The following is a 72089-nucleotide window of genomic DNA, read 5'->3' on the forward strand; positions in this document are numbered from 1 at the left end:
TTCCATGAGAAGGTATATTGATTCTATTTCTCTTTCAGTTAGTGGAGTTGGGACTAGATGGAATCAGAATGTCCCAATTAAAGCTAATATTTTTTGTGGAGGTTGAGGGTAAATAGAATCCATGTTCGTTTTGTCTTAGTGGACAGAGGTGTTGAGTTGAAGTCTATCATTTGCCCTATTTGTCAGTCTGAGGTAGAAAGTGTTTCGCATCTCTTTTTCCAGTGTGAGACGGCTTGTCAGATTTGGAGACAACTTGGGGTGTGGCTGGATGTTTCGTTTCCTATTGACCCTGGTGTTTCGGAGATGTTTGATTAGATGGTTCTCTGTTGATTGTTCGAAGGCATCGTTCTATCTTGGAGTCGGTTTACATGGCGAGTTTATGGGTAATTTGGTATTATACGAATGGTGTCATCTTTAGCCCTAATAAGTTTAAAAAGCATCTTTTGTATGATACTATTGTTGATTTGTCTTTTCGGTGGTTCTCTCTTACGAATTCTAAGACTAGTGTTAGTTGGATTGATTGGATGCGCAATCCGCTAATGACTTAATCTTGTATTTTGCTAGCTCCTAGCTAGCTGTTTTTTAATGTGAGTGTTGTTGTTGTTCAAAAAAAAATTGTTTACACATCAATTAATACTTCATTTTTTATGATGTTTTAATTTTTTTTTCTCCACAGAAATTTTAATGATGCAGATATACTTAATTTTTTTTGTCATCCCTCATTATGATAATTGTATTTATCTATTTATTTTTTTTCCTGTGATGAGAATAAGGTTTAGGATTTGTTCGATTACATGCATGTGTTTAGTCATTGTTTTACATGTTTTCAGCAACATTTATTAGCCACTCTGTTTCAATGATATTGCAAGTATAACTCTATAAACATTATTTTATTTATTTATGTTGTATTTTATTTTGTGCTTATAGTTTAATCATTTTTTTTGTTATTATTTCTTACAAGTTGATAGCATGGAAGATCAGCCATAAGCATTCTCAATTGACTAGTTGTTCATGTATTTGTTATTTAAATTTAACCGAAAACCAAACCAATTAAACCGAAAACGATCAAACCAAACTTTATTCGGATCGGTTTCGACTGGTATTTTGGAAGTCAAAAAATCGAGATATCCGAGCCGAACAGTTATGCCTTCATCATCAATAGTAGGGTGTAATTTAAAATTTTATATTAGTCATATGTCTAATTATTAGTAAATCATTATCCCAAACACGCACGACACACGCGACTTCTTCATCCAACATGTTTGGCGCTGCAATATTCAACCGTCAAATAGTAAGTGATCATCCATTATTTTTCCTTGTGTAAGTGTTCAGTTTTGCTTGTGATCTCTTCACAACATTTGATTCTTTGTGTACGATTCCATGTTAATTCTAAATATCAAACTTAACAGTGACAAGTATGATTATGTCAATTCCAAATACCAAAACAGATATAATAATTCCTTGATTTTCATTAGGGATGTTATCCATTCTGTTTAATTGGTTATCATTTTATTCGGTTCCGTTTGATTGGTTCAATTGTTTTCGATTTAATTGGTTTGGTTTTTAGTTAAATCTGAAAACAACATATGAACAACTAGTCAATTGAGAATGTTTATGGCTCATCCTTTGTCTCACAAACAAAAAACCTAAGGGGCTGTTTGTTAGCATCTGTATTATTCATATATGTATGATGCAGAGTGTGACAGCCCGGATTTCCAGGTATCTTTATTGTTTATGATTTTGGTGTTTTGAGAGGGGACTCGGCGAGTCGGAGCTCAGACTCGCCGAGTAGGGACGCGATTCTGGACGCGGGATTCGCCTGGACTCGGCGAGTCCAGGATATGGACTCGGCGAGTCCGCGCTGTTTAATGAAACCCTAATTTCTCGGGTTTGGGACCTATTTAAAGGGCCTTATGGCCGTCATTTGTACCCAGCAGTCCATAGAGAGAAACCCTAGAGTGCTTTAGCGATTTGAGAGAGAGAAATGAAGCATTTCTTGACCTTTGTGTGTTGTTTAGCAAAGAAGAGGGAGGTTCTAGCCAAGAGGAAGCAAAGGAGGTTGCTATTCTGTGGATTTGAAGCTTAGATCATCGATCTAAAGGTATGATTTCGGCTCATCTTCTGTTTTGTGAAGTATATTGGATTTAGGGTTTCTTGTGGCCTTTGTTGGGTTGATTTGATGGCCAAATAGTCCCTTGCTAGTGATGAGGCTTTGGATCTGGATCCATAGAGGTCCAGAGAGCCTCATTCATCAAGCTTTATGAAGAACAATGGAGGTTATGACCTTGAGTTGTGATATTTGTTGATAATTCTTCATATATGGACATATAGAGGTTGTATGTACACCAAGTTTGGGGCTTTACGTGGTGAATCAGTCTAGGAAGGCCAGATCTATGAATTTATGGAACAGTTCTGACCTTAGAAGCGAGTTTGAGTGATTGCATGGCATGGACTCGCCGAGTCCGATGAGCAGACTCGGCGAGTAGCTTGAAGATTGCCTTGGATCGGCCAGTGAGTGGTCCAGTCGAGTCAGGGATTGACTCAGTGAGTCAGGGCGAGTTAGGGAAGGGTGGTCAAGTGGACTGAGTCGAGCTGGGACTCGCCGCGTTGTTCTTGAGACTCGGCGAGTTGAGTCGGGGTGGCCCCGCGATTCTTCCAGGTGGAACTCGTCGAGTCAGGGGGAGTACTCGACGTGTAAGAAGGGAATCCTAGAGAGTTGGTGAAAACGTCTAGACTCGCCGAGTTGCCCTTGTGCACTCGCCGAGTCCGGTCAAAGTTGACCGTTGACCGTTGACCAGAGTTGACCTGTGTTGACTTCTTAGGGATAGTCAACCTTAGAGATAAAAAGTGTTAATTAGAGACATATGATGTTATAGGAGGATTATAGCTCGAAGGATCGGGCACGAGGGGTTTCAGGATTTGTGAGTCATCGAGATACGCGAGGTGAGTCTTCTCACTATACTTTACCTTGAGTAGGTAACCAGAGTTATGTGACAGAGTATTGTATGTTATGTATGCTATATGTTGTACTGCATTATGTTGTGCATGTTTACAGAGTTGGAACCGGAAGGTTCCTAGAGTTAGAACCTGAGGGTTCACAGAGTTTGGGTGCACGGACCCATAGAGTTATAGCCTCGAGTGGCTAATATGTGTTTTATGTGTGGTATTTTGGGGAACTCACTAAGCTTTGTGCTTACAGTGTTAGTGTTGTTGTTTCAGGTACTAGCGATGACCGTGGGAAGGCGCCGGCTTGATCCGTACACACGCATGGGATTTTGTTATACTTGTGATCTTGGGATTTTGTATAATGTGAATTGAGATTTAAACTTGATGTTTTTATGAAAAGTTAATGGGAAATGTTTTTATAAATTGTGAAAAATTATTTTGAAATTTACGGTGTTACACAGAGGCCTGGATGATATAAAGGCTCTGTATGAATCTGTATTTGAATGATTAATTGATGTTTCGTTAAACATCTGAATGTCTGTCTCTGAATGGTAAAAATGACCATTTTAACCCTCTGAACTATTTGTTACTGTTTGGTTGGACATCTAAATGACTGTGTTGAATGATACTGAATTTTTAAGTAATTATAAATAAAATACAAAATGTCATATAAAATCCAAATAAAAAATAGAACAAATTCCAAATTAAAGTTCATACAATACCCAAATTAAACATCATACAACATCCAAATAAAACATAATCTTAAGCATACAGCTTTAAATTAATTGATTCGCAATCTGGTTACGCAAATTAGCCATATATTCAGTGTCTTGGTTACCCCACTGAATGTCGTGTACGTTTTGGTCATCACTTCCTCCACCTTCTACTTCATCAATAAGCATAGTGTCTTCTTCAAAGTCCGTAAATAATTGATCACGAATATTTGGACTGCAAAACAAGCAAGCACTATGTCTCTTTGTATTGGAAAAGGATAAGGAGCCATTTGCTTTAGGATTAGGAATCTAGCCTTCAAAACTCCATAAGCGCGCTCAATAACATTTCTGATTTGTGCGTGAGCATGGTTGAACTTTTCCTCCTTCGTTAATGCACGATGTCTTTGGAAATCGGTTAACCACTACCTCGTATTGCGGTAGGGAGCCATAAATCCACGAGTGTTGGTGTATGCGGCATCGTAAAGGTAATATTTTTGTAACGTGAATTATTCAATTGTTATATAAAAAATAGATAAAGTATTTAATAATCAAAGTTAAAAAAAACGATTACAAACCTGGTGGAGGAATTGGAAAACCGGAATTTGGGTTAAATACAACTTCTTTTAGAACTCGTGAATCATGTGCTATGCCCTCCCAACCGGCCCATACAAACGTGAATATCATATCAAAATTACAAATTTCAATAACATTTTGATAGCATTTACCTTTTCCTTTTACCTAATAACGAGTTTGTTGATCAACGGGCACGACTGGATGAACAAGAGTTCCATCTAACGCACCTATCGCTCCCGAAAATATTTCTTTCAACCTTCTATGTCGTCTTGATGTGTTTGCAGTTGCATTGGAAGATGTTGGCACAATAATTTCTCTTGCAAAATTCATCATCGCATTTCTAACCTCATGAAAACACCTATGAATTGTTTCCATTGAATGTTGAAATCTACGTTTAACCATTCGAAACCGCTCATTGTGTCCGATGACTGTAAAAAACATAGCTAACTTTTCTTCAACACTTATTGACCGACTACTTTGCAACCAATTTTTTTGTTTAAAATGGTTGCTTAGTAGTACATATGATTCCCGTGAAAGACGCATCAACTCATGACATTGTAAAGAAGATCCATACAACAATTCTTGCGTAAATTCATGACCGGTCAATTTCGAATTCAAGTCGCTTATCCTTTATATTCTTGTCGAAGCCAAAAACATCCAATACCAAGAAAGCAACATGAAATACACAATATCATCATCGATATCCATAAATAACCTGTCAAACAACATATAAAATTAAAAATTTTAAAAACATAACGTCAAACAACATATAAAATTTAATATTTTATACACAATAACAACAAACATCAAATAAAATTCTTAAAAAGTTCACATTTTAAATCCATAACGACACACATCAAATAAATTCCTAAAAAAGTTCAACATTTTAAATCCATAACGACACACATCAAATAAAATCCTAAAAAAGTTCAACATTTTAAATCTATAACGACACACATCAAATAAAATCCTAAAAAAACCATCATATCAACCCATATTTTGATCCGGCATTCTTTAACCACATCTCACAAGCTTCCGTCGGAAGAAATAACCAAACTTTTCTAAGATCGGCACTCTCACCAAAAAGCAAAACAGTCGTTTGGTATCTTGGATCAGATATTCCCCATTCCATTTTCACCAACTTTTCCATACATGAAACCTTGTCGTTCTCTTTATGTTTCTCCACTAACATCCTTGTAACTTTGCTAATTTCATCACCAACTTCAATGATCTTGGCATTAATTGTTGTTGTTCCTTTTCCTTTACCACCTTTGTTTTTGGAAACACTAGAGGTTCCTTCATTTGGACTTTCAGGTGAAGTCATACTTTCCATGTGAGTTACATTGATACCATCAAAGTCACTTAAATTAATGTCCAGAGAGTCATGAGAAGGTGAGGAAGTGTAGAAGATGCCCCCCTCCCCCAATCCATGAATGCCAGTCGCAGCCGACCTATCGAACAACTAAACACAGAGATCAGGGTACACTAGTGGAGAAGTTCTCAATGTTTCTACCATTTTGTTCAACTGCTTGAAAATATTATAAATATTATGAAATATTATAAAATATTATGATATATTACTTCTTATCAAAAATCACAATACCTTGATCTCTAGTTGCCATTCGTCTTCTTCCATGTTAAACGTGTTAGTTATAGGGTTATAAACGTTGCCTGTTTTGTTTTTTAATTTCAACCAAGCACCAAACTTTGCTTTTAGGTAGTCGTGTCTGTTTTTCATCTGCTTTTGATCAACTACAAAATTGTATTCTTTTTTCAATCTTTCAGCTACATTCTTCCATAAGCTTGCTTTCAAACTACTCCCTTCACGTCCGTAAGTTGTAATTTCATGAATACAAGCTTCAAGGAATGTTTTTTCAACACCTTCTATTTGTTTCCAATTAATTCTAGGCCTCTTTTGTGTCATTGCCATGTCTAATATTCAAAATCCAGCAATGACATATTTCAGCAACAAAACTAGTTAACTACCACAACTAGACCAACAACATAACAGAAAAATTAAACAAAAAAATAACATATTTCAACAACATATAGAAGAAAAATCACAGCAAGAAGATATAAGATTTCAGCAATATCTATTCTTATTATCCCTAATTTTTTTTCATCAAATTTTTGGACATTTCAGCAACATAATACATCAGTCTAATTTGTTTTCATCAAATTTTTGGACATTTCAGCAACATAATACATCAGTTCAAAACATATATAGCAGCAAAATCAGCAAGAATAAAGATCAAACACAAACAACCCTAATATTCAAACAAAAAAATGCAATCCAACAACCTAGCAAAAAAAACGCAACAAAAAACATACATAAAACTGAGAAATCGGTGGTTGAAGCTTGATGGAGAGAACAACAAGAACATAGATAAAACCCAACACCAAAATCGAGCATAAAGAATTCGAGTATCACTTACCAGCGTGAAGGAAGAGGCGAGGAAGCCGGAGGAGACAAAGCTAGAGGCCGGAATTAACAAAGCCGGAGGCCGGAGTTGACGAAGCCGGAGGTGTAGAGGTACCGTCGAAGATCGATGAAGGTAAACTCAACAGAGCAGCTCGTTGGAGAAGAAGGTTGAAAGAAAAAAAGAAGCGCCATTTTTCATTTAGGGCAAGGGTATGAATGGGAATGTTTTCATCCAGATCTCTCACAAAGTCTGACCGATTAAGGGCTTTTTTACCTTTTACCGAATAAGTGGTTAAAATGGCTTCAACCAAACGCTCTGAATCTGAACGATTCAGAGCCTCCCTCTCTATAAGACCATTAAGTGGCTAAACAAACAGCCCCTAAGTGTCATAATCAGGGAGGACAAAAATTAAGTACAAATGAATAGATGATAAAATTCAGTGAAAAAAAAACTGGTGAAAATGAAGTATCAAAAATGATTTGTGAACAAAAAAAATTAAAAGCAAAAATTAAGTACTAATAATGAATAATGTGCCTAAAATAAAAACTAAATTGCATTCTAAGTAGGGGAAAATACAAATCTAGACAAAATCCTTAATTACTTATCAAAAAATAGCAAAACAAACCACTTAGCCAAAAATAGCCCACAAAAGAGGAGTCAACCTACAATTGACTATTCTTTTCCGTAGTTGACTACTCTTTTCCCCTAAGACTACTCTTTCACGGGCCCGTTTATTTTTTTTGTGGCCCATTAGTCCAAAGTATATAATGTAAAAATTTTCAGACTAGGTCATTTTTTCCTATTGTTTTGTTGGTTTGGCTACTTTTTTCTCTCAATGGAGCACCCGAAGAATAACCACGTTTGTCCACTTTTCATCAAAATTTTACCGTGTTCGTGCGTAGAAGTAGGTTTTGTATATATGTCACAACTAGCCTATTTGGCTAGAAAAATTCATTCTTAAGTAAGCAAGGAATCTTGTGAGACTTGTGCTAACACACCTAAGTGTTCAATATGAGTTCCTAAGGACCCATATAGTGTTAGAATGCAAATCTCTCCAAGTATGTGAAATCTCTCCCAAATCTCTCTAAGTATGCGAGATCTCTCTAAGAATAGTGAATATCTCCCAAATCTCTCCAAGAATAGTGAATCTCTCCCAAATCTCTCCAAGTATGTGAAATATCTCCCAAATCTCTCTAAGTATGCGAAATGTCTTTAAGAATAGTGAATCTCTCCCAAATCTCTCCAAGAACAGTGAATCTCTCCCAAATCTCTCTAAGTATGTGAAATCTCTCTAAGACTAGTGAATCTCTCCTAGATCTCTCCAAGAATAGTGAATCTCTCCCAAATCTCTCTAAGTATGCGAAATCTCTCCAAGAGTAGTGAATGTCTCCCAAATCTCTCCAAGTATGTGAAATCTCTCCCAAATCTCTCCACGGATCTCAAATCTCCCTAAGCACCTTCCTTAGTCAAAAACAGCTCAAAACCGGAAGAGGAAACCCCCAAAAGGGCTCTCTTGGTCCGGAACCTCTTGGTCTGGACTCCTCTTGGTCCTGAACCTCTTGGACTGAAACCCTCCTGGTCCGGAACCTCTTAGTCCGGAAGGTCTTTTAAGGAGGCCAAGAGGAAGCTCATCTCGGAAGCCTCTCATCTGGATAGGTTCGCAGCTCCAGAAGTTCTTACCCCACTTCGGTTCGGAAGCACCTCGGTCCGGACCACTGATCGCTTTTGACTTCGGAACTCCGCCTGATGACTCCAGAAAGTACTGTTTACTTCGGAACTCGTTCAGCGCCTCCGGAACCCCCCTGCCAACCACTTCGGAACCTCGCAGACCCTCCCCTCCCATCCGGAATTTAACTAAGGACTTCGGAATTCGCATAAGGGCTCCGGATTTCACCTTATGACTTCGGATTTTGGACTATTTCAGACCTTTTTTTATCATTTTAAGATATTTTGAGGTCGGAAATCCCACCAAACTCGTGTTTTTCTTAACTGAGACCCCTAAAACCATTATTCTATGCTAAAATTAATTATTTTAAGCATACTCTTCATAAAAACAAATGGTTGGGATTTAGGAAAACCTTATCCTAACTCAAGAAAATGACAAATGGATTGACCTTGTGATTTGATAAAATTCCTCATTTCCCATGCAAATCACAATATTCCAAGTTTTACCCATCAAATACCCATGCATGGACCACCAAATCCCCATGCATCAAAGATTCCTTTCCTTTTCTTATACTCCAAAGCAACGACAGTGAAGAAGTTTAGACTCCACATCCTCTCTCACTTTTCCCATTTTCTCTCAAAAACTCATCTTCAAGCAAGAACAGGGGATCTTGCTGAAAGGAAATTTCTCAATTTCTTCCAGGGAAATTTTAAGGTAAACTCCTCCACTCATCCAATATTTTATAATATTTCAAGATGAATCCATATTATTTTATTCATAATAATATGTAATGATCATCCTTAGGAAAGCATCCCTCTCAGGGAAGTTCCTCATCTCACCAAGAGTTTAAGCTTGAGATCTTCACTCCATAACTCCAAACAACTCCTCAACCAACTCAAGGTGAGCTTCATACCCCACCTTTTTCCATGTTTTAATGTTTTTGGGGGAGAGTACAAGTCAAATCTTGCCTAAACTCTTAAATGATTACATATATACGTATGTTTGTATGTGTGTGAAATATTATTAAATTATTATTTAGTAATATACTCATGAACGAAGGATTTCTAAATTTCACAAAGAACAGAGGATAATTTGAACAAAAGAGTCTCCCAACTATTGAGTGTGCCCAACTTAACCCCTTTATCTATGCTTTCATGTCTAAAGACAAGTTATAAAAAGAGACCTTACTAAGTGGACACCATTTCTAGTGATTTTCGAAAATATGAACTTTGTGACTATTTTGCAAACTATCAGGGAGTATTTTATAAATATTCAACATAAAAGTTTGCGTCAAGAAAATATACAAGTAGAGCCTTTATGATAGAAATATTTGCATGTCATAAGCTGATGTCATAAAACCTCCGAGAACACAAGTAATGTTCTATATGTTATAAAACAGAAAATGCGTGTCATAACCGGTAGTTATAAATTTATATAAATTATAACTTGACACTTTTTCTCTTGACTAAAACGACTCATTTTTTCAATAAACGAAAAGGAACGAACACGAGCAACCAGTTAACGAGCACAATCAACCATATGAAACGAGAATGATATTTCTATTCAATAAGTACGAGTTTCATTATTTATCTAACAAATAATGGATCTCCAACGATTGCTCAAAAGATTGTTAATATTCTAGTCAGACAAATCTCAACAGTACCTAAATATACAAATATTAATGTACGTCTAAGTCCTGTAAGGAGTTATAGCTAGAGTCTCCTGGAGGGAGAGCGGGAATTTGTGTATAGATCTATACGGGGTTGACACCCCACACCTTCGATGTTCGCTACTGCTAGATAGGCCAGTCTAGGGTGACAAATGTCTTTTCCAAACCGAGGGCGCCTGAGAAACGCCAAATCAGGCACTCCGTCATGATTAGTATGGTTATACCGACTCACTAGAATATGTTATATTAACTAGAAATGTATGTAAGGAAGAACCTCATAAATAAATTTTGGCATGTTGTGTTGACGGTCCTATACGTGATAGGTGATGGTCCGCATTTGTTGTGTTGACTGTCCTTTCTTTTCACCGTCTAGAATGTCTACAATTGCCATGATTCTTTCTCCTAACAAGCATAGAGTCAAAATACTGCTATTTTACAAAGTAAAAAGCGTAGGACTCTATGGAAAACGATTTTCTACGATTTCCGATAACAATAAACTAGAACATACGAATATTTTATAACAGAAAATATTGGATTTTCTGGAGAAAACGATTTTCTACGATTTCGATAACGATAAACTAGAACATACGAATATTTTATAACAGAAAATATAGGATTTTCTGGAGAAAACGATTTTCTATGATTTCACTTACGATTATTTTATAGCAGAAAACATAGGATTTCTAGGGAAAACGATTTTCCTACGATTTCGATAATGATAAACTAGAACACACACTTCAATTTACTCGATAAGAGGAACATGATTTTCAACCATATTTCCTTTTTGAAAATAAGGGATTTTTCTTGAGACGGTTGATTGTTACTACTCAAAGGAACTATTCTCGGACATAGCTCGCTTTTACAAATCACACTACTTTTCAAAATCACTCCTTATAAGTATGAACAAAAGTAATGTCATGCATGCATATATCCACGATTTTCAAGGCAAGACTTCAAACGATTTCATAGAAAATATCGGATTTTCTGAAAGTACAATGAGAGTGATTTTAATCAAGTGTAAACGATTTTATACATAAATGCTTATGAACTCACCAACTTTTTAGTTGACGCTTTTCAAAACGACCTGTATTCTCATGGATCTAGTAAGCAGGTAACAAGGGACGCTGATGCAAGGCTATTCAACTGTAGTTTGGATTCTTTTCTACTTATATACCTCTTGTGTAATCCGAAGAACAAATACAATATGTAAACAATGTAAGTTTGTCATCTCAATGTATGATGTTTGGATTGCTCTGTTTCATTTATATTCAATTGTTATGATACTGCACAATGAAGTCACCCGTCTCCGGACGTTTCCGCCGTCTGGTCCGGGGGTGTGACAGATTGGTATCAGAGCATTGTTTATAATGAACTGGTATATCTAGCCATACGAGATATACAACTATAAATAGAATGGGACTAAATCAAACTCTGTCTAAAAGTATACTTTAAAGAAGATAAGTATTTATAAAAGTATACACAAGTATTAACCTAGAATCATAATAAGAAAACCAAAAGTAACTAAAGGATGAACACCCTGGGCAGTTATGTAATCATATCTAGCATCAATATAGTCTGATCAACTATATTTATTTGAGATATGACCAACATGTGCTTGGGAGTGATGGTGGTGTTGCAACAAACCTAAAACCTAAGAACTATGCACACAAGAGAATACTAGAATTCGAACATCAAGATTAAAATACTATAGGAGTATTTTAGGATACTATAAACCCCTCACACCTAAACTATCCCCGTATATCTCGAGCCACGACTCTTGCACAAACGACGTAATTAAAATTCCTCACCCGGACTTCTACAAACCTATCACGATGATTTGCGGATGGGGCAAGGAGAGACCAAAAGAAGCCCAAGAGGAAAATCCAGAAGTGGATCCTAAGGAACACCAAGGGATGAATCGTGAAAGGGAGAATTCCGATTGAGAACCCAGCATGGATAAAAGCGCCAAGGAAACCATTGATGAGCTTTGCCCAACTGAGAATAGACCCCAGACCCTTTCACATTTCTCTTCCCAGATACATAAACACCCTATATAGGTACTCCTGGAATAGACATACCTAGAAACAAAACGATACCCATGCAAAAACAAGTTGAGAAATTGGCTCCTATCCAATTTAGGGCGTATCTCCACAAAAGACAATCCGATCCACAATCGACGTGCACCGAACACCGATAGCCAACACCCTCACGAATCAGGCATCACCTCTGTCTAGACCACAAGTACCCCAAAGTGACTCCTGGTTTCCAACTCTTCTTCATGGAGTAATGGATACCATATACAAAATGGGTTTTATACTTATAGCAGTAGAAGGGTAGTTTTGGAATTTCAATTTTAACATTAAGGGAGTACTCTTTTCTTTGAGTAAATTACACGAAGGGTTCCTATGATTTGGGATAATTTGCGCTTGGTCCCTAATTTATTTATTTTTACTCGGAAGGTCCTTACTATTTGTTTTTGTTATGCGCTCGGTCCCTACTGTTTGTTTTTGTTACGCACTTGGTCCCTGTATTATCTAAAAATACCATTATTTAAATAGGCAAAAATGGTGGGATAGGTAAAGTAAGGTGAGAGGGGTGGGGTTGAGGGTGTGTTTGTTTAAATAAATTAAAAAATCAATGGAAAAATAGTCTTTTTAGGTAAGACAAGGACCAAGTGCGTAACAAAAACAAACAGTATAGACCTTCCGAGTTAAAAAAATAAGTTAGGGACCAAACGTGCAAATTACCCTAAACCATAGGGACCATTCGTGTAATTTACTCCTTTTCTTTTATTAGAGTAGGATTGAGTTTGTTACCAAGTGGATTCTTTTCGAGAACAAAAATCTTTTTTTCCCCTAAACTTAATTAGTATTATTTTTATTATTTCTTACAAAGCAAATGATCAGTTGACTCAAAAAATTAGAACTTGTGCTCATATATAAGCAAAAACCGATTATCACACTCAGATTTGAAGTACAATTCAACAGGCAACATTGATCAAATTAAGAACACACACATATCACCATAGGAAGAACACATAGCCACCTGGATTTGCAAAGTGAAATTGAGGAAGAAGAAACTTTATTTGTACTCTAGTTACAATATCATTCCTACTAAACAACTTTTAACCATTTTGACTTTTTGTTCCACAAGCAACCGATCTGATTAGGAAATGGTGACATGTGCGTGAGAAGCTATAATCTGTGTCAATTAAACTTCACCATCAGCAAATCAAATTGAAATTCTCATAATTTAAAATATAGGCATCTACAAGATCTTTAACAATAAGGGGCGCAGCCACATATTTAGAATAAAAGCTTAAAATCTACATAATAATATATCAAAATATATTTTATATTAAAAAAATCCTTATGATTGTAGTATGACATCCTAAACATCACACAATTTTAAAAATCATAAAACACATCCTCTTGGATTATGATTAGTCTAAACCTTAGCTATTAAATTATAATGTTTCTAATTTACAAATGAGAAATATTTAGTAAAGTCCTGATATTTTAATGGAGTTTATAAAAAGCCTCTCTTAAATGTGATATTAGAATTGAAGACTTGAAATGAGAGTTGGAGCATTTGACAATTCAATGGAGTATCTAAAAAATGAATGGAACATCTAGATATTTAATAGAACATCTAGAACTGAATGGAGCATCTGGATGCACAATGGATCATCTAGAAACCAAATGGAGCATTTGGAGTTCGGATGAAGCATCTGACAGAAGACTGAAGATTGGAGAATCAGAAGAATTGTCATGCACATGATGTGCCACCAAATGACAAAGTGCGCCACTAATGGCACAAGGTGCGTTGTTGGTTAAGGTGTGCCACCTTGTGGCCATGCTGTGCCATTTTGATGATCCTGATGAACTAATTACGAGTATTGATGTGCTGTTGTACTACTGGAAGATGATGCTCCACTAAACGGCTTGATGCTCCATCATGGCACATGATGCACCATTGGTGATGTACGGAGCGTCATTATCTACATGAGTGGTACTTATAAAATGTCTCTCGTGGTTGAAAGTTCTAGAAGCAGTTACATGTCAAAATGTGATCCGTTAACAATTTTCATGGGCCTATAGATTAATGAGTTTGGGCCATTAGGGTTTTTTTTAGGTATGATCCCTATTTTATAATTAGGGATGCGTGCTAAGTCATTAATTAGTATATTTTTATCCTAAATTTTATTAAGTAGGACAATCTATACTAAATTGTACATGTAATCTTTATTTGAGAATTTATGAATAAGAATTTATGAATAAGAATATCCCCTCATCCCGATAGAAGTAGGTCACCCGGACCGAGACACGTAAATATTGTGTCAATGTGTGTGTGCGTGTGTTTGTTGTTTCGTGAGTTATTTGCTTTACTTCGAAACAAGTGGTTTCAGATTTTGGCAAGTGTCATCATATCTATTTTGATTAATGATGTCTGATTCATAACAAGTGCCATTAAAGTTGTACGTTGTTTTTTGTTGATTGAGGATTACATCTCACAAGTTCGAAGGCTAATTTTGATCTATTTATTGATTAATTTCCTTTTGAAATTATTAAAGGAGCCCATAAGAGATCCCATGGGCCTGGGGACATAACTTTGTTAATGAACTCGTTTAAATATGACACTTCTTATATGCTCATGTGACTATGTATAATGCTTATGCTCGTGTGACTGTATAAATTCTTATTTGAAAGGATAAACAGCTTCAATAGCTATTAATAGTTCCACTACAACTTCAATAGCTATTAATAATTCTGCTATAAAAACTCATGTGTTATAACTTATAAGGGCGTATAGTTCTCACTTGGAAGATCTCTTTAGTAATTTTGGTGAAGGCAATAATATTAATGTTTTCTTACACTTAATAATTATCAAAAGCATGAATGATGGCATGTATTTGAGGAGTTAAATTAGCGATAAGATGCCAATTATCAACATGAACGGAAGGAACTTAGCATTTTCAATAATCAATAACATAACCATAAATGGAGTCGTGGAAGAATCCTTAATTAAATAAACAAAATTCGTGCTCACCAATATAAGGCTAAACGGTATCGAGTATGCACAACTACGCGTGGAGCTTACGTGGCAAGGCCACCTACGCGTGAACACCGCCTCAGGCGCGCGTAGGTGCCTTGTGGCGTAGTGGGGATCATGGACGAAGACGCTTGATTCAATTGGTGGAGTGTTTTTTTTTTACCGTTACTAACTTAAAAAAAAAAAATTCAAACAACACTTTATACACATATATAAATACATACACAACACATAAACAAACACATTTTCATTCACATCACAAACATATTTCTATTCCCTCTATCAAGCACACTTTCAAACATAGATATGAATAATTTTGCGGGTTCGATTGCTTCTTCTTCATCTGATGATGATAGCTCTGATGAAGATGACTTGGTGTTGCACACGTTGTTGTCTGCGGCATGCAATAGGGTGCAACAAAGAGGCGAAAGTAAAAATACCGAGAAGAGGCGTAGAATTTCGATAGTTCGGGATCGTATGGCGGCACACGAGCTTTTGGTACGTGATTACTTTGCCTCTGATAGTTTGTATGACCTATCAAAATTTGAAGACCGGTTTCATATTAGTAGAAATTTATTTTTACGTATTGCTAGAGATTTGGAAAACAATTATGAGTTTTTCCAATTGAGATGGGATGCAAGAGGTAAACGTGGGTTTAGTACCCTACAAAAATGCACAGCAGCCCTTAGACAACTGGCATACGGCATAGCAGCAGATGCTTCAGATGAGTATCTGAAAATGTCTGAGAGGACTGGACGAGAATGTGCTTATCTTTTTTGTGAGTATGTCATAGAGCTTTATGGTGACATATATTTGCGGCATCCAACTAGAAATGATATCGAACAATTGTATGCCGCACATGAAGCTAAACATGGCTTACTAGGAATGCTTGGCATCATTGATTGTACACATTGAGAGTGGGCAAATTGTCCTAATGCATGGCGAGGTCAATTCACACGAGGTGATCATGGCGTCCCGACTATTATACTAGAGGCCGTTGCATCACATGACCTATGGATTTGGCATGCATTCTTTCGTATGGCGGGGTCAAACAACGACCTGAATGTGCTTGGAGCCTCTCCGATATTTAATGATATTTTGCAGGGTAAAGCACCAAACATGTCGTTTGTTGTGAATGAACATCAATATAATTACGGGTATTACCTTGGTGATGAGATATATCTAGAGTACGTTATGTTTGTCAAGTCGTCTTCGTTTCCGGCCGATGAAAAACGACAATTGTTCAAGTTAGCACAAGAATCGACAAGGAAGGATGTGGAACGGGCATTTGGGGTCCTCAAACAAAAGTGGCACATTATCAAACATCCGACACAATCATGGGATAGGGCGAAATTGACGAAGGTGTTGACTGCTTGTGTTATTTTACATAACATGATAATTGAAGAAGAGGGTAGGGCTATTTGTATGTATAATCCGGAAGATATTCTTAACCCACCTGCAGTAATACAAGTCGGCAGCCCTGCATACATCACACGACTTTTGGAAATACAAAATAGTGAAACACATCACAATTTACGTTATGATTTGACTGAGCATATATGGCAAAGGCAATTCCAGCAACACGATGACAATGACGACGACGGTGATGACGACGAGCACGACGAGTAATATTTTATATGTTTTTTTTTTGTAATTTAGGTTTTATATTATTATGTTTTTTAAGTAATGTAGATTTTAAATTTATGTTTTTTAAATTAATGTAAAATATTTTTAATTAATATTTATGTTTTTATTTTTGTTTAATAATTATTTTTTGAATTATTCTAATGTAAAAAAAAATAGAAAAAGAAAAAGAAAAAATAATGTAGAGTGGTGACCATTTCCAAGAGATAGTAGGTTGGTGGTGGGTTTGTAGTGGAGGTGATGTGGCGTTGATGTGGCGTCACTTTTTGAGTAGGCTGGGTGTGACCATACCCCTTAGCCTAAGAATATAAGTATGTGCGAACTTGCTTGTTTAACCATTTCCTATATGAGTCATTTCTCATTTATATATTAAATGATATAAGTGGATTCAACAGCTGAAAGCTTTTTGCTTCTACGAATTTATAAAACAAAGAATGCATCATTTATGGGACAAACTACTTCTAATGTTAGATGTTGATAGGACAAGCACAATTGATAACATGGAGAAGCATGAAAGCAAGTTGGTGTCCACATGTATAGGTTAAAAGATCTAGAATCCATATCTATTTGTGCACTATAATAGGAACATGTGAAAGTAGAATGTTGTAATAAACATAAATGAATGTATGTTGTCATTTTTTTCATTTGAGATTTTTTTTATGAAAGTACTTTGTGTAGAATGCTATGATAAATAGATGCGTGTTTTTAATGTATTTATGCATTTTAGGAAATAATTGGATTTTTTTTTTAAGTTTTTACTTTTAAAAAAAATTCATTTGAGTGACAGAAATATACATCACTAAAGTCATGTTGGTAATCCGTTGGAAAATCCAGTGGTCAAACCTGGTCAAAGAGGATTCCATTGATAATCCATTACAAATCCAACGAATCGGTCATAAAAATTTACCCACGAGGATTTTTCTTACCACCCAAATTCCATCGGAAATCCGTCGGTAAACCTGTTTAGATACAGAATACCAATGGATCCATCAGAAAAACCCTTTTTTCTAGTAGTGGTTATTTTATATTATTATATGATTTTGACTGACAGTGAGAGAATAATATAAAAATAATTATTAATAATTTACTATGATTGGTTATTTGTAAAAGTGACGACCATGATGAAATTGTTGTAGGTTGCAAATTTGGCTGTAGGACGTTATGAGATGATGAGTTTGAATGTAATCCTGGGCATTTTCGAATAATTCGACAATTAGTAGGGATGTATAAGTTATTTTCTTAAAAAAAAAACAGGTACGATAAAGGTATATGAAATGAAAATATATTAGACATTAAATATGAAATTTAACGGAAATATATATTACATAAAAAGAAAATCAATAAATTATATGTATTGAACATCTAATGATAATATAAAATTAAAAGTTTACCGTTTGTGATTTCTGACGGTGGTGGGCATGATGATGTTTTTGATTTGGTTCTTTAATTGTTGGTATTCATATATGTTGTATACTGTAAAATATAAGATGAAGTATATAAAGTTGAAGAAAATAGTAAATGCATAGATGAATATCAAAACATACCATAAAAATGATTATACAAAGAATATGATTAAATGATATTGGTGAAGATAATAACAAATTAAAGTTTGTTAACAAATATAGAGATATAATTGGAAAACATGTGTTGTGATTTTATATTAAATAAAAATATGTATCAAAAATAGATGAATTAAATCTGTTTTTAATAAGATTAAATTAAATGATGGTTTCTAAATTGATAAGGGTACATGATTCTGAAAAGATTTAAAGATAATATCTCCTTATTAAACGATTTAATCATAAATGTCTGGATTCTATATATTTAAACCTGATAAATATGTATATAATTATTTTGGAAAGTGTTTATAATTGACAATATAATTGGAATGATAATCTGCATTAATAAGAATATATGAAAGAAATTAAAATTTGTAGAGTATGTGCTCGTGTTGACAATTATACCATTTGTCATAAGGAGATTACCTTTAAACTTAATTTTTTTTTTGACAATAATAGACTTGGTCAACATAGTTTGTTACGAACAATAAAAAAAATTATTGTTATAAAATTTTGTTTGTGGAATAACAAACTCAGTGGCTTAAGCCAAAGATTAAGGAGATTACTTTTAAACTTAAAACAAATTGACAATAATAGACTTGGTCAACATAGTTTGTTATTTAAACTTAAAACAAATTGACAATAATACATTCGGTCAAATGTAAAGAGAGGTTGAAGAAACAAATTTTTTTTTCTGGTTGAGAGGTTGAAGAAACATTGTTTTTTTTCATATGTAATATTATATAGGGTGAATAAGAATATATAGAAAGGTAAACAGTGATTTTATAAGATATCTATATATCATAACAAAATATGGAAAATGGTATAATTTGAAAAGATGAGTCTTGATATTATATTAATTTAAAATAGTTATAAAAATATATGATTTATATCCATAATTAATAAGATTAATTAAATGACCAACTTTGAAATTGATAAGGGTACATGAATTTGAAAATATTTATAGATAATATTTCCTTATTAAACGATTTAATCATAAATCTTTGGATTCTATATATTGAAACCTAATATATATGCACATAATTATTTTGGAAAATGTTTATGATTGACGGTATAATCGGAATGATAATCGACATAAATAAGAATATAAGACTCATGAAAGAAATTAAAATTTGTGGAATATGTGCTCATTTTGACAATTATACCATTAGTCATAAGGAGATTACCTTTAAACTTAAAACAAGTTGACAATAATAGACTTGATCAACGTAGTTTGTTATTTAAACCTTGACAATAATAGGCTTGGTCAATTTTGTCGATAATTGGTTGTAAGTCAACATTGTATTAGAAGAGATCTAAAACAATTCAGTTTATGTTTTTGTGTGTGAAAAATATGCTTGAACACATAAAAATGATCAAATACTTGAATTTTATCTGATTTATTATAATTTTGTATTGTTCATCGAAAGTAAAACACGAGACTATGATTAAAAGAATAAATAAAAAAGCTAATAAGTCATAGAGTAATATAAAATATTTAAAAACTTCATTACAAAAAACTACTATGTTTGAATGCAAATTAAAAAATATATAATCACAAATATCTACTTGGCACTTGAGAAGGATGTACTGAACCAGAAACTCAATCGTATTTCCTTTAAAGAAATATAGAATATTGTTTCTATAATCCCACCATTTATGTGCACCTTCATTGTAAGTACTAACATGTACTTAAACCACTGATTGTGAATGAAAACCCAAATAGCCCACAAACGATCTCCACTTATAGAGAAATATCCTAATTTTCCTTGAAACTTGATCAGTCTCGATGCATACGGTTTGAAGTCATTAATAGTAGAAGGTGAAAATATGAGTATGTACTCTTCCGAATAAATATCAAATCGCAATAAGGTATCGTTAGATAATAATAAGTAAACGACACAACTACTTGTAACTGTCTCATCAGAAACATGATAAACAGATGATGGTAACTGGATATTTTGAAACTCCCTCCATTTCTACGTAGTAGAGGAAAACAATTCTATGTTGTAATCATAGTCCACTTTTTCCTTAAGGATATCACTACAGATAAAATAACATATAAGTAAAAAAATAAAGTAAATTAATAACATAAAATATACTACATATCAAGGTTGTAGAAATCGCTCAACATAGACTAATCGGTGGTGTAACATCCCATATTTCGAGGCAAAAAATTTTATTTTTAGAATTTAGCATGTAATAAAGCGTGTTGCTAAAACATTGTCAAAGTTACATTAATTATAAAACGTAAGGTCATATCTCAAAATGATATCATCGGAAACAAGAAAATCAGAGTACGATCCCATAAAATCCCGTGCGGAAATCATGTGTGTGATGCGCCGCTACGCTGCCAGCTCTTTCCCCTTTGACGAAGAGGTACCTGAAACCACAATAAAAACTGTAAGCACGAAGCTTAGTGAGTTCCCTCATCATACCACATACCATACAATACCATCGGTATCTTTCAACCGGTAATCATCATCGGTATCTTTCAACCGGTATTCATCATTGGTATCTTTCAACCGGTAACTGGGGTTTATTCCACCCCCTACTACTAGCATACAACAACAAGTTATAAGCATACAATCAGGCATATCCGAGTACTGACCTACTCTTCGGTCCTAAAGACCACTGTCAGGGGAAAACAATCCCTATAATACACATAACATATCATACAAATATATCCCATAAATAAACACATATCCATACCAAGATAATTATCACAAAGACAATCATCTTCTAAAATACTCCTACTTGGTGGGTCGGCATTGTGGCCTTATACCCACCCTTACTGGAAGGTAACTCACCTCAAAAGGCTGACTGCTGAAAAGCTGATCTGCAAATGTCTGACAGCTGCTCCGGTGATCCCCCGGCTATATTCGCATAAAACACTTAATCATACATTGATACTAATCCTAGGGTAAAATGAGTATTTTACCCCAGAGCGATTCCAAACCAAAGTAAATTCAAAGTCAACTTCCAGTTGACCCGACTCGCCGAGTTGGCTTGCCAACTCGTCGAATCCATATCCAGTCGATTGACCTTACTCCCGTCTCTACTCGTCGAGTTAGGCTCTGACTCGACGAGCTCTCTTCCTAACTGAATACTCAATGGTCCTTCATGCAACTCGCCGAGTTGTATGAACAACTCGTCGAGTTAATCTTCATCCGATGAACATGTTCTATACTAGACTCGCCGAGTTGATAAACAACTCGCCGAGTTTTATGAAGATTGCCTTGGACCCGCCGAGTCAGGGAATTGACTCGCCGAGTCCCTCCATTGATGAGTCTGGCTTCCGACTCACTGAGTCCACCTATGGCTCACTTCTCTACTCGCCTACTCAAAAAGGGGAAAAATCGGGGACTCGCGACTCGACTCGCTGAGTTCGAAGAACAACTCGGCGAGTCGCATACATGCAATCTCTCTACACTCGATTCTGCTTGAATTCAGTGCATTCCATTCATAGATCTGGGTTCCTAGGAATCGGTTAACACGTAAAGTTTCCAACTTTACGTGTATATAATCATCCATGGGGATTCTAAGGCTCAAAACACACTAAAAGGGGTAGATCTAGGGCTTTCATGCAATGTGGCCCCATAAAGGTATTAGATCTAGGCTTCTGGAACTCGAACATAGCCAGATCTAGCAGCTATTCAACCCATTATGATCCCTATACTACTAACAAGCTTGGAAATGGATAAAGATAGCTTAATGGTCTTCTAATGGGGATTTGAGCATAAAAACAGAATAGATCCGAATTGTACCTCAATGAACTCTAGATTAAGTCCTAGATTCTTGCTCTCCACCTTCTCTTTTGGTCTTTCCTTCCTTGTCTTCTTCAAACTTCAAGGAACAAGCACAAGAACACTTCAAATCACAAGGAGAGGGTTAGGGTTCGGTAGATGATGCTCTGAGGGTGAAGGAGGCCAACTTGGGGCGCATAATGGGGGTTTAAATAGGGTGCAAACCCCTGAAATTAGGGTTTCTTTTAGACAGATGGACTCGCCGAGTCGCTAACTTAAACGTGCTCAAAATCTCGTCCCTACTCGGCAAGTCTAGCCTACGACTCGCCGAGTCCAAGGCTAAAAATTTAAAATACTCAGATAAATAATACATACCAGGAACAAAGTGCTACAAATATCCCCCGCTTATTTTAGACTTCGTCCTCGAAGTCTGTTTCTCGATCCTGAAACAGCTCGGGGTAATGCTCCATCATTTCCTTCACTGGCTCCCAAGTTCACTCCGAACCCTTCCGGTGCTTCCATTGCACCTTCACAAGTTCCACCCTCTTGTTCCTCAGATCCCTCGACTTCCGGTCGAGGATTGCCACTGGCCGCTCAATGTAATTCAGGCTGTCATTGACCTGAATATCCTCCAGGGGTACCACCGCTGATTCGTCCACCAGACACTTTTGCAACTAAGAAACATGGAAAGTGTTGTGTATCTGACTGAGTTCGGCTGGTAGATCCAGCCTATACGTCACCTTGCCCACCCGGGCCAGAACCCTGAAAGGTCCAATGTATCTGGGGCCCAAATTGCCCCATTTACTGAATTGGATTACGCCCTTCCATGGCGACACCTTTAGGAGAACCATATCCTTGACCTGGAATTCCAGGTCTGAACGGCGCTTGTCGGTGTAACTCTTTTGTCGACTCTGAGTAGTCTGAAGCCTGCTCCGAACCTGTTGAATCCTCTCGGTCGTCTTGAGCACCACTTCGGTGCTCCCCATGACCCTCTGGCCTACCTCACCCCAACATATCGGGGTCCTGCACCTCCTTCCGTATAACATCTCAAAAGGAGGACGGTCAATACTCACATGGTAGCTGTTGTTGTATGAGAACTCAGCCAAAGGAAGATAGGTATCCCAACTACCTCCGAAGTCTAGGACGCATGCCCGCAGCATATCCTCCAGAGTCTGGATGGTCCTCTCACTCTGACCATCTGTCTGCGGGTGAAAAGCATTGCTAAAATGCAGACGAGTACCCAGCTTGTCATGGAACTTCTTCTAGAACCTGGAAGTAAACCGTACATCTCTGTCCGAAATCACCGAAACTGGCACTCCGTGCCGCACCACCACCTCCCTGATATAGATATTGGCCAATTTCTCGGCCGAGATGCTCTCCTGAATCGGGATAAAGTGGGCGCTTTTGCTCAATCGATCGATGATGACCCAAATCGAACCCACTTGTCGCGCGGTCCTGGGAAGCTTGGTGATAAAATCCATCGTGATGTCTTCCCATTTCCACAACGGAATATCCAACGACTGCATCTTGCCGTTGGGCCTCTGGTGCTCGGCCTTGACCTTCCTGCAGGTCAAGCACCGCTCCACGTACCAAGCTATATCCCGCTTCGTGCAGGGCCACCAATAGTCCAGACGAAGACCCTTATACATCTTCGTCGCCCCGGGATGAAAGGAGAACCGGGATTTGTGCGCCTCCTGCATTAGAACCTGGCGCACGCCTCCATGTTAAGGGACCCACATCCTTCGGTGAAGAGTCAACAACCATCGGCTATCATAGTCGAAGGAGGAAACCTGCCCCACAATCCGCTCACTCTTCTAATGTTCCTCCTTCATAGCCTCCTGCTGGGCCTCCCGAATCCGCTCCAAAAGCGGAGTCACCACTGTCATCCTCAGGCAGATATCTCGGATCGGCGCTGCCTTGCGGCTAAGCGCGTTAGCCACCACATTGGCTTTCCCCGGATGGTAAAGGATCTCACAATCATAATCCTTTACCACGTCAAGCCACCAACGCTGCCTCATGTTCAGATTCGGCTGGCCCATGAGATACTTTAGGCTCTTATGGTCCGTGTAAATGGTACAACAAACCCCATAGAGGTAATGACACCAAATCTTCAGGGCGAACACAACAACCCCCTGCTCCAAATCATGCGTCGGGTAGTTCGCCTCGTGAGGCTTTAGCTGTCTCGAAGCGTAAGCAATAACGTGCCCTCTTTGCATCAACACTGCCCCCAAACCTGAGATGGATGCATCACAGTACACAACAACAATCCTCCATGCCCTCTGGCAGGGCTAAGATTGGTGCCTCGCACAATCTCTGTCTCAATGTCTCAAATGCGGCCTGTTGTTCGGGCCCCCAACGAAAAACCACGGCTTTCCTCGTCATCCTGGTCAGAGGTATGACTATCTTGGAGAAGTCCTGAATAAATCTACGATAGTAGCCTGCCAATCCTAGGAAGCTCCAAATCTCGGATCACCTCGGGACCTCCCATCTCATCACGGCCTCCACCTTGGCCGGATCCATTGATATCCCGTCTTGGTTGACAAGATGCCCCAGGAACTGCACCTCGCGCAACCAGAACTCACACTTGGAGAGCTTAGCATATTAGTTCTCCCTCCTCAAAGTACTCAGAACCTCACGCAAGTGCTCCTCATGTTGCCCTCGCGTCTTGGAATAAACCAAGATATCGTCAATGAAAACAATCACGGACCGATCTAACATCAGCCGACACATGCGATTCATGACATCCATGAACGCGACAGGAGCATTGGTGAGCCCGAAAGGTCACCACAAACTCGTAATGACCATAGCATGCACGAAAAGCAGTCTTCTGCACATCCTCCTCTCTGACCCTCATCTGATGATACCCTGATCGCAAATCAATCTTGGAGAACCAAGATGCTCCCTGAAGCTGGTCAAAGAGGTCATCGATCCTCGGGAGTGGGTAACGGTTCTTCACCGTTACCTTGTTCAGCTCCCGATAGTCTATACACATCCGATGCGACCCGTCCTTCATCTTTACAAAAAGAATCGGGGCTCCCCAGGGTGAACTGCTCGGTCTGATGAATCCCTTGTCTAACAGCTCCTGCAGCTGTGTAGACAACTCCTGCATCTCAGGAGGAGCCAACCGATACGGCGCCTTGGCTATCGGAGCCATGCCAGGGACCAGGTCGATCCTAAACTCCACCTGCCTCTCCGGAGGTATTCCAGGCAACTCCTCGGGGAATACATCCATAAACTCCCGCACCACGGGTACATCGCCCACTGTTGCCTTACCCGCCTCCCGGGTGTCCATAACATAAGCGATATACCCTACGCAACCCTGCTGAAGGTAGCGCTTGGCTCTCGCTGCTGAACATACAGCTGGTCCTCGTTGTGGCCTCTCGCCCTGAACTACCAACTCTCCCCCACTTGGGGTCCTGATCCGTACCAACTGATGTGCACAATCTATCACTGCCCCATTGGGGCTCAACCAATCCATGCCTATAATAACCTTGTTCCCCCGCAACGGTATGGGAACCAGTTCTACCAGGTAACATTCCTCGAACAGCCTCACAACATAATCTTGATGGACCTCCGATGCTCGCACTGATTGGTTGTCTGCAATCTCTACCTCTAGAGGACAGTCCAACATACCCCAAGACTTGGGAAACTTCTTGCTAAGCGCAAGAGAGGTAAATGATCGGGTAGCACCCGAATCAAACACTACCTGAACTGGGATATCGTTCACATGGAACGATCCCATCACCACATCGGGTGTAGCGCGTGCCTCCTCAGTTGTCAGCTGAAATGCTCGGCTGCGAACCACTGGAGCCTCCGACTTGACCTTCCGTCCATCCATAACCCGTGTTGTCGTTGATGCTGGCGCCACTGCCGACGCTGCTGCTGCTGGTGCTATCAACCTGGGACAATTGGCCTTCTTATGGCCCCTCTGATTGCAATGGAAGCAATTCAGGTCTGATGTCTGAATTGCAGAAGCAGGGGTAGTACAATCTCTGCCAAAATGCCCAACCTTGTCGCACTTATAGCAGCCTGAACCCAGCCCAGTGCGACAAACTCCCTCATGTTCCCGACCGCATTTCCCTTAGTGGTCCCGCCCCGACTGGCCTTTCGGCCTACCATCGGGTCCCTTGGGCTTCTTCCCCGAAGCACCCATCGTCTGCCCCTCAGCGGCCTTCCTCTTCCGTATGTGCTCCAAATCAATCTCTCTCTCCCTAGCCCTGACAATCATGGACTCCAGGGTAGAGCAAGCAGAGAAACTAACATGCTCCCGAATATCAGCCCGTAGCATGTCATGGTATCGGGTCCTCCTCATATCCTCATCCCCCGCATACTGGGGTACTAACAAGACCCTCTCCTGGAACTTGGCGGTGATCTCCGCCACAGTCTCCGTAGTCTGTCTCATATCGAAAAACTCTCTGGCCAGCTGTTGAAGCTCCACAGCTGGTGCAAACTCAACCCTGAATCGGGTTACGAAATCTGACCATATCATAGCCTCGATGGCTGGGGCTCCCAACATATCGCCAATCAACTCCCACCGATCCCTGGCTCTATCCCTCAAACATCCTGCAGCGAAACAAACCTTCGACCCTTCCGGGCAGAAGCTCGTCAGCTGCGCAGACTCGATGTCTGCGATCCATCACCTAGCAGCAATGGGATCCTTCACCCCATGCAAATCCGGTGCACCACTCTCGCGGAAGTCCTTAAAGGACAGCGTACGGGTACCTACCTGGCTAGACGCCAGATGACTCCTGAATGCCCGGAGGGGATCCTTCATCAGCTTGATAATCCGTTCCTTGATCGACCCGAAAATGACCGGGGTCGCCTCAAGGATACCTCTCGTAATCTCAGACACAATAAACTCGCGTAACCCATCATCAACATGCTCGGGTCCCGGTCCCGAACCCGATCCTGATCCAGATCCTGATCCCCCTGCTCCATGACGTGTGACCACCATTCTCAAAAATCATAATACAATTGTCAGGATCACATATACCCCCGAAGGGTCTCACACGCTCTCCAAGTTCCAGGTTCCGTCTCAGCCCTCCTTGAATCGAGTACGGATCCTCTTCTTTCAGTAGTATAGGCCCATACTACCTTCCACATCTATCCGTACTTTTCCCAAGGATTTCCTCGACTTCACCAGGTCCCTTTCACCGATGCTCTTTCCACTAATCACATCCTAGGCTTCCCTAGGGCACTCTTAGACCTACTCCCCACCATCAGCTGCATTAGGAGTCCTTACTGCGTCCCCCCTATTTAGCTTGCGGATACCGTTACATATCTGTTCACTAGTTAGTCGAAGTTGGCCAGAACCCTCTATAGCGCAAAGCAAGCAGCATTCGTGCGTTGAGTAACCAAACCATGCATAACCTACACAGGCCATCCTACTGACTAAACAGTCCTAGCATATAGCTCATACAACAGGCATATAAGTCATCCTTCTTCGATCCTTAGCCCTAGCTAGCATGCAATTCTCAAAATCATATATGAGGCACACAAGGCATCCTCTTAGATCCTTAGTCCTATTCCAGCATGCAATTTTTTGAATCAAAACCATACAACATAACATAACAAGTATGGGTATCTTGGGGAAAACTTACTTGAGCCCACCCTGTTGCACGCATCACACACTTCGTCTTTCTTAAAACTTGCCATTTTAGATTTTAGAAAACCATTTTCCTTAAAAAATATTTTAGTCCCTCGGTTTGAGTCCATACACCCCCGAGGGTGTGTTCGAATCCCTCAAACCAGGGCTCTGATACCAACTTGTAACATTCCAAATTCCGAGGAAAAAAATATCATTTTTAGAATTTAGCATGTAATAAAGCGTCTTGCTAAAACATTGTCAAAGTTACATTAATTATAAAACATAAGGTCATGTCTCAAAACGATATCATCGGAAACAAGAAAATCAGAGTACGATCCCATAAAATCCCGTGCGGAAATCATGTGTGTGATGCGCCGCTACGCCGCCGACTCTTTCCCCTTTGACGAAGAGGTACCTGAAACCACAATTAAAACTGTAAGCACGAAGCTTAGGGAGTTCCCCCATCATACCACATACCATACAATACCATCGGTATCTTTCAACCAGTAATCATCATCGGTATCTTTCAACCGGTATTCATCATCGGTATCTTTCAACCGGTATTCATCATCGGTATCATTCAACGGGTAATCATCATCGGTATCATTCAACGGGTAATCATCATTGGTATCTTTCAACCGGTAACTGGGGTCTATTCCACCCCTACTACTAGCATACAACAACAAGTTATAAGCATACAATCAGGCATATCCGAGTACTGACCTACTCTTCGGTCCTAAAGACCATTGTCAGGGGAAAACTATCCCTATCATACACATAACATATCATACAGATATGTCCCATAACCAAACATGTATCCATACCAAGATAATTATCACAAAGACAATCGTCTTCTAAAATACTCCTACTTGGTGGGCCGGCATTGTGGCCTTATACCCACCCTTACTGGAAGGTAACTCACCTCAAAAGGCTGACTGCTGAAAAGCTGATCCGCAAATGTCTGACAGCTGCTCCGGTGATCCCCCGGCTATATTCCCATAAAACACTTAATCATACATTGATACTAATCCCTGGGTAAAATGAGTATTTTGCCCCAGAGCGATTCCAAACCAAAGTAAATTCAAAGTCAACTTCCAGTTGACCCGACTCGCCGAGTTGGCTTGCCAACTCGGCGAGTCCATATCCAGTCGATTGACCTTACCCCCGACTCTACTCGTCGAGTTAGGCACTGACTCGACGAGTTCTCTTCCTAACTGAATACTCAATGGTCCTTCATCCAACTCGTCGAGTTGTATGAACAACTCGTCGAGTTAATCTTCATTCGATGAACGCGTTCTGTCCTCGACTCGCCGAGTTGATGAACAACTCGTCGAGTTCTATGAAGATTGCGTTGGATCCGCCGAGTCAGGGCATTGACTCGCCGAGTCCCTCCATTGATGAGTCTGGCTTCCGACTCACTGAGTCCACCTATGGCTCACTTCTCTACTCGCCTACTCAAAAAGGGGAAAAATCGGGGACTCGCGACTCGACTCGCCGAGTTCGAAGAACAACTCGGCGAGTCGCATACATGCAATCTCTCTACACTCGATTCTGCTTGAATTTAGTGCATTCCATTCATAGATCTGGGTTCCTAGGACTCAGTTAACACGTAAAGTTTACAACTTTACGTGTATATAATCATCCATGGGGATTCTAAGGCTCAAAACACACTAAAATGGGTAGATCTAGGGCTTTCATGCAATATGGCCCCATAAAGGTATTAGATCTAGGATTCTGGAACTCGAACATAGCCACATCTAGCAGCTATTCAGCCTATTATGATCCATATACTACTAACAAGCTTGGAAATGGATCAAAGATAGCTTAATGGTGTTCTAATGGGTATTTGAGCATAAAAACAGAATAGATCCGAATTGTACCTCAATGAACTCTGGATTAAGTCCTAGATTCTTGCTCTCCACCTTCTCTTTTGGTCTTTCCTTCCTTCTCTTCTTCAAACTTCAAGGAACAAGCACATGAACACTTCAAATCACAAGGAGAGGGTTAGGGTTTGGTATATGATGCTCCGAGGGTGAAGGAGGGTAACTTGGGGCGCATAATGGGGGTTTAAATAGGGTGCAAACCCCTGAAATTAGGGTTTCTTCCAGACTGATGGACTCGCTGAGTCCAGAATATGGACTCGCCGAGTCGCTAACTTAAACGTGCTCAAAATCCCGTCCCTACTCGGCGAGTCTAGCCTACGACTCGCCGAGTCCAAGGCTAAAAATGTAAAATACTCAGAGAAATCATACATACCAGGAATGAGGTGCTACAGGTGGACTGGTGTCAAGGGATTATTTGGGGACCAATAGTTATTAAAATTTTTATAAATATAACATTAATCCTAAGAATATAACATTAAAGATAATATTAATAAATATAACATTATATCAATTAAAAAATTTATTTAAAAATTGTTAAATATAACATTATAACATCAAACCATGATTACGAAAAACCCCTTTGATCCTTAATACATCACATTTCCATATACATTATTAAAACAAAAGAATTCATTATACTCATACAAATGTATCAAGTTATCAAATGAATCCTCTTAATACATCACATTTCCATACACATCTCCATCTACTCATATAAATGTATCAAGTTATCAAATGAAAACATGAATAATCCATTCTTGTGAGGCATGATTTCACCTTATCAACAGGTTGTTGCACCTTATCAGCATTAACACTTTCATTATGAGCTTATAAACAATCCATTCTTATGTCCTGCAATGCACAATCGATTCTTATGAGGCATGATTTCACCAACCAATTCATATTACTTGTTTGTCTATTAGTGTGTGTATGCATAACCCTCCATCTGTAATGAAAAAAATTAAATATTCACTCACACAATTGATCGAACACTTGGTGGGCATATGATTTCAGACACAAAACAATTAAAGATATCATGTAGATACAATCCTTCCATATGTAACGAAAAATTACTTGGCTGGACATAAATGCACGAAGAATAGAAGAGATTGAATTGTAATTGACAGGTTGGAGAACACAGAAGATCAATAATTGTCAAAAAACAACAAGAAAACAAAATGAAGAACTCATATGAGTTGAGATTGAATTTAAAAGAAAACAACAAGAAAACATCTGATCTTCAATAACCATACTGCTCGAATTTTGTTCGTGCTACTAATCTGAGTCGAGATTGAAGAACTTACCATCAAAAACTTCATACAGATTTCATTTTCAGAAAAAGGCGGATGAAGAGGTGTTGAGTGTGGCAGTGATCAGTGGCCTGCGAAGGAAAGACCGACGAGGGAGGGTAAGAGCTTCACGACCTGGTTCAGTGGGAGTTCAAGGAGGATCCGACTGTGGTACCAGTGGTACGAGGCTCTGAATATACTATTCGACAATTCCATAGCAGAAGGCGATCGCGTGACGGAAGAGGGTACTTGTGCTTTTGTTCGAGGGAGCTGTGATCCTGTCACAAGAACTAAAGAGTTAAAAGTTCCCACATTGCTGGAGGGATAAGAGATGAAGGCAAAAGTTATTTTATAAAAAGGGGAGCCAGCTCATATTAATGAAACCCATCTATGTTTGGGTTAGCCGGCTACTTTGAGCTAATGGGTCATTTATAGTTAGCTTACCTGACATGGTTCGATTTGGTTCCGAGTTGGGACGAATTAGTCCGATTTGGATCGTCTTTGACCGATATTGACCAAGCCTGACTAGCTTACTTGATAACACCTATTCATAAGCAGTTGGTGTCCGCCAAGCGTCTAGGCGCTGATTAATCAGCCGCCTAGATCGATTATTGCAACCATGCTACATATAAACTATTACGATGGCATTAACAATCAAATGATCTTGAAATTTAACGAGTTCAAACTGATAACTACCAAAGCAAACTTTAACACAGTGTATTCAAAGTTCGGAAACAATATCAATTAGGCATCTATAATCGTTGGTTTCAAAACCTATAAAGACTTTGCTATGTTTTCTTCTGGAATATAGCATTCAGTAAGAAGGAGTCCGCACAAGGATGATGCTAAAATTGTACAAGTATGTGGTAGACAATCAAGGTCAATATTGTTGCTAACACAAGACAGAACAAACAGACGCTCTATGTTTCCGTTTGGTTCTTTTGTTGAACGATAACTCCACAAACCATATTATTTTTACGCTTGTAGTTATGAAGAACATGATTGTTGTATGTTAGATTTTCATAATATTTATTTGTACAACGTATAGTAACAAATGTTTGTAATGACGTTCATGAAAAATTTCAATAATTTGTTCAGAAGTCAATAATGATAAATGCAAAAGAAAGAAATAATAAGATAATAATATTAGAAAACCTTAAAACTAAATTTTTCATGACATACGAATTCAAATGATAATAAGTATACCGTTTGTAGTATTGATGGTAAAGAATTTTACCCGATCCATTTTCAATATTAGGCGTGATGTTTGAAATAGAATAGCCTTCAGCGTTCTTCAAATTGTCATGTGAAATTTGAAATTCGAACGCCAACTTTTTTTCCAATAGTATATTCAAAGCAGATGGATAAATTTCGTTATTACCATCCTAAAAAAAGATTGTTTATAAATATATATATATATATATATATATATATATATACAAAATAATAATTTTGTTTTATGTAAATTGAAACATCCAAAAATACGGTCCGAAAATTTCATTTTTAAATCATTAATCAAGCCATAATTATAAAATCGATCATCCATAAACATTAGTCATTATATCAAATCAGACTATCATTTCAAAACACTTGATCATTTTATCAGAGTAAACATCCCAGGCTAAAACACCTTTGGTGTGTGTGCCATGCGATCACCCTGAGCTCTTTCTTCCAGTACCGAAAGTACCTGAAACTGAAACAAAAAATCGTAAGCACGAAGCTTCATGAGTTCCCCAACCTATCACATACCATATATGCATAAACATGAACACATAACTAAGCACTGGGCTCCCGCCGACTGCATCGGGGCTTGCCCGACATTGGGCCCCACCCAACATCAGGCCCCGTTGGCATCAGGTCCCACCTAGCATCGACCCTCGCTTGGTATACATATCTGTCTCTCTTAGGCCCCGCCTGTCTCCGAGCCTCGCCCACTAAACACTTATATACAATCATATAGCAGGCTAGTACGTAAATAAACACTCTCTAACTATACCTCGATCTAAGGCGTCACCTAACTAGGGCCCCGCCCCTAGTCTACTACTGAAGTTGTGAAACCCCGTCCATACTCCTGCTAGTAGTGAGATACGTGCCCCCGCCCACACTCACCTCCCCACCAATCACGGGCCTTGCCCCTACTCTGCTAATACTGAGATATGGAACCCCATCCATACTCAGCTAGTGGTGAGATACGAGACCTCGACCACACTCAACTCCCTACCAGGCACATACAAGTATCACAAGGACAACAAGTATACTCTAACATACAACATAAGAACCTTCCTCGAGATTGCCCAGACATTGGACTCCCGGTCGGGAAACATACTATCATCTAACATACTTCGGGCTTACCCCGACATCGGACCCCCGGTCCTGAGTCTATCATGCCTACTTATACAAGAATCACAAAGACCTCTAGCATTCTAAACTTCCTTGGGCCTCGCCCGACATCAGCCGTAACTCGGAACATATAACAATAAGTGCCTAGGGCTAACCCCCGGGTCTTCCTACTACACATAAACATAAAGTAGTGGGCCGGCATTGTGGTCGTAGACCCATGCACCCAGTGAGGAGACTCAGCTTGCACTTCTGAAAATCTGTTGATACTCCACTGGCTGCTAAGTGACAATCGCCCTTACTGTTGATCCTTCGGCTCGCCGAACTATGAATACCCCAAGATAACAATTAGTCCTCAACACCCTCAAAAGTCAAATCAGGTCAAACTTGTTCAACGTCAAGGTTAACGGTCAATGGTTAAAGTCAACAATCCAAGTTGACTCAAATCGTTGAGTGGCTCTTTCAAGTCGTAGAGTACAAACACCCATAACACTAAAATCCTGAACCCAGTCACCGAGTCAGCCCCTGACTCGCCGAGTTCCCTGGCTATACAGACTCGCGGTTCATCAAATCAACTCGTTGAGTCAACTCGCAGACTCACAGAGTCCTAGCTTGAATAGAAATGAGACAATACACTTCGACTCGTCGAGTCCCTCCTTGGACTCGTCGAGTTCCTCAGTCTGATTGGTCCATCTTAATAGATTAAGCCCCCACACTTCAAATCTAAACCCCAAACTTCGTCTACATGCTAGAAATGATCTCATGATGGTAAAGTTTCCAACTTTACCCACTCCTAATCCTTCTTAATGGGTTTAGACAAAACCCTAGCTCGTAAAACATAGCTCTATGGTCCAAAAAACCCTTATTACTCCAATCCAAAGCAGGAGGACTGAGATCAAGGTCTTAAATACCAAAAAAAATACATAAAGTCTTAGAATTTTCTTCCTTGCATGGATTTTAAGGCTCCAAAAGGCCATAGTAACTCCTTAAGCTTGCATGGGGCTTTCTAAGGGCATAAAGCTTGCACCTTTATGCCTCAACCACTCTTAGGGAATCCATATATGAAAGGATCTATGCTTGGGACGTCCTTGACACATAAATCAAGCTCCATGGTCCAAAGCTCTCATAAAATGGACATAGTTAAATCTAAGAAACTATAAGCCAAGATGAAAACTTGATTACCAATAAATGCAGCAAATGGGGTGTATCTTCTGGATCTACTTCTTCCTTCTTGAACCTCCAACCTCCTTCTTACTCTTCTAAGCTTCAAGAATACTCAAGATCTCACAAAATGGCTTTTAAACTCATGGGAGGCACTAAGGTTTTGAGATGTATGCTTCGGATAGTGGAGGCTGATAATGAGGCTGGTGGAAAAAGAATTAGATGCTTAAATAGGGCACCAAGTCCGAATTTAGGGTTTCCCAAACCCAGACCAACTATCCGAGTCAGTCCTCTGACTCATCGAGTAGGTCACTTAACCCGCGACCCAATTCAGGCCTCTACTTGTTGAGTCAACCCACCTACTCGATGAGTCGTCTTCTGATTTTGAGGTCTTTCCTTTCCATTCCTGGTCTTTTGAACTCGGGGTGTTACATCTCTCCCCTACTTAAACTAGACTTCGTCCTCGAAGTCCGCCACGGTCAACTACCTTACAATCCTCTTACCATTTTGCCATTAGCTACGCACTTTGCCCATTCGGTCCAATCCTTGTAGAACCACTTCCATGTTCTGTTCGGTCCCGTTGCTAAAATAACCCTTGAACATAAGAATTCCTCGATAGCCCTCTAATCACCAATAATCATGCCCGAAATCTTGCTGACTTTCATCTGCTTTCCAGATGAACCGAGACCACCCTGGTCTCAACTGATCTGCCATTACCCGAAATACTGGTTCCTTATCGGAAACCTCCAACCTGGTTCCCAACCAGCCATCAACCCATCTTGTGTGTACTCAATGTCGGGAAGTTTCCCGATACCCCAACCGACATGCTCTGCATCCCAAGCAGCCACTCAAGCTACATTCTTCCTTACCAAGATTGCGAACTCAACCCAGTTTCGCGCTTACATCTGCTCCTCACCAGTCGGATGGCTCTTGTCCACTACGATTCAACTAGCTCCTCATAGCTCACAGCTTGGAAAGAATTCTCAATTCTCCCTATCATCATCTGGCCACTTTGTTGTCAACCCATGCTTACCGCTGTTGGTGGTCTAACCAACCTATTCCCCAATAATTCCTTGTCGAAACTAGCAAGACACTACCGAGTCCCACATATGCATGCTAAAGTTACTGCATCCTGAGTAACCTGCTCTAAAATGGAATGACCTCTGACTACCATTCCAAAGTTTAGGGTATGTAGATGGCATATAACTTAATCACAAGTAAGCCGCAAAATTCTAAAATACCTTTACCAATACCGATGCAGAACCATAACAATAAAATCATAATATTAGCTGACAGAGAAAAAAACGATATGCACTTGACACATCGGGAGTTGCTCGCACCTCCTCCGAAACCAACTGGTATGCCCTGCTCCTCGCCGCAGGCGCCTCTACCCGGCCCTGATGGCCGTCGGTGATCCTCAAGGGGGTAAGGGCAGATGCCATCACCTATCTTACTGGAAGCAAACTCAGACATCGGGCCTTCTTGTGGCCCCGCTGACTGCAATGGAAACATATCAGGTCTGATCCCTGGGTGGTGGTAGCAGTACAATCCCTGCTAAAATGACCGATTCGACCACACTTGAAACAACCTGAATCACCACCACTATTGCTCCTACATGCACCCTCATGCATCCTTCCGTACTTGCCACAGCGGCCCCAGTCCTGTGGACCTCTCGATCTAGAATCTGATGTCTTGGGCCTCTTGCCTGACCCTATAGATACCTGAATCTCTGCTAGCTTCCTCTTCTTTTCTGTCTCTAGATCAATCTCTCTGGATTGAGCAACATATCTTCCAACATATTGTAGCTGGACCGACTCACAAACTGACTGATATCACTCCTTAACATCTTGTGGTACCGAGCCTTCTTCACCTCCTCGTCCGCCACATACTGCGGAACCAAAATGGCTCTCTCCCTGAACTTGGCGGTGATCTCCGCCACTGTCTCTGTAGTCTGTTGCAGATCATGGAACTCCCAGGCTAACTACTACCTCAATCACCGATGCAAACTCGGACTTGAACCTAGAGGATAAATCACACTATGTCATCGTGTCCAACACGACATCATCCCCAATAGCATGACCAACTTCCTCCCACCAATCACACGCTCTGTCTTTCGGAAGACAGGAGGCCAGTCGAACCTTTTCCCCCTCGAGACACCGACTAGAACGAAAAGTGTTGGCGACATTAGCCAACCATCATCTCAATGGGGTCCCTAGCCCCATGGTAGTCTGGAGCTCCACAAGCTATGAACTCACGAAATGTCAATGTACGCGCTCCCATCATGGCCATCATCTCAATGCGGAAGGCTCTGAGCCTCTCATCCAAAATCTCCAATATGCCCTCCTTGACTATGCCAAAGATCACAGGAGTCTGGTCTAGAATACTGCGTGTAATCTCGGCTGATACAAACTCCCTCATCCGCTCCTCGAGCTGCTCGGTTCCTGAACACGAGCCTGATTCCTCTCTGGTGCCTGATCTGCCCACTGGTCTCTCACGCAACGTCACCATGCTGAAAGCATGTCATAACAACCATCAAAAAAACATATTACTATTGAGGGATCACACACACACACTACAATTTTCCTGGTTTTATCTCAGCCCTTCTTGAATCGAGTACAGATCCTATGCTTTCAGTAGTACGGGCCCATACTACCTTCCACATCTATCCATACTTTCCTCAAGAATTGACTTGAATCCACCAAGTCCCTTCCACTACTACCTCTTCTCCCAGCACTAAACTCATCCTAGGCTTTCCCTAGGAAAACCTCAAACCCAACTAATCCTCAGCTGCTGAAGGTCTCCTTGTAATGTCAATTAGTCATCACCTTAATACCATCACATGTAACGAGGCTCAGATAATTCTTCGAGTAGAGGACTCATCCCAACAACGGTTAGGACTCAAACAAGAGCTACGTAATAGGGTCAAATCTAGCACTCTAAGATTATTCAACCCTTATTACATGCGACTTAATGTATTCACCTAATAACTAACTCCCATCACTCAGAGTCCCACAAATCACAGAGCAAGCAACATTCAGACAGAAAGGAAAGTCTAACCATAACATACTCAATCAATCATATTCACATATGAAGAGCATGTACTAGCATGCGATCTAAGCTCGTATAATCAGGCATAACCTAAACAGGCTATACTACCGCTGTCTAATCGATACTAGCATGCAACTTAGCAAACACATATAACAGGCATATAAGGCATCCTTCCTAGATCATAAGCTCTAAATCTAGCATGTTGATCACATAATCATATCATAACATAAACTTGTATGGGTAATTTAGGAGAACTTACTTGAGCTCGGTTGATTGCATACACCACACCCATTTCCCTTTTCAAAGTCTTTTTTCCTTTTTCGAAATCTTTTCTCTTTTCCAAGTTCTTTTTATAAAAAAGATTTTCTTTTGGAAATTTTCTTACCATAGCTCTGATACCAACTTGAAACATCCAAAAAGACGGTCCGAAAATTTCATTTTTAAATCATTAATCAAGCCATAATTATAAAATCGATCATCCATAAACATTAGTCATTATATCAAATCAGAGTATCATTTCAAAAAACTTGATCATTTTATCAGAGTAAACATCCCAGGCTAAAACTCCTTTGGCGTATGTGTGCCATGCGATCACCCCGAGCTCTTCCCTTCGCTACCGGAAGTACCTCAAACCAAAACAAAAAACTGTAAGCAAGAAGCTTAGTGAGTTCCCCAACCTATCACATACCATATATGCATAAACATGAACACATAACTACGTAATGGGCTCCTGCCCACTGTATCGGGCCTTGCCCGACATCAGGCCCCGCCTGGCATCAGGTCCCACCTTGCATCGAGCCACGCTCGGTATACAGATCTATCTCTCTTAGGCACCGCCTGTCTCTGGGCCTCACCCGCTAAACACCTATATACAATCATATAGCATACTAGTACATAAATAAACACTCTTTAACTATACCCCGATCTAAGACCTCGCCTAACTAGGGCCCCGCCCATAGTCTGCTACTAAAGTTGTGGAACCTCGTGCATACTCCTGGTAGTAGTGAGATATGGGCCCCCGCCTACACTCACCTCCCTACCAATCACGGGCCTTGCCTTACTCTACTAATATTGAGATATGGAACCCCATCCATACTCAGCTAATGGTGAGATACGAGACCTCACCCACACTAACCTCCCTACCAGACACATATAAGTATCACAGAGACAACAAGTATAATCTAACATACAACATAAGAACCATCCTTGGGATTGCCCCGGCATCGGACTCCCGGTCCGGGAACATACTATCATCTAACATACTTCGGGCTTACCCCGGCATCGGACCCATGGTCCTGAGTCTATCATGCCTACTCATGCAAGAATCACAAAGACCTCTAGCATTCAAACCTTCCTCGGGCCTCGCCGACATCAGATGGTAACTCAGAACATATAACAATAAGTGCCTAGGCCTAACCCCCGGGTCTTCCTACTACACATAAACATAAACATAAGGGGTCGGCATTGTGCCCGTAGACCCATGCACCCAGTGAGGAGACTCACCTTGTACTGCTGAAAATATGCTGATACTCTACTGGCTGCTAATTGACAATCGCACGGACTACTGATCCTTCGAATCCCGGAACTATCAATACCCAAAGATAAAAATTAGACCTCAACACCCTCAGAAGTCAACTCAGGTCAAACTTGGTCAAAGTCAAGGTCAACGGTCAATGGTCAAAGTCAACACTCCAAGTTGACTTAACTCGCTGAATGGCTCTTTCAACTCGTCAAGTACAAACACCCATAACACTAAAATCCTAAACCCACTCACTCGTTAAGTCATCCCCTGACTTGCCGAGTTCCCTGGCTAAACAGACTCGCAGTTCATCAAATCAACTCGTTGAGTCAACTCGCAGACTCGCCGAGTTCTAGCTTAAACAGAAACGGTACAATACACTTCGACTCTTCGAGTCCCTCCTTGGACTCGCCGAGTTCCTCAGTATGATTGGTCCATCTTAACAGATTCAGCCCCCACACTTCAAATCCAAACCCCAAACTTCGTCTACATGTTGGAAATGATCTTATGAGGGTAAAGTTTTTGCAACTTTACCAACATCTAATCCTTCTTAATAAATTTAGATAAAACCCTAGCTCATAAGACATAACTCTATGGTCCAAAAACCCCTTATTACTCCAATGCAATGCAGGAGGACAGAGATCAAGGTCATAAATACCAAAAGAACACGTTAAGTCTTAGACTTTTCTTCCTTGCATGGATTTTAAGGCTCCAAAAGGCCATAGTAACTCTTTAATCTTGCATGGAGCTTTCTAAGGGCATAAACCTTGCACCTTTACACCTCACCACTCTTAGGGACTCCAGATCTGAAAGGATCTATGCTTGGGACGTCCTTGACACATAGATCAAGCTCCTTGGTGCAAAGCTCTCATAAAATGGACATAATTAGATCTAAGAAACTATAAGCCAAGATGAAGACTTGATTAACAAGAAATGCAGCAAATGGGGTGTATCTTCTGTATCTATTTCTTCATTCTTGAACCTCTGACCTCCTTCTTATTCTTCTAAGCTTCGACAATACTCAAGATCTCACAAAAATGGCTTACGAACTCATGGGAGGCACTAGGGTTTCGAGGTGTATGCTCCAGATAGTGGAGGCTGATAATGAGGCTGGTGGAATAAGAATGAGATGCCTAAATAGGGCACCAAGTCCAAATTTAGGGTTTCCCTAACCCATACCAACTCACCGAGTCAGCCCTCTGAAGCGTCGAGTAGGTCACTTAACCCGCGACCCAATTCACGCCTCTACTTGTCGAGTCAACCCACCTACTCGACGGGTCGTCTTCTACTTTTGAGGTCTTTCCTTTCCTTTCTAGATCTTCTGTATTCGGGGTGTTACATAAATGAAGTTAATATCGATAACCTCATAAAACTGATGAAGCAACTCTTGGGAGTTTTTTATAAGCTTCTTTGCGTCACAATCAAAGAAAGTATGTGACACTGAACCGTTAATATCTTCAACTATAATGGTGATTTTCAAACTGAAAGCATTGATGTAAACATATTTAGTAATATAATTTTATATAATTTAACATAACAATATAATAATATTTATAAAATAGGTTTCAAAGCCTGGGAATAACATAAATGACTTTGTTCATGCAGCTTGAAGTGTTACAATAAAAACTTCTTTATCTTGAAACTGATCATCACGTATTAAAATTACTTTTATAGCTTTCTATTGACATGTAGTACAAGTAAAATAGTACCATTCCCCTTCTGCACATACTTTCTTAATCGTATCGACATCAATCAAAGTTTTTTCCTAAAAAATGTTAATGGAAGTTTAAATTTTAGTATATAAAATAATAATAATCAAAGATTAAGATTTAAATAATAAAAAACTAATTTCACATAATTTATATATTATAAATGAAAGTGATGTATATAAACCTCATATACTTGTTAGAGATCGGCAATACTATGGAAATCAAAGTTATGAAGGAAATCTTCATTTTCAGAGTAGAAGATCGAGGATGAAGGGTTGCTACAATTAGCAATTGTGCTTTGAGCCATTTATCTATTTGTGGAGAAAATAATGATTGTTTCAAGTTAAATGTTTATGAAGTATAATGCTTAAATGAGACTTTTATAAAAAAATATCAAACTTTCTGCAAGTATGTTTTATGATTAAAGGTACAAATCAAAAAAATGCAAATTTTTTGTCATAAAATGTGTAGTAAAAATAAATTTACAATACATGGGCAATTTGGGAATGTTGGTATATATATTTTTATTTTGTCGTATTTTTACTATTATAAAAGGAAAACACATTTATGAAGGTTTTATACAAAATTTACATAATAAAAAAAAGACAAATAATGAAAAAATATATGTTATGAATTCGGGCATACTAGTATGAAATAACAATGTCTTTTTTACCTTTTAAACATTAATGACAACATAGCTAAATATGCAATTTTTGGGATATCACCATTATCAGATTTGTGCATGAAATTTTCAAATTTGGAAAAAATAGATTCAAACTTAACTTTTTAAAATAACATTTTTACCAAATAACATGTCTCACTTTTTCATCCGTCCAAGTAAAAACCATGTGGATTATTAGTTAATAATTTGACATTTTCTAATCTTAGTATGCTACATGGTTAAATTTTTAAAAAATGATCATTCTACCCCTAATCATACAGAAACAACAATTACAAACACATAGACCACAGTTAAGTCACAAATAGAAAGCTATTTGAAAATTTGAATTTAGGTAGAAAATAACAAACAACTTAGGTCAAAGTCATCATTATATCAGTATATTGCAATTAACAAATTGACTTTTTAGAGTTAACGTGAAAAAATATATGTTATGAATTCGGGCATACTAGTATGAAATAACAATGTCTTTTTTACCTTTTAAACATTAATGACAACATAGCTAAATATGCAATTTTTGGGATATCACCGTTATCAGATTTGTGCATGAAATTTTCAAATTTGGAAAAAATAGATTCAAACTTAACTTTTTAAAATAGCATTTTTACCAAATAACATGTCTCACTTTTTCATCCGTCCAAGTAAAAACCATGTGGATTATTAGTTAATAATTTGACATTTTCTAATCTTAGTATGCTACATGGTTAAATTTTTTAAAAATGATCATTCTACCCCTAATCATACAGAAACAACAATTACAAACACATAGACCACAGTTAAGTCACAAATAGAAAGCTATTTGAAATTTTGAATTTAGGTAGAAAATAACAAACAACTTAGGTCAAAGTCATCATTATATCAGTATATTGCAATTAACAAATTGACTTTTTAGAGTTAACGTGAAAAAAAATTCATGTTCTTTTCATCAAACGTGAATGGAAGAAACAATTACTTTAAACAGAGTCGAAAGGTTAACACACATAAGTTAAGAAACCGCAACAAAATTGATGATAAGAATTTTAACTTGCAAAGATTCTAAATGTCTTCTAAATGAATAAACATGTAATTTGGATGACAATTCAATTAGAGGTCCATCCCCATCCATGTTGATTAAAAAGACTTCAAACATTGTAATTTAGATTGTAATAACAGTCGACACAGAGAGATAGAAAAGAATACAACAATGTTATATACGACAAAGTAGAATCGTATGTGTTCGATCAATATAGCACTAATATATTTGTATTGTATAGATTTAATAGTAATTAACACATCTAAAATCACATTTTTTTTTCGAACACCTACTAGGCTATATATATTTTACTTGAAAATGAAATTTCTCTATTATAAATGTGTAATTTATAAAAAACTTGGAAATAATCAAATTAGAAGTTAAATTATAAGAACATTGGAGAATTAGAATGTATTATATGATATAAAACGACGTAGTATAGTGAGTTTGGGTACCTAAGCTTATATACCGTTAAGGGTATATTCACTTTTCCCATATATATATATATATATATATATATATATATATATATATATATATATATATATATATATATATATATATATATATATATATATATATATATATATATACCAGCAAATATCAGTAATATGGAAAATTGGATTAAAATCTTATTTAAAATACAATATATCAAGATTAAAATATTAATATTTTTTGGATATTATGTGATTTCAATTCAAACATTGCGTGTACCGACTTTTTTGCATTTAATTTCATGGAGTATGCTATTTTGATTGAAAATTTCTATATGCATATCTTATTTCGTAAATAAATAAATAAATAAATAAATAAATCCACGATATGATTTTCATGGCAAGATATTCGAATTTTAATATGGTATTAGATTAGATACGGGTATAAATATTGTATTAGATAGGCAAATCAAATAAACAATAGCTAATTTAAGGTATATTTATGTGAATCCGTGTAAATTTGGATATAAATAATGAAAGGTAAGATTAATATTTTTATTGTATCCTTATAGTAGAAGCATAAATTAAGGAAACAAATAACAATCATGAATGATATTTACGAATATTTTTGGAGTATATTCGTTTGATTTATGGTTGATTAGATATATTTTTGTTATAAGATAATGTATTTAAATTTAATATTTAAATTAGATTTTTTAATTCTTTTATTGTATCCTTATCGGTAGAAGCATAAATCAATGATACAAATAACAATAATGAATAGAGGATGATTTTTATGAATATTTTAGGAGTATATTCGGTTGATTTATGGTTGATTATAAATATTTTTCTTTTAAGATAATGTATTTAAAGTTGATATTTAAATTAGATTTTTTTAATTTTTAGTTATTTCGAATTTTACAATGGTTGACATGGTTCGCTTTTATATGTTAACTTACATTGAATACAAATGTTAAAATTATTGATATTTGTTTGCTATAATTAAGAAATATATGTTAAGAAAATGATTTTAATTGAAAATTTTGCCTTTATTAAATTTGAATTTTTTAAATTTTGGTTTCAGATTTGACCAAGGGTTTGACATGGATAGATTTGATATATTAACTTACCTTGATTACAAATGTTAATATTAATTACATTTTTGGCTATAATTGACAAATATATTGTAAGCAAATTATTTTAATGGTTTTAATTGAAAAAAATTTGCCTTTAATGCAAGAAATACAAATGTTGTTCCAATATTTATTGCATTTAATTAAAGAGACTTAAGTGTAGTTTTTTACAGGAAAGTGGAGACCAAAACACAATCTTTACATAGACAAACAAAAATAAAAACAAAACCATATGACATATAATGAGGGCAAACACCATTCAGGTTTTAAATTCGTAACATAAGTTGAGGGAAAAATATATCAAATATGTCATACATATAATCATTAAATCATATTTAAGAAACAAAAGATGCAAAAGTTAAAATTCATAAAAAGAATTCAACATAATTATGAACTTATCTCAAATAACACGAGTACTATCGTGTTATAATTCAATAATTTTTTTTCGAATTTTCAGGGTATGAGGAGCAACACCATATTTTGAGGAAGTGCATTTAAACGATTCAGTGGTAGTAACAATCTCAATAGGCCGTTTGAGTGAAGTAGTTTTCGGTGTCACCACATCAAGATCAACGACATTAATGTTGTCACGTTCAACATAAACACTCTTTTCCTATATCAAATTAATAAAACAATGTTAATTAACAACATTAATATTGTCACCGCATCAAGAATAATTGATTATTAACAATGTTAAAATGCTAAATTAAATAAATTTAATTTTACCTTAATAGACTTGTTCATAGGAGTACCATCAGAATGAATATTGTCTTCTTCGTATGCAGGTGAATGTTTGAAAACTACACCAACTACAAGTTCATCATCGGTCATCTTATGAATGGTGTAGGCGTGATAATTGTTCTGGAGACTAAACTTTCAAATCTGAACTTTAAAAACAAACTTCCTATTAAGCATGGTATTGAACTCATTGGGGATCTTTTGACGTCCTTGATCCTAAAGAATATTATAATAAACCATGTGAGTAGTTAATATGTCCCGATAAAATAAAATGCAACAACAATATACAGTTAACTTGTCGTGTGTACAAATTAATAGAATAGTATAATATAACTCTACCTTTGATATCTTTTCCATCAACCAATGATTGCCGCGATGAATAACATCTTTAACATGACGGTCAAACAATACAAAAGAAGCAGATCCAGTTACATCATAAACACGTATTACGACCCTTTCCCTAAATATTATTACATGACACTTTATGGACCATGAAATAAAAATTGAAACATTGTAATAAAGATTCATGGGACAAGAATCTTACAAATGTAAAATTATGAACTTACTTGTCATAGACATCAGAAACTCCTCCGCAACCATCACGATTAAATGGTTCACCATCATTATCATCACCATTTTTAGTTACATTTTATGAACATTCATGACAATAAAAAGAATACCATCCTTCCTCAAAATCGAAATCGATTATAGTAGCAATGATGGACAAACCAATTTCCTGATTGGTAAAAATACACACACACACACACACACACACATATATATATATATATATATATATATATATATATATACACACACACACACATTTAAAAAATTGTTATATATAATGGAAAAATATGAATAATATTAAGTATACCTCATTGTAATCTGGAATATCATCAATGATTTTGATTGGAAAATGGAGGTAGTAATCCTCTAACTTGGCCACAACAGTTTCTGTGTTAAGCTGTGTAGTATTAATGGAAGACTCGACATTCAAATTGATATCAACAATGCTACATATAAGAAGGAAAAAAGTGATGAACGTCATCAATAATAATAATTATGGATTAAGAATAAGAAAAAATAAAATTTTAAATAATTATACCATAGTCATCAAATACATACACCCTTTTAAATTGTGATATATGATGCATATCATCATTAATATGCAATCTCGACCCAAATAAACAGTTATCGACTTGTGGTTGACCTATAAATAGCTATTGAAGTAATACATTATTTCATATTATAAACAAAATATTAATGTAATGAGCATAGACATCTAAAAATAATTATTTTTACCACCCCAAGTCTTGAGCTTTGCCATACAAAGGTGGATGATCACAGGAGCATTTTCATTTTGATGTTCAGATATGTAGCTATTTAACTTTAATGCAAAACCATCCCACAAAGCAACTTGCATTTTCCTACCACTATAATGATTTTTTGGGTTATATGAATAAAATATTAAACATGATAAATTAATGAAAAATAAAGAAAAGTACCTCAAATCTTGTGCAACCATACTCATTAGCCTTGTTTCCCTTACATTGTCCTTAATGCAAAAATATTAAGGGAAAAAAACTCACCAAATGCAACACGAGTGTCAAAATTTCTCGCTGTTAGAACACGAAAACTCACAAAATTAAAAGGATTGATCCTATCAACAAAAGGAGTTGATAACCGAATTGTGCTTGTTTTGTAGAAATTTATCTTATACTTGTGAGCAACCAACATGTAATCTCCTTCGTTTCTGGCCAGACCAAGGTTAGTAATTTGTCTTATAGCTTTTTCATCTAGGAGGGCTTGAAATGCAGTTATGAGATTTTTTTTCATTGTTGCATGTATTTTAGTGCCCTGTAGGTGATAAAGAATATTATTATATGAAACGAAAACAAAACATAAGCTTTTTTATATTATTTTAATCTTACCTCCTGGTCCATTAAAATCATGGCTAAGCTGCTGATCATGTTTGGGTTGTTTTTATATGTCTATTTCCAAATCATGACAACTTGAAAACGAACATTCCATGATTCTCTGGAAGCATCTATGTCAGCCAACTTATCAATTATGATTTCATAGTCACTGTTATGTGCCATTTCGCTTGTGCTATGCGAAATAGAAAAGTATTAGAGATAATTATAAGATATAGTGAAAAAAGTAATTAAAAGCTTCACAAGGTTTTTGTTTAATGGAAATATGATGTTTTTCAATTAACATAGACATTGTTCGCTGGCATACTTAACCAGGAAGCAGAACTGTAGAGAAAAATTAATTTCATCATATACCATGAAAAAAAAAACAAATATTAATTGTATTTTGCAAAATAATAGTTGGCTGCAATTATGGATTAATGGAAGTAGGATGGTATCCAGTCAAAACATACATAGTATGTTGATATACTTCACATAAAACAACAAATAAAAAAAATGAGTACAGTATAAACACTTATCATATAATCATTCAATAGACATTGAAACCTAGTTGGGTATGAATGGGTTAAAAAAATTACTTGTTTTCGATATTGGAACAAAGGCAAATAATTCTTGAATGTGTAGAGAGAGATAGAATAAATGAAATCTCTGTTATTATATATACATTGTTGTAACTTCCAAAAAATTTACGCCAATTTAAACTTTTTCAATCATAAATAAAACCAAATAGTATTTGTTTACAAAAATGTTTTCAAATCATTATTCATCATAATGTCCCAATAAATAGATCAAAAGGATGACGAGCGGTACGGTCACGTATTCGCCTTGCTATGATCTCCTGAAGTACCTGAAACAATAAACTGAAAACTGTAAGCCCAAGAGCTTAGTGAGCTACCCCTAAAATACCAATACCACGCTGATAATACCATATCGGTAACAGAAAATCATTAACATGCATACTGGGCCATCGACCTGATTGGACCGCCCTGCTGGGCCTTCAGTCTATCTGATCTTATCCCGAGCCTTCGACATGACTGGACCACCATGTGGGCCTACAGTCTCCCCGGACCGCTCGTAAGGTATGTTGGCCTTCAGCACCAAGCAGGACCGCCTCAACCCAACCGACAAGCAAATAACCATGTGCACATTACTATCATATACTGGAATATACAAACATCAAGCATATGGATATCCTACTTATTATCAATCATAGAAATCTCTCGTAACTAGAGTACTGACCTATCAGGTGACTAACTTACCAATCCTTACGGATCATAAGAGCATAATATACTGTCTATCCTGATTCCGATTTAATAGATGATAACCACATGTAGCACATCATAACAATAACAACTTAAGGGTCGGCCTTGGTGCCGTAGACCCTATAGATATAGTGAGGATAACTCACCTTGTAGATGTCGACTTGGTAGATGAACTTCAACTCTCGGATCACTGTTAAAAGCTCCACCACCTATTACCATAATATAATTATACCCATAAGTTCCCAACCTTTCAAGGTATCCCAAGAACCAACTAATCAGACCCTGGTCCAAGTCAAAGTCCTAAGTCAAGGTCAACAGTCCATGTTGACCCTACTTGCTGAGTCTCCTCGGCTACTCGTCGAGTTCCTTGAATTACATGTCCACTCGTCGAGTCACGGAGTGACTCGTCGAGTTCCGTTGGTTTACGATCGAACTCTAAGTCTACCCGTTGAGTTTTCCTTCTTGCAACTCGACGGTTACACACGTATACGAAATTTGGGGAAAAATTAACCGACTCGCCGAGTTGTTCATACACGCGTCGAGTCCTAAGGCAATCTTCATCGGACTCGTCGAGTTGTTCATCCAACTCGTTGAGTCCAGGCTTATCTTCATATGACTCATCGAGTCGCCCTTGCGACTCGCCGAGTTCCTTCAGTCCATAAGCCATACAGACTCTTTTTAAGCCATGTAGTGGCTCCAAATAACAGATCCAAGCTTCTAAGGCATGCATTTCACTTCAAGTTTCAAACTTTACGTGTATGCATGGCTACAAAGGCCCTAAATGTCAAATCCAAGCTTACAATGGGGTTCATACTCAAGGAAGGTTTCATACATGGCCAAGTTCATAGCTTTCTGACTTTAGAAGCCAAGAAAGGTCTAGATCTGAAGTTAAAACTTCAGATCTAGCTCATAACCCACATTATTATCTCAATATGCCATAAAATCCCTAATTCTCAACTAAATGAGGTCTAGGAGGGAAATGAAGTAATGTTGGCGACTTGATACCTTCAAGTGATGCCTAATGAGGTAGATTTTGGATTCCCTCACGTTCCTTGCTCCTAATCTCTTGTCCTCCAAGCTCTTCCTTTCCAAAAATTCTTCTCTAAAGCTCAACACACACAAGGATGAACACAATACGAATTAGGGTTTCTCAATGGACTGCAAAGAGGCTAAAGGGGCTTATGCTTCTTTAAATAGGGTGCAAAACCCTGGGATTTAGGGATTCAACTGCCAGCTCCTACTCGTCGAGTCCCTTTATGGACTCGGAGAGTAGGCCACTAAATATGCGATCCCACCTCGCTGCTACTCGACGAGTAGGGCAACAACGTCGAGTAGGTCTCAAAACCAAATAAATTTCATTTAAACCTATACTTGAGATTCGGGGCGTTACAGTTCTCTTTCACTTGAATTAGACTTCGCCCTCGAAGTCTGCTGGAGTAAGCAATGTCGGGTAATGCTCACGCATCTCCGCATATGGCTCCCATGTCCACTCAGATTCCCTCCTATGTTCCCACTGCACCTTTACCAAAGGTATTTCTTTGTTCCACAAGATCTTCTTCTTCCTCTCCAAGATGGCCACAGGCCTCTCCACGTTATTCAGGTGCTCATCGACCTAAATATCATCCAGTGATACTATCGCCTCCTGGTCCATAATGCACTTTCGCAATTTCGAAACATGGAACGTGTTGTGAATTCGGCTGAGCTCCTCCGGTAGGTTTAGGCTATAAGCCACTTTGCCAACCTTGGGCAGTGATCCTGAATGACCCAATATAACGGGGACCCAATTTTCCCCTCTTCCTGAAACGGATCACACCCTTCCAGGGCGAGACCTTCAGAAGTACCATGTCACCCACCTAAAACTCCAAATCTGATCGGCGTCTATCAGCGTAACTCTTTTGCCGACTCTGAGCGGTCTGCAGCCGCTGTCTGATCTGCTAGATCTTTTAGGTAGTCTGCAAGACTACATCCTTCTGACCTATCACTCTGTGTCCAACCTCACCCCAACAGAATGGGGTTCTACATCTCCTACCATACAACAACTCAAAAGTTGGGGCGCCAATACTGGAATGAATGTTGTTGTTGTAGGAAAACTCTGCAAGCGGCAGGTGGGAATCCCAACTTCCACCGAAATCAATGACACATGCTCTTAACATATATTCGAGGGTCTGAATGGTTCGCTCACTCTGTCCATCGTTCTGTGGATGGAACGATGTACTAAAGTGTAACCGCGTACCAGTTCCTCATGGAACTTCTGCAAAAAAAAAAACGGGAAGTAAACCTGACATCCCTATCAGAAACAATGGAGACCGGAACTCCATGGCGAGAGACAATCTCGCTGACATACATGTCGGCCAATTTCTCAGCCGACGAACTCTCCCGTATGGCCAAGAAATGGGCACTCTTGGTTAACCGATCCACAATGACCCATATGGCACCGAACCCCTTCGCCGTCCTTCGTAATGAAGTCCATCGATATCTGCTCCCATTTCCACATGAGAATCTCCAGAGGCTACAGCTTACCATGCGACCTCTGATGCTCGGCCTTGACCATCCTACAAGTCAAGCACCTCTCAACAAACCAAGTGATTTCTCGCTTCATACCGGGCCACCAGTAACTCAAACTCAGATCGCGGTACATTTGGGTGGCCCCTGGGTGTATAGAAAAGTAAGACTTATGAGCCTCCTCCATCACTGTCTGTCAGACCCCTCCGGTCATCGGAACCCAAACCAGACCGTGTCGGGTAAAAAACCTGCGGCTATCCTGAACAAACCGGGCGCTCTCGCCCTTAATCCTCTCCAACTTCCAGCTCTCTGGTCTCATAACCTCCACCTGAGAATCCCTAATCAAGGTCAAAAGCGGGAATCCACCGCTATCCTCATACACTTTGCCGGGGTAGAAGGCCCAGCTGACTTGTGGCTCAAAGGGAGATTTCGGAATCTCCCACTATATAACTTCCTCGACTTTGTCCAGGTCGACCAAAATCCCCTCCTGGCTAACAAGATGTCCGAGTAACTGGACCTCTCGTAACAAAAACTCACACTTCGAGAACTTGGCATAAAGCCGTTCTCGCCGCAGAACCTCCAGCAGCTCCCTGAGGTGCTCCTCGTGCTGATCTCGAGTCTTGGAATATATCATCTATGAACACAATGATCGAGCGATCGAGCATCGGTCTGCAGACTCGGTTCATCAAATCCATGAACACTGCCGATGCATTGGTGAGCCCAAACGGCATCTCCACGAACTCGTAATGACCATAACGAGTCCGAAACATGGTATTCTACACGTCTTCCTCCCTCACCCTGACCTGGAGATATCCGGATCTCAAATCAATCTTGGAAAACCAAGATGCACCCTGTAACTGATCAAAGAGATCATCTATCCTCGGAAGTGGATAACAGTTCTTCACCGTTAACTTGTTCAACTCCCTATAGTCAATGCACATCCTATGTGAATCGTCCTTCTTCCTGACGAAGAGGATTGGTGCTCCCCAAGGAGAACTACTCGGGCAAATGAACTGCTTACCCAGCAGCTCCTGGAACTGAGATGCCAACTCCTGCATCTTTGGCGGTGCCAGAAAGTATGGCGCCTTAGCCATAGGTGTCGCACTCGGCACTAGATCAATCCTGAACTTTACCTGCCTCTCCGGAGGCACTCCAGGTAGCTCCTCTGGAAACACATCAGCAAACTCTCTAACCATTGGAACCTTTGAAATTGAAGCATGATCTCCAATCCGCGTATCTACCACATATGCTAGGTAACCAGCACACCCGTGCTGAATGAATTGCTGAGCCCTGGCGGCTGAACAAAAGCCTACTCCCACTATGGTGTTGTCACCATACACTACCAGTTCTCCCCCACTTATTGTTCGAACTACCACTCGCTGACCCTCATAGTCGATCATAGCGCCAAACCAACTGAGCCAATCCATCCCTACGATCAAACATACTTCCCCCATGGGAATAAGAATCAAATATACCCGGAAGGATACCCCGAAAATCTCCAACTTACATCCCTGGTAGACCGAAGAAGTAGAAACCCCGTGTTCGTTGGTGATCGAAACTCGCAACGGATACTCAAGCTCATTTACCGACAAACTGAATTCCCTACTGAAAGTCTGAGATACAAACGACCGACTCGCCCCCGAGTCGAATAGAAAAAAAGCAGGCAAAGAGTTTACTAGAAATGTACCAAATCATAGGTACAACTGATAAGCATACCACATATATAATAACTGAAACAGAAAATAGAAACATACCAGCAACCATATCCGGTGCTGCCTTGGCCTCCTCGGCCGTAAGCTGGAAGTCGAGCCCTTGAGCCTTCGGAGGCTCCACCTAGACTGGCCTCCCATCCCCAATCCTGAAATTAGACGATGTGGATCCCTACACTGACTTGGCGGCGAGCTGTGGACAGTTGGTCTTCACGTGACCAACCTGATGACAATGGTAGCAAATCCTCATATCTGCTGGAGGGTCAGAATGGCGACAGTCCCTGGCATAGTGCCCCTCCTTGCCATATTTGTGGCAACCGCCTCCTTCTCAACAAATCCCAAAATGACCCTTGCCACACTTTCCACAAGTACAACTCTGCTGACCCCCGGTCCGAGTATCAGCGGTCTTGGACCGCGTAGGTGTCGGCTGAGACTGTGCCGGACCCTGACGCTGCTCCTTCAACTGTAGCTCTATCTCCAACTCACGCCGCCTCGCGGCTTCCTAAATATCGAAAAGAGTCTCACAATGTTGCGTAGCAACAAACTATCGAATATCAGTCTTGAGCATACTCAGATAACGAGTCATCTGAGACTGCTCTGAAGCAAACTCTGGGAAAAACATAGCCCTCTCCATGAACATACGAGTGATCTCCATCATTGACTCCCCTTCCTTCCTCAATGTCAGAAATCCTGAGCAAGCCGCTCCCGCTCAACGCGTGGAACGTAATGGGTGCGGAACATATCCCGGAACTGCTCCCAAGTAATAGCGGCTCGCTGATCATCAGTGTACGACCCTGTCGTCATTGTCCACCAATACTTTTCCCCAAGCCTCAATAGGTTTAGGGCACACCTGACCTTCTGGTCAGCCGGACATGAACACATTAAGAAACAGCCCCCGACATCAGATAACCACCTCATAGCCCTGATCACATCCTGTGTACCATCAAACATTGGGGGCTTCGTGTTATCGAAGTCCTTATACTGGAAAGCCCTGACGGCTCCTCCAACCCCTGCCGTAATTACAGCCGATGTGGCTGCTGCTGCAGCTGTCTCTGCTAGAGCTGTATACCGCTCATCAAAGTACTCAACCATCGTGGTCTTAATCGAACCAAACATCTCCGACACTTATGCACGGAATGCCACATCAATCTCATCATGCAGAATCTCCCAGGTCCTGGCATCCAACTCCTCTGTCCCTATCTGTACCACGAGCTTAGGTACTACCGGCACCTCCGAGCCTCTGTCTCCCGATCCTGATCCTGACCCTGAACCGGATCTAGTAGTAAAACGTCTCGTCACCACCATATTGAAAAATATAACTAAGAGTTCAGATAAATGACATGATATCGGAAGACCAATTCCCACAACCCTAGGGGTTGTGACTTCCTTGCTACGCGTATGGGTCCTGTGCTTTCAGTAGTACGGGCCCATACTACCTTCCACACCTACTCATATTTGTCTCATGTATTATCACAACGCCCTAACACTATCATCAACATAATATGCGCTCAACCCTCACTTCTAAGGGAATATCCACTATCTCGCAACTGATCTTACAGCTTCTCACAGCTCACACCTCCTTGCAACTTTCACCAACCCTACATCACTAGTGTATGCTAGCCACACATAACGCTGGACCCGATAGAGTTTCGAATATTTAAACCTACACTAAGGTCGAATCAGACATTCTCAGGCAATAAGATCTTGATTATACACAACCGTGATGCATACACTAAAAATCTACAGTTATGATGTCAATTCTATATACAAGAAACCCTAGGCTAGTAGGCATCATATAGTCATGCAAATCTTATCATGTGATTCCTGAAGACTCCTAGCCTAGCACTAGCATGTGGTTCTATCATATCATCAAATAACTTTATGGTATTTCGGGGCTTACTTACAGGCTTTGACTGATCATACCCTCTGCATCCTCCAGCCTTATTTTGAAAACCATTTTAGTATTTATTCCGAAAATTACCTTGATTTGAGACTAGATTCACACGAGTGTTCCTCCAATTCACTCAAACCAAGGCTATGATACCAACTTGTAACATCCAAAAATTTTACGCCAATTTAAAGTTTTTCAATCATAAATAAAACCAAATAGTATTTGTTTACAAAAATGTTTTCAAATCATTATTCATCAGAGTGTCCCAATAAATAGTTCAAAAGGATGAGGAGCGGTACGGTCACGCCTTTGCCTTGCCATGATCTCTTGAAGTACCTGAAACAATAAACTAAAAAATATAAGCCCGAGAGCTTAGTGAGCTACCCCCAAAATACCAATACCAAACTGATAATATTGTATCGGTAACAGAAAATCAATAACATGCATATTGGGCCATCGGCCTTTAGTCTATCTGATCTTATCCCGAGCCTTCGACATGATTGGACTGCCACGTGGGCCTACAGTCTCCCTGAACCGCTCGTAAGGTATGTTGGCCTTCAGCACAAAGCAGGACTGCCTCAACCCAACCAACAAGCAAATAACCATATGCACATTACTATCATATACTGGCATATACAAACATCAAACATATGGATATCCTACTGATCATCAATCATAGAAATCTCTCGTAACTAGAGTACTGACCTATCAGGTCACTAACATACCAATCCTTACGGATCATAAGAGCATAATATACTGTCTATCCTGATTCCGATTTAATAGATGATAACCACATGTAGCACATCATAACAATAACAACTTAAGGGTCAGCCTTGGTGCCGTAGACCCTATGGATATAGTGAGGATAACTCACCTTGAAGATGTCGACTTGGTAGATGAACTTCAACTCTCGGATCACTGTTAAAAGCTCCACCACCTATTACCATAATATAATTATACCCATAAGTTCCCAACCTTTCAAGTTATCCCAAGAACCAACTAATCAGACCCTGGTCCAAGTCAAAGTCCTCAGTCAAGGTCAACTGTCCATGTTGACCCTACTTGCCGAGTCCCCTCGGCTACTCGCTGAGTTCCTTGAAGTACTTGTCCACTCGCCGAGTTACGGATTGACTCGTCGAGTTCCTTTGGTTTACTATCGAACTCTAAGGCTACCCGTCGAGTTTTCCTTCTTGCAACTCGACAGTTACACACGCATACGAAATTTGGGGAAAACTTAACCGATTCGCCGAGTTGCTCATACACGCGTCGAGTCCTAAGGAAATCTTCATCGGACTCGCAGATTTGATCATCCAACTCGTCGAGTCCATGCTTATCTTCATATGACTCACCGATTCTCCCTTGCGACTCGCCGAGTTCCTTCAGTCCATAAGCCATACAAACTCCTTTTAAGCCATGTAGTGGCTCCAAATTACAGATCCAAGCTTCTAAGGCATGCATTTCACGTCAAGTTGCAACCTTTACATGCATGCATGGCTACAAAGGCCCTAAATGTCAAATCCAAGCTTACAATGGGGTCCATACTCGAGGAAGTTTTCATAACTTTCTGACTTTAGAACCCAAGAAAGGTCCAGATCTGAAGTTACAAATTCAGATCTAGCCCATAACCCACATTATTATCTCAATATGCCATAAAAGACCTAATTCTAAACAAAATGAGTTCTAGGAGGAAAATGAAGTAAAGATGGCGACTTGATACCTTCAAGTGATGCCTATTGAGGTAGATTTCTGATTCCCACACTTTCCTTGCTCCTAATCTCTTGTCCTCCAAACTCTTCCTTTCCAAAAACTCCTCTCTAAAGCTCAACACACATAAGGATGAACACCACACAAATTAGGGTTTCTCAATAGATTGCAAAGAGGATAAAGGGGATTATTCTTCATTAAATAGGGTGCAAAACCCAGGGATTTAGAGTTTCATCTACCAGCTCCTACTCGTCGAGTCCCTTTATGGACTCGGCGAGTAGGCCACTAAATACGCGATCCCACCTCGCTGCTACTCGACGAGTAGGGAAACAAACTCGTCGAGTAAGTCTCAAAACCAAATAACTTTCATTTAAACCCATACCTGAGAATCGGGGCGTTATAATTGTAAATAAAATAAGATCGAAAATTATTATTGAGACGATTTCATTCCAAAAAACTAATACATTGACAAATTTGTTATGAATGGAATATTGAATATAGTTTTCAAAATTAAAGATCATGCTAATCTTTACCAAGTTAAAGATAATTATGTTATTTTCTCATGTATTTAAAATTAAATATATAACACCAAACCGTAAATTTTAGATTGTACGATATAATCCAATAATTTAAGCCTCACAAAAAGTTGATAAATGGAATATTGAATATATGTTTATAAATTAAAGATCATGCTAATCTTTAGCATGTTAAACGAATTATATGTTAATATATGAATAAATTAGTATTATTTAATAAGGATACGTTTAAACATATTATGGTCGATTAAATCTATTTTTGGTATAATAAACTGAATTTACAATTGATTTCCTAAAAGCCGGCCATTAAATTTAGATATGTTACTATAATCGTGGCATAATTTAGGGAGTAGATGTGTTTCACATAGGATTGATTATAGATAATTATGGTATAAGATATTGTATTTAAAATTGAACGCAAAAGTCAACAATTAAATAGAATAAGTATGATCTAATTGTGGCAAAATTTAGGGGGTAGATCAGTCTGATTTATGTTTGATTAAAGACAATTATGTCATTTGATCATGTATTTAAAATTAAATACATAAAACAAAACCATAAAATGTGGATTGTAAGATATAATTGAAGGGTTTTGAGCAATACATCAATTCTATTGTGCACATGCAAACCCTAAAGCTTTGGATCTAGGTTTCTCTATTGTACATGCAAATTATCCAAAGCTTACAAACCGTAATCTAGCATACAACAAAACTTGAAAAATTACATAAATAACCAATAAGAATGTTACCTTGATTGTTGCTTGAAGATCTTTAGCTTATGAGAACCTAACACCTCAAATGTGATGCCTCTAATGGATTACAAACACCAAAGCAAGTTGGATGATGTTGGAGAGAGGGGATGAGAGGCCCAAAATCGGATCTAAGACTTCTTAAGGTTTCTGGTAGCCGATTTCTGATGCCCTAGGGGTCCTTATATAGTGGAGTTGCTAGGGTTTCAGTCAAAACCCTAATTTGATAGCTTAGGCCTTGAGCAGCCAAATTTAACCTCCTGGAATAAGGCCTTGAACGATTTCAAGGTGGGCTTCCACCCTAATTTCGTCCAACCCTTTATCCATATGATCCATAGCCCAAATTCCAATTATCTTATAATTGCAATTCCAGTCTCCTAAGTTTATTTAGTATCTTTTAAACACAAAATTAATTTCTTAATTAACTGTTGATTAGTATTAATTAATCCATATGATTTCTCTTTTAATATATTATTGATATAATATATTAATAAACCATAATATCCTCTTTCTCCACTAATCATCCAGTCATGTTGCTTCGGTGAAGGCAACCCAAAATAACCATGCTACAATCGGGTCAAGTACATACCAAATATAGTTATGGACTTAGACACTATTCCAACAGTCTCCCACTTGGATAAGTCTAATAACTATAGATGCAAGTATGATTCCAAAATCCGATTAGCAATCATAGATCTCAAAAGCCGATGTCGAACTCTGACTCGTTCATTAGATAAGGGATCGTACAGTCCTCCGTTCTCAAGATATGGTACGAACAATTACATTGAACATAGTCATACTTGTTCTCTATGAGTTTGTTTCTTGATCTCTAATTTGTTTGAAATGGAAATTAACTGAACACATCAACTCAGTCCTAATGGGGCCCGACACATAAGTCAAACCAAATCATCGAGGGGCCCATATATCGCTTTTACCCTCCTAGGATAAAAGGAATAGATAAACTTCGAATTATATGCATTTACTATTCACTCATCAAGTCATACACAACAATGCGTTTTATAACATCAAGTTACTGATGTGTTTATGCATTATTAATGCATAACCAACTCGCAAACAATAAACCATATATCTAGGTTAAAGACTATAGGATATTATCATCTTACGATCACTGAAGTGATACAGGTAAGCGTGGGTTTAATCTAATGCTCAAATCTTATTTCATAAGCATTCATGAACGTTGCAACAACTTTTTATAATACACATTAGCCAGTCTACAAACCAGTTCATGACAATCTTCTTTCATATCTACTTCCAACTTATGAATGACTGTGGACTCTTTGAATAATCTTATTATTCAGGAAGTCAAAACATGTAAAGTGAAACAATAGGTAAATAATTAACACAAGACAGTAACTTTACTTATAAGTAATACTCCTTTATTTAATCATCAAATGTTAATTACAATTTATCTATAACACGTTTCAAAACTATGTAATCACTAAAACTTATATCGTCCTTTAGCCCAATGCTCCTAGCGTGTTGCAAGTGCTTAACCCTACTCAGTCCCTTCGAAAGGGGATTTGCTGCGTTCTCTTCTGACAATACCCTTTTTACTACAATGAGTCCCTCTTCTACCCGATGTTTAATAAAGTTATATTTCTTATCGATATGCTTGGATCTGCCATGATCCCATGGTTCCTTGGCTAAGCAACCACTCCTTCGGTATCACGGGAAATTTCCATAGGCTCCTTTATGGCTGGTACAACTCCTAGATCTCCGATGAAGTTCTTCAACCATATTGCCTCCTTCGACGCTTCTGTCGCTTCTATGTACTTTGATTCGCTTGTTGAATCAGCCACGGTCTCTTTCTTGGAACTTTTCCAAGTCACTGCTCCTCCATTCAGGGTAAAGACCCATCCCAACTGAGAGTGGGAGTTTTCTCTGTCAGTCTGAAAACTGGCGTCGCTATACCCTCATACCTTTAAGTCATCACTCCCACCGAGGATAAGAAACCATTCTTTGGTCCTCCAAAGGTACTTAAGAATATTCTTGACCGTGGTGCGCTCTACGAGGGTTCCCTTGATATATGTTAACCATGATCAAAGTGAAGGCCACATCAGGGCGAGTACAAGTCATATCATACATGATTGAGCCAACTGTGGAAGAGTAAAGTAATCGACAAAACCCTTTGGCTGACTCATGTAAACATCCTCATCCAACTTCCCATTAAGGAAATTGGTTTTGACATCTATCTGCCATATTTCATAATCATGAAACGCAACTATGGCTAGCATAACCCTAATAGATTTTATCTTCGCAACTGGTGAGAAGGTCTCATCATAGTCAACTCCAGGAGTTTGAGTAAATCCCTTCGTATCCAATTACGCCTTATAAATCGTCTTACGATCTGGCACATTGTCAACCAAATTCCAAACTTGGTTATCATACATGGACTGAATCTCGCTATCCATAGCCTCTTTCCTTTTTGCAGACTGCTGGCCTGTCATGGCTTCCTTGTAGCTGTTAGGTTCATCCAAATTTACTAGTGTACTATCACTAATAAACATATCACCTTCAGTAGTAATATGAAAACCATAAAACTCCGGTGGAACACTAACTCTACTAGAACGTCTAAGAGGTAGGGACTTGTTAATAGGTTCAATAGGAGTTTCCTCCTCAGGTTGAACGCTAGTGTTAGAGGTTCCTTCATCGTTCGATTCTTGAAGCTCTTCAAGATCGATTTGTATCCCACTTATGAGTTCTCGTTCTCGAAAAACCCCTCTCCTCACAACGAAGACAACATTGTCACTCGGTCTATAGGAGAGATATCCAAAGGACTTATGTGGATAGCCGATGAAAATACACTGCTCACTACGAGGTTCGAAATTTTCGTGAGTCTCTCGTCCTACGAAAGCCTCACAACCCCAAACCTTGATATGTGCCAATGAGGGATCTTTCCCTGTCCACATCTTGTGAGGTGTTTTGGGAACCTTCTTTGTAGGGACTAGGTTAAGGATATGGGTGGCAATCTCTAAGGTATACCCCCAGAATGAGATAGGTAACGAAGCACGACTCATCATGTAATGAACCATGCTCAACAATGTTGGATTACGCTTCTTAGCCACATCATTCAACTACGGTGTCCTAGGTGGCGTCAATTGTGAAACGATTCTGCATTCCTTGAGGTAGTCATAGAATTCAATACTAAGGTACTCACCACCTCGACTGGATCGGTGCATCTTTATTTTCCCGCCAAACTAATTCTCTACTTCCTTCTTAAACTCTTTGAAATTTTCAAAGGTTTATGAAGTGTACTTGATTAAGTAGATATACCCATATTTGCTATAATCATCAGTGAAAGTCACATAGAAGCATCTTGCATCCCTTGTGGTGGATCTAAACGGCCCATACATATCGGTGTGTATGAGATCCAATAAACCCTCACCCCTTTAACAAGTACCAGTGAAGGGTGACTTGGTCATCTTTCCAAGTAAACAAGACTCGCACATGTCATTGTCCCTAAGGTCAAATGACTCCAACACTCCATCATTTAGAAGCTAGGCTATGCGTTTCTTGTTGACTTGTCCAAGACAACAATGCCACAAGCATGCTTTATCCAAATCATTGGAAGAATCGATATACAACACATCATTTCCTATATTATGTACAACCATCACAGTTTCATATATTCCATTACAATGCAATACTTCAAAATAGAAAACACCATTAAAGAAAGCATTAATAGAACCCTTTCCGCTATCAAAAGAAAATCTAACACCTTCTTTATATAAACAATGAAAAGAAATTATGTTTCTTGCGATTTCTAACGAATAGCAACAATTATTCAAATCTAGTCCTAACCCATTACTAAGTACTAAAGAGTAAACTCCAATCTAGGTGACAAATGACGCTCTTATGTTCCCCATGATCAAGTTTATCTTTACATGCATCACATCACTACTTCTTCTTAGGCCCTGCAAATCAGAACAAATGTGAAAACCACATCATGTATCCAACACCTAAGAAATAGCATGTGATGAGTTATTAGATTGAATAGTATAAGTACTTACGAAGGATTGTTTTAGCTTTCCATCATTGGTTCGTTTCCAATGCCCTTTCTCATGGCAGTAGTAGCACTCTGCATCCTTCGGGTTACACTCACCTAATCAATGTGTCGGTTAGCTACACACGCCCCATTGAACTATGAAAAACATCGAGTCACCATTTGCCACCTTTGCTAGACCCAAATTAGTGTGTCGGTTAACCACACACACTCCACTAACGTCAAATCAAGGGTACAAAGTGCAATTTCATGGAATATCATCATTTTAATATTTTTCCTAAAGTAACTAAGATTGTGAATTTTATAAAAAACATTTAGTTACTTTATTAACCATTATACTTTTAATGAGGAATTAGTTGCCCTATCCTACCCTTTCTCCTAACGACCCTCCACCAATCAAGGAAGCGGTGGGTGAGAGTGGACACCCATTAAACTGTCATTTTTTAGGAAGCAACCTTATACCCCCATATAGATTGGCTTCATGAATGAGGCCTACTAACGGTAAGACTAGCATATATATATATATATATATATATATATATATATATATATATATATATATATTCATTATTCTTATAATATTATAATAGTATAAAGGTTGGATTTTAAACTTGTAAAATTTTAGGGTTTAGAATTTAAATATTTTAAAATTAAATTTTTTAATCAAAATTTAAATTCCAAATCGTGAGGGCAATTTTTTGAAACTTTTCAAAATTTCTAGATCAAAGATCAAATAATTTAATTGAACAATTAATTGTTGATTATCTAATTTTGACCTAATCTAATTCTATGGGAAGGTAATTCTTTCAAATAATTCAAATAATTAAAGTTTATCATATAAGACAATAATTATCTAATTAACTAACAATTATCTTCTATTTTTATAAGGATAATCACATCATCTTAATAAAATTCGGATTTTATCAATCAAAAATGTTTTTGATAATTATCCCAAGTCAAAATAGGCCAAAATCCCAAAATTTCCTCTGTCTGACTCTCCGACTCGCTGAGTCACCATCTGGACTCGTCGAGTTCATCAGGTGACTCGACGATTTTCCCAGGAAGAAAGCAAAATTTTCGATTTTAAGCAATGAATAAGCATACAATGCATCAAATACAATAGAAACCAAGCAAGGCTCTAATACCATTGATGAGTTTTGAATAATATATCAATCCTATGGTGCACATGCAAACCCTAAAGCTTTGGATCTAGGTTTCTCTATTGTACGTGAAAATTATCCAAAGCTTACAAACCCTAATGTAACATACAACAAAACCTGATAAATAACATAAATAACTAATAAGAATGTTACCTTGATTGTTGCTTGAAGATTTTTAGCTTATGAGAACCTAGCACCTCAAATGTGATGCCTCTAATGGATCACAAACACCAAAGCAAGTCGGATGATCTTAGAGAGAGGGGATGAGAGGCTCAAAATTGGCTCTAAGACTTATTAGGGTTTCTGTTATCCGATTTCTGGTGCCCTATGGATCCTTATTGTAACATCCCGAAATATCAAGAGTAAAGCTGAAGGGCTAAAAGAGTAAATTGGGAAGGGGAACTCGGCGAGTCTATGAGGGGACTCGGCGAGTAGGGTCGCGACTTTGGTCGCGTGTTAAGTGGCCGACTCGGCGAGTCAGAGGATGGACTCGGCGAGTAGGCGTTGAGTGGAGAAAACCCTATTTCTCGGGGTTGAGCCTTATATAAAGAACATAACATCCTTTCCCCCAACCTCTCTACTCTCTCTTAAGTCCAGAAACCCTAGTTGTCGTGTGTGAGAGGATCAAAGTGCATTTGGAGGCTTGAAGAAGTGATTGTTGAGGAAATCTTGAAGGTTAAGATGCTTGGAGCAAGGGGCTTTGCTTAGATTCGGGTTTCATTGCTGTTGGGGCTTCCTATTGAGGTATTATCTCTTTCTTGGGCTGTTATTCATATAGATGCATCATTTTGGGGTTTATGGGGAATCATATCTTGTGATGTTTTGAGTTTGGAGGTTAGATCTGAGGTTGCTACCTCAGATCTGGAATGGAGAAGGATTAGAGTGCATGAAAGTCCCTGTTCTTGAGTGATTAGTGAAGCCATCATGTCCCAAACCCTAGCCCTAAAGTGTAAAATGCCTAGATCTCTTTGGATTCACGTAAAGTTTGCCACTTTACGTGATGGATGGGTTGTAGGAGGGCAGATCTATGTTTTGGATCAATTGCATGGCATGGAATGCTTCTGTATGGAATGAGATCGAGAGGCACTCGGCGAGTCACAAAGGTGAACTCGGCGAGTTGCTTGAAGATAGGCTGGAACTCGGCGAGTTGGAAGAACAACTCGGCGAGTTGGATGAAGATGGCCTGGAACTCGGCGAGTAAGTTAAAGATAGCCTTAGACTCGACGAGTCTGTTCTTGGACTCGGCGAGTCTTGTCGAAGAGTCCCAATCCTTTCTGGTTGAGCCGAGAATCGGTGCGTCAAGGGATGAATCGGTGAGTTGTGTGTGAGTGGACTCAGAGTTGTTGGACTCGGCGAGGCTCGGGGTGGCTCGGCGAGTTGAGTCGCGGATTGGGGAATTTCTGAGCATGGGGGACTCGGCGAGTCATCGGGTTGACTCGGCGAGTAGAGTCAGTCAGGGGTTGACCTTGACTTTGACCAAGGGTTGACCAGTGATTTCCAGGGGCATTTTGGTAATTGTTGGATATTGTTTTGAGTTCAATACCTTGGTGGTTGTCCAGTGGTGGAGATCGTATCAGTGATCGGAGCAGCTTGGGTTATCTGTTCAGTCGGCAGTTTCGAGGTGAGTTATCCTCACTATATCAACAGGGTCTAAGGCACCAAGGCTTACTCTTTAACGGATTGAGATCCGGGTATTGTTGTATGTTATTGCTTTGATACGTTGCATTCTGGTAGCTAGGATGGTATATGTTAGAGACCTGGTTGAGATCGGTATCCTGAGATGTAGGGTGATGCTATGCTAGTGACCGGTTAGGTCGGTATCCTTGTTAGGATGATGATATGTTATGTGATCTGTTGATCGGTTTGTTGACTGCGAATTGTTATATGATTGTATGGTTATGTGCACATGGTTGTTTGGACTGGAGTTGGGTTGAGGTGGGTCCTGCTTTGTGTTGTAGGCCAAGATACCCAGGGCGAACCAGTTGTCCTGAAGGCCCAGCGAGCGGTCCGGATAGGCTGTAGGCCCCAAGAGGGCGGACCAGACGTGCCGAGGCTCGGAGAGTGGACCAGGCCGACTGAAGGCCCGGTGCGGGCGGACCAGTCATACTGTAGACTCAGAGAGTGGACCAGGTGGATTGAAGGCCCGGTGTGGGCGGACCAATCACACTGCAGACTCGATGTATGTGGCTAGATTCGGAGAGTGGACCAGGTGGATTGAAGGCCCGGTGCGGGCGGACCAATCACACTGCAGACTCGAGGTATATGGTTAGACTCGGAGGGTGGACCAGGTGGACTGTTGGTCGGTGCGGCGGACCAGTCACACAGTAGACCCGAAGTGCATGGATGTTCTGTGATCGGATATGATATGACATGTTATGTGTGTATGGTATATGTGGTTGGTATTTTGGGGATATCTCACTAAGCTTTCGGGTTTACAGTTGTGGTTTAATGTTTTTCAGGTTCTTTAGGAGACCGTGGCAAGGCGAAGGCGTGATCGTACCGCTCCTCATGTTTTGTCGTGATGTGATTCTGGGAATACTTTAAATAAATTTTATTGAAAACCTTTTTGTAATAACTTTAATGGAATTAGGTTGTTTTTGAAAAATTTAAATTGGTTGGAATTTTTCAGTCGTTACACTTATATAGTGGAGTTGCTAGGGTTTCAGTCAAAACCCTAATTGGATAGCTTAGGCCTGAAGCAGTCTAATTGAACCTTCTGAATTAAGGCCTTGAAAAATTTGAAGGTGGGCTTCCACCCTAATTTCATCCACCCTTTATCCATATGATCCACAACCCAAAATCCAATTATCATATAATTGCAATTCCATTCGCCTAAGTTTAATTAATATCTTTTGATCAAAAAATTAATTTCTTAATTAATTCTTGATCAATATTAATTAATGCATATGATTTCTCTTTTAATTTATTATTGATATAATATAGTAATAAACCATAATATCCCAGTCAAGTTGCTCCGGTGAAGGCAACCCAAAAGGACCATGCTACAACCGGGTCAAGTACATACCACATATAGTTATGAACTTGGAAATTAATCCAACAATAATCTCATTATTCAAGCCTAACAAAAAGTTGATAAATTCATACAAAACAGATTATTCGATAATTATATATTTTTTTATTATGCTCTTTTATTATTTCATATCATATTAAATAATATTATTATATAAAAAATGAATATTGTTTTCGGGGACAAAAGTAGAAACAAATGAAAGTAGGTTGCTATTTCATTTGAAATACATCAGAACAGGTAATTTACAACTGTGGAATTGTATACATAATTTGTAACATCCCAAAATTCAAGGCCAAAAATTTCATTTTTTTTTATTTAAGTTGTTGCATAAAAGCGATTAATATAAAAACTTTCATAATAATATCTCATATCAAAAACTAAAGTGTCATTAATCAAACTGAGTATCATAAAACCATATCAGAGTGTAATCCCAAGGATTCCGTGTGCGGAAAACATAGTTTGATGCGCTGTGACCAAGCCGGCTCCTTTCCTTTGAAACAATGTACCTGAAACACATAACACATAACACGGTAATCACGCATGCTTAGTGAGTTTCCCAAAATACCACATAAACATATTAGCCACTCGAGGCTATAGCTCTGTAAGACCTTCCGGTGAATGTGTCTCAGCGGGACCCTCCGGTCCCACAACTCTGGTAGACCTTCCAGCCCTACCATGGCTTGCCTTCCGGCCTCAACTATGATCGCCTTCCAGCCATAACTCTAATTGCCTTCCGGCCAGATCTCTGTCGACCTTCCGGTCCCAAATCATACAACATATACATATCACATAAGTCACATAACTCATATATATATATATATATATAGATATATAAGACCTTCCGGTCACATATCACATAAGTCACATAGCTCATACAGTTATATAAGACCTTCCAATCACATCACATAAGGTCTCATAACTCATTCATACACATAAGACCTTCCGGTCACACCTAGTTACCATTCCAGGTAAGGTATAGTGAGAAGACTCACCTGACACTGCTGAAGTCCCGTAGACTCAATCCCTCACTACTGATGTCCTGCAGACAAAACTCCAGCTGTTGGATGACAGATTCTCGTTCTGTCAATTATCAAACATCACCCAATTAATAATTCGATCCCACTACATAACCATAAGTACATTCTTTGGGTAATTACTACTTTACCCCTAACCTGGCTTATCCACGCCCAAGGCCCAATTCTAAGGCCCAAAGTCAATTAAAAATCAAAGCCCAACACATGGCCCAAATTTCCAAATTGGGCCCACTCCTCATATGGGCCTTACCTCAAAAACCATTAATTATTCTAGTCCAATTGCTTCACTTTGGATGGCCCAATAATAATCCAATCATCAAGCCCCAATAGAAAGGCCCAACAATAAACCCAAGAGAAATTAGGGTTTCACATAAAATGAAAATTAGGGTTAAGTTTCCTACTTACCCCATTATGAACATAATCTTCTAAGGACTTAACTCATTAAGTCCCATACCGCTTAGCTAAACCTTACCCATGATTATTATTCATGTTTCAAGCTATTAATAATTCCCGTGTGTGTGTGTGTGTGTCCCAATTTATTCTCAAATTAGGGTTTTATTGGCATTAGAGTTTTCTAAACCCTAATTAGGGTTTCTAACCCAAATACTAGCCCATTTATTAGCTTGTTGGACTTTTAGATCAATTACGGCTTTATTGGGCCTATTTAGCCCACTAGAATATTATTAAGCTCATTAAGGTTTTCATTAAGCCCATTAGGATTCATTGGGCCCATTAGGGCTTCCTTCGGCCCATTAGGGTTTCTGGCACCCCAAACTAGTCAACACAACCTGGCAAAGCACACCGCCACCCGACACGGCGGCCGGTGGCTGCAGGAGGTGGCAGCCACCACCCTAAGGTGGTGGTTTTCAATTTCCTTTCATTATTCCATTTACAATTTACAAAGAAAATACCAAATAAATGCACACACACACTACACTAAACAAAATAAACACACACACACAGCCACCTAATGGTGGCCGACGGTGGCGCATGGCGGCCGCCACCACCCTATGGTGATGGTGATGCCTTTTCTTGCTTTTCCAGCTACACAAACCAGCCAACACATGAAAAACCAGTAGAGATACAACCAGCCACCTAAACACGAAATGAAACACGCAAATAGCCTATATTTGAAATAGAAGTGCAGCCACTCTCCTGGTGGTGGTTGACGGCGGCAGAGGCGGTGGCAGGAAGACAGAAGGCGGCAACAGCTCACAGAGGAACAACGATCCCACAAACACGACCACCACTTTGACTGTGCTAACCACAAGAACCGGAGACCCTTTATCTTCACAAAAATGAACCGTGGCGGCGTCATCTGCCGGAGATAACGGCGGCAGCGGCGCTGTCGCTTTGCTTCCCTTTCATTTCCGTTGGAGCAGCGATCTTTCTTGTCTATCTTCGTCTTCAGCAAACAAGAGAGGCACAACGGTAGTTTTCCCACTGCAATCGCTATGGCAACGTCGGAGATGGAGACAATCGCGATAACAGATTCGCCGATCCCCACTCGGTGCAGCTTTACACAACCAATATATGTGGTCTTTCACCGGTCACTCACGCCGTCCAACGGCGGCAATGATGTCCCAACGACAAGGTGGTAAATGGTATGGTGGCGGTTGACGGGAGGGGAAGGAGAGGTGACGGCTGTAGCAATCCTTAGGGTTTGGGTTGTTAATCCCTTAAATACCTGCTCTCATTAAAACTTTACCAAAATGGCAGTTCCAGCCCCTCCATCACATTCTTCTTTCAATCTAAATCCGAAAATTATCAAATGGCCCCCTCCTCTTTAAAACCCCTTTCAAAGACGATCCATATTTTACCTTTTAGCCTCGAACATTAAAAATCTATTACGACTTAGGTGCAAAATTTACCAATTTAACCCATGCTTCCATAAATTTTCACAAATTCGATTCCTAATTTACCAAACAGCCCCTTAGCCCCAAAATCTCTTCAAATGAAGTCCCATAAGTTACCATTTAGTCCCTGCCTTCATAAATAATTATAAAATGAGTACGAAACTTACACTTTTAACCCGTAGCTTCTGAATTATGCCAATTAACTCCTCAAAACCACACCATGCATATATAATCACTTATTTTAGGGCTACCATTCATTCATTATTTTGTTTATTTATTTGATAAATTAACCGGGTGTTACAATTCTCCCCCACTTAAATTAGATTTCGTCCTCGAAATCATTCATTACCCTACCTTACACACTAAACACTCTAGTAATACGGTCATAACTCCGAGCATAGCCCCAGTCTTTCCAAGGCATTCTAAATCATCCCTCGCAAGGTTCTAAAACCCAAAAACGAACGAACTTCTTACAACAAGATCACATCTACTCTGTCTAAATCTATGGTCTTGAGATTGTCTGATTCCCTGACAGACCACTCATACAGAATCATCATCGTTGAATCCCGTCCATTTATCCCTCAACTAACTACTTATCTTCTAATCACTCACCGATCCTACTATAAAACAGGGTCACCAACCCAAATATCTTTGCATATTATAGAGCATAACCCAAGCAATCTGCTATTCATCTGTACTTACAACCTAAAACTCAGATACTAATACTGCCTAGAATGCTGGAACTGCTTGACACTGAACTGCTTGAAGCGATATGTTGCTACATGGTTACTTCCCAAATTCTATCGAGACCTTCCTGGTCTCCATTCATCCATCAGTAATCTGAAATATCGATTTCCTGCACGGCTGCGGAGCCAAAGGACTCCCACTTAGTCGTCTCACATGACTTATGAACGAAATCCTCCTCTGGAACTAGTTGCCACTAGTTACCATGCCACTGTGGCTCTAACTACCTCCCGCTCCAACCGATCGGGTCCCTATGTCGAATCCTGACGTCACCAAATACAGGCTAAAAGTGATTGCTACCTAACCGATGGTAGCATTATATCACAAGCAATCTTATACAGTCCATTGGTTCCCTGATCCCACAACTGTAGTGGCACTCCTACAGTTGTATCACTGACTCAACCAGATCTAATCCGTCTAGGAAATTTTGAAATCCAATCCGTGGATTTCCATATCCTTACTGCTACACTCGAACTGGTGGGTACCACCGTTCCTTTGGCTTTCCAACAACACGCTCATGCCACCAACCAGTCTAGTGAGGCTATGGCTACACTCGCGGTCTCATCACACTCTATCACTATTTAGCAACCCTTGTGAATGCTACGGCTACCCCCGCAGCCTTACAACACTTTCCATGCTGACTGACCACTAGTGAATGCTACGGCTACCCCCTGTAGTCTTACAACACTTCCCGACTGGGTCGAATACGCACCCGAACTAACACTCAACTGAACTTGAGCCCCAACTGGAACTCTAACCTGGTTCCCAAAACCTGCTATCGCCAAGGCAAAGCGTGAGCCAATGTTGGAACGTCTACTAAACTCCCAACTTACCCAATCCTCGACCGAGACGGCCACTTGACCGCCTTTTCCCCGACGGGGATGCGAAACTCATCCTAGTTTCACACCTTTTTCTGTCATGGATACCTGATTGATTCTCCCCCACTTATCTTTGGCTAAGTCTTCACAGCACGTGGGAGTTAAAGGGTTCCCAATCGTTCTTACTTTCCAATAGTCCATTGTCAACAATATGAGCGTACTAATGTTGCAATCAATTACCAACCAAACCGCAAAATTGCCCATTCTCGGATATCCTGAAGAGTACTTCTAAATTCTGGTCCAGTCTGACACCCCAATCCACCTGTCATACTGACCATTAGAGATCTTAATTCTTACTCTGGCTGACGAATCCTCGTTCTCACTTCCAATCTTGCAGCACCACTGAATTCTAACTTCACTAGAGAACTATCGCTCTAATCCTGACCCAATATTCCCTAAATAACCCTCCTGCATAGATCTCGACAAAGCTCCAGGATGAGAATGGTACACGCAGAATCCACTCCGCAAGATACATCCCTCTGTAGGTTCATCAAGGACTTCTCGGCATGCAGTATGGCATATAACAATCCTTGATAACCCCAAGAAATAGTGGAGAACCGACTCGGGATCTGACTTATCCCATCCTACTGATAAATCTGAAGCGATACTTATTCCCAATATCCACTTTGAAGTGGCAGCAGATGACATACCTACGAACATTTGACCAAATCCTGATCCTGATGACAAGAACCAACGATAGAATCTTCATTCCCGAAGAATTCTAAGAATCCACAGACCTTGGGTTTCAAATGAACCCCTAACTTCCCTGCGACAAATCTGGCCCAAAGGCCTGAGACGAATACCAAGAGCTTCCAAATTCCTTCCTTGGCCGAACAAAATACCACCGTGGTCCATTCCCATAACTCTGCAAGTAATCTCCGATGAGGTGAACTTCTGCGATCGCGCATTACCTAGCCCAGGCCCTATTCCTGAGCCGGAACCAAAATCTAAATCTCACTCTTGGGTGCTTAACACCATGTGGAACTGACATCCCAAGGATTCGAATATACCCAAGAATCCTTACCACCTTCAGCTAACATGATCAACCCTGCTACACTTGTAGCAGCTTAAACCCGTGGAGTGACAAACTCCCTTGTGCACCTTCCTGTACACGCTGCACTGACTCCAGCCCTGCTGGCCTTTCAACCAATGATCAAAAGTCAGGGTCTCTTCCCAAGACCCTCTACTATATGCACCTGGCGCGAACCTCTCTTCCCAGGGTGCTCCAAACCAATATCGCATCTACAAACTCTTAGAAATCATATCCTTCAGGGTCTGATACCCTGTCACGCTTACCAGCTTACTTGCCAATGGCTAAGCTGCAACAACTCAAACATCCTCTATCCCCAAATCGGGTCATAAACTCTTCCCCGAAGCTTCTCAGATTCTCTAAGTCTCTCACCGATTCGAGTATGGATCCTGTTCTTTCAATAGTACGGGCCCAATACTACCGTCCACACCTATTCATACTTTCCTCAGCAATCCTCCTAGATCCTCCAAGTCACATCCTTAACTAGTACACCCAAGTCTCACTGAGCCTCAATATTAACCCACCGAATCATATCCTAGGCTTCCCTAGGTTCTCGATCTCGTCCTGCCATCAGCTGCTGAAGAACTCCCCATGATGCCAGTCATCTACCTCCTGGATGTCGTCACATCCACTTAGTAGCTGACTCCCATCACTTAAGAGTTCCACAAAGCACAAAGCAAGCAGCATTCGGACAATGGAAAAATTTATCCAACATATTCCAATCAGATCAATCTATCCTCTTGTCAGGGATCTATACTAGCATGCAATTATAAGGCTCACAGAATCAAGCATAACCTAAACAGGCTATCTTATCACTAATTGATCAGTACTATCATGTAGCTCAACAAGCACATGCAACATGCATATAAGGCATCCTCCCTAGATCCTTAGCCCTAATCTAGCATAAAGTTCTCTTAATCATATCATGTATGGGTATTTTAGGGAAAACTTACTTGAGCTCGGCTGATTGCACGCATCACACACCTTGTTCTTTTCAAAGTTCTTTTATCCTTCCAAATTCTTTTCAAACTCTTTTTATAAAAATAATTTTCTTTTAACAATTCTCATACCAAGTCCTCAGTTTGAGTCCAGACACACCCGAGAGTGCCCGAATCCCTCAAACCTGGCTCTGATACCAACTTGTAACATCCCAAAATTCAAGGCCAAAAATTTCATTTTTTTATATAAGTTGTTGCATAAAAGCGATTAATATAAAAACTTTCATAATAATATCTCATATCAAAAACTAAAGTGTCATTAATCAAACAGAGTATCATAAAACCATATCAGAGTGTAATCCCAAGGATCCCGTGTGCGGAAAACATAGTGTGATGCGCTGCGACCAAGCCGACTCCTTTCCGTTGAAACAATGTACCTGAAACACATAACACATAACACATAACACGGTAAGCACGCATGCTTAGTGAGTTTCCCAAAATACCACATAAACATATTAGCCACTCGAGGCTATAGCTCTGTAAGACCTTCCGGTCAATGTGTCTCAGCGGGACCCTCCGGTCCCA

General features: G+C 39.2%; 1 protein-coding gene and 1 long non-coding RNA gene across 3 annotated transcripts; both read right to left on the reverse strand.

Annotated features, from left to right (window-relative positions):
• Positions 1-5694: 5694 nt before the first annotated feature.
• Positions 5695-6162, reverse strand: LOC145089179 (uncharacterized). The gene is made up of 2 exons (XM_079027655.1): positions 5836-6162; positions 5695-5757 (listed from the first exon to the last, which is right to left on the reverse strand). Exons 1-2 carry the CDS (start codon positions 6160-6162, stop codon positions 5695-5697), a joined length of 390 nt encoding a protein of 129 aa, XP_078883781.1.
• A 23911-nt stretch (positions 6163-30073) lies between these two features.
• LOC145090290 (uncharacterized) lies at positions 30074-31150 on the reverse strand. 2 transcript variants are annotated; one of them, XR_013701475.1, is made up of 2 exons: positions 30766-31150; positions 30074-30313 (listed from the first exon to the last, which is right to left on the reverse strand). It is a non-coding gene; the product is annotated as an uncharacterized LOC145090290 (long non-coding RNA). The 2 variants fall into 2 exon arrangements; XR_013701476.1 differs by having other exon boundaries at positions 30074-30407.
• Positions 31151-72089: the final 40939 nt, after the last annotated feature.

This window comes from Lactuca serriola, chromosome 2, assembly GCF_051521515.1.
Source record: "Lactuca serriola cultivar US96UC23 chromosome 2, Lser_US96UC23_V15, whole genome shotgun sequence".
Lineage (NCBI taxonomy): Eukaryota > Viridiplantae > Streptophyta > Magnoliopsida > Asterales > Asteraceae > Lactuca > Lactuca serriola.

What these genes read in the sequence shown, in the direction of transcription:
- LOC145089179 (XM_079027655.1), bottom strand. Translation starts at nt 6,162, where the DNA reads ATGGCAATGACACAAAAGAGGCCTAGAATTAATTGGAAACAAATAGAA. An exon ending in AATGGCAACTAGAGATCAAG is followed by an intron (nt 5,758 to 5,835) that starts GTATTGTGATTT and finishes ATTTTCAAGCAG; the next exon opens with TTGAACAAAATGGTAGAAAC.